Genomic DNA, 72,089 nt, shown 5'->3' with positions numbered 1-72,089 from the left:
GGTTGTTGGCAGGCCGAGAAGAATTAAACCGAGCTTATAGACCAAGGATCTAGCCCAAGACTGTGAGTGACAAAACCAACTTTGAAATATTTTCCATAACTGTTATTATGATTGAATGCGATAAATGTTTATTTACGAAGCCATGAAAGGTATTTGAATTTCATGACTATTTTCAAGTATACATTTGGAGACTAGATTTCTTAAAGAAATTTATGCTAGCACGTAGATATTAAATGTTTGGAAAGTATTTAAACCACAATATTTTAAGCAAAGCATGAATTAGTATGAAGTTTTGTTTTAAGAACTACAATTTTCCACGAAAGAGCTGAGTAAAGTTCGAGCTTTGTGTAAAATTTATAAGCAGGCATGTTTTCATATTTTATTATGATTTATGAAATTTTCATTAACTACATGACTGAGATCTTGAGCCTGAGGCTAGAGATTACCGTGTGCACACTGGTTAGATTTCGTTGTTGACGTTGAGTGTACTCCGTAACAACGATGCTGTCGTGAGTGCTGGGTGGGCCCCACTACGACAAAGACGATGGGAGTGCTGGGCGGGCCCCACTACATCGTAGTGCTTGTAAACGTTGTTGTACTAGGTATACCCTACACAACGTAGATTCGTCATGTTAGTTAAAATGTTTCGATATACTTGATATGCCTTGCTATATTTCAATGATGAACATGCTGAGTATTTAAGGAAGCTATTCTTACTATTACACATTTACATTTACGACTTGTATAAACAGATTTATATGTGTAAAGTTTTCACGTGCTCTTATCTTTAAATTCATAGTTTTAAACTGAGTCACTCACTGAGCTTCATAGCTCACCCTTTCCAAAATGTTTTACCCATTTTCCAGGTAGAGATCGACTTCCCGGTGCCTGATAGACTGCCTTAGTCTGCGGAAGCTTTATTATCGATTGCCAGTACGTGTTTTGAGTTGGGCATAAAGTCTGTTGTGTTGTGATGTATTCACACCCTTGTATGTTATAGATACTCCACAGTTTGTATAAGCTTTAGGAGCTGTAGTTGTGTAATTTTTGTTGGTTATATTTTGATTAAGGTGTCTTTAGGTTTACTCGTGAAATCGGTAAATTTTGAGGTACACTTCATGTATGTGTTTGACTAGCCTAGGATCCGCTGTGTTTTGTGGCATGTACAATAGTTTATATACTAGATTGGCAAGTTCATCACATGAAAGTTTTAAGCAGAGTCGACAGATACAGGTACAGAAAAGCGTTGTTCGTCGGCTTCACGCCATCTTTCGGTCTAAGGTAGCAGGTAGTCCGGGAGGGGGTGTGACACAAACTGTAAGGAAGTAACACAACAGGCCACATACTGTACGAGGTACTCATTTGACCAAATGGGTTAAACCCATCTGAAGCCAAGCCCAAACGTACTTTTCGTAGATCAGAAGCAAAATCAGGATATTCAGAATCAAAGTGCTTCCACCCTTTTGCATTAGCTGGATGTTTCAACACATCATTTGTTTCAACACGTTTATCCCTATGCCATCTCATGTCAGCAAACCCTTCCTGCGATACAAACAAGTGCAATACCTTATGTGGAATTTTTTTCCCTCTATTATGATTAACCTTGTACCTAGCCTCGCCACATGTAGAATAATGTTGCAAATCAGCAAACTATTTCCAATACAATACACAGTTATACTTGCATGTGTGAATAGTCTTGTATCGCAAGCCCAAGTCACGAAGTTTTCATTTTGCTTCAAAAAATGAACTAGAGATAGTAGTACTACACATTGGAAACGCTGCTCTTAAGAGTTCTAACAACATGTTGAACGACTTGTTACTCCAACCATTTAGAACTTTCACATGCATCAACTTAACCAAAAAATTCGACGACGAAAATTCAGAACAACTGGGGTACATCTTCCAAACATTACGTGCTTCATTCAATAAGTCCTGAAATATGTTTGTTCTATCTTCATCTATATTTACCCCAACATTCATTGGCATTTCATCTTTCAAACGACGTTCCTCTGTTTCCTCTTCCTGTTCAATCGAGGCTTGTAAATCATTTAACATACCAAACATATCATCTTCTTCATTAAATTGCCTATTACTAGTTCCTTCATTAAAAGGATTACTACTAGTTCCTTTTTCAAAGTTTTCTATACCTCTAAAACTTAATGACTCTCCATGATACACCCATTCTGTATAGTAGGAGGATATTCCAATAGTCAGTAGATGTCGTTCCACGCCCTCTAATGAGCTGCAATTTAAATTCAAACATCTCTTGCATGGACACCTTAATCATCCATAGGCATCAACGTGAAACTTGGCAAATTCTAAAAATTGGGTCACTCCCTATCTATACTCAAGGGAGAACTTATTTCTAATTTTCATCCAACCCTTGTCCATCGTTTAAGTCCTTAAACATAAATAGGTTTGATTAGAAACATATCTCTCCCCCTCTCTCGATCACATCCATAACTTACTCCCCTGAATTTTTACTATTTTTCAGTAATATACAATCTCTCAAATTTTTCACTAAAACTAACTTCAAACTACAGAGGCTACCATAACTACACAATAGCCAACACAACCTAATTATTAATAAAAAAATATTGTATCTTCGCATCCTACCCACCTCTTCCAACAATGCTACCTTAACAACCTATCCTACTACCACCCCTTGAAACCATCCTAAACATAAACAAATTCAAAACAAAAAAGGCTACCATAACTGCAGGATAGCCATCCCAAATCAACAACAAAGTTATTCAACACAAACAAGCTACCATAACTGCAGGATAGCCAAAAACAAATATTAACACATTACATTTTCAATTCAAACCCCCCTCTTCAAATTTCAATTCAAACATAACACCCCTCCCTTCAAATTTCAAAAAAACTATAAACCCCCTTCCCCCCTTCAAATTTTAATTCAACAATAAACTCTCTCTTCAAATTTAAATTCAACAACATTAATTGAAATTTTTAATTCAACACACATTCAATACAAAAATACAACACACGTTAAAAAAAAATAACTAAAACAATTTTTTTAAAAACAATCCCTAAATTATCAACCCTAAACCTAAAAATTAAGGATTTTAAACGTACCTTAATGCACGATGTCAGACGGCGGCAAGGATGGACGGCGTCGATGGCAACGACGACAGGACACGGCGGCAGGTGGTTCATCTCTCCCTTTCTTACTCTTTCATTCGTTTTAGTTCTGTGATCCACAGAACTAAAATGAATTTATAGGGGACCTTCTGACGCATCATGAAAACATCGAGAATTTGCACCCTTTCTCGACTCACCATAACGGTGTCGAGAATGCTCCTTATTTCCGACGCCGTCCCCGACGCATAAAGCATAGCGTCAGGGATACATGCCCACTGTAATTAATTCATCATAAATTATGATGGAGCTTTCCTGATGCACCATAACTACGTCAAAAATGGTCCTTATTCCCGACGCTTTTCCCGACGTCTAGGATAATGTGTCAGGAAAAGCTTTTGCTCTCGACATCTTACGCTTGGCATCGGAAGAGCGAGTTATTCTCGATGATTTTTCGACCGACGTCTTTCTTTACGTTGGGAGAACCCCAATTTCTTGTAGTATTGTAGCACTCGCTGTGAGGTTGTTTAAATTGTTGTGGTTAATGCAATATGCGATGTGGCTTGATGAATATGCTTTGCCTGATGTGGAATCCATATATAAGGAAACTCTATATAGCAATCTCCCATTTCACTTGTTCGTTTTAGGTGATTTCAATTGCATCAGCTCCCTAAATGAGTCTAATTTAATAGGTTGGGCTGCTGGACAAAAATGACTCGAGAAAGACATTCAACCTTTAAAGGGAAGCTTCAAAGTCATTTCTTGAGTAAATTGGATCAATGTTGATTCTTCAGAGGCCATAGAGCTCATTACTTTGAATTTGGAGTTGGAATTTTGAGGTAATATAGTTAAAAAGATAGAAACAAGTTTTTAGAAAGAAATGTCTTGATTCAAGTTCTAGATTTTAGGTGATGAATTTCTAAAGTTAAGTTTGGTTTTTTGAATGAAAATTTGAAGCTTTAGGCCACGAGTGTCAAGGTTAGGCGTTGAAGCTGGATGTTAAGGCTAGAATAAACCGATTATATCAACTTAATTTTATCCTCATTCATGTATATATTCATTATTTTCTTATTTTTATAGGGATTATGAAAATAGACTCCAATACGAAAATTATGCAGTAAAAGTCACCTAAAACGGAGTTCAAGGAAAGGAAAAAGGGCAGAATCAAAGTCATTGGTAAAATTGTGAATAAGATGAAGTTTCTGAAAATTTGTGTCAACTTCTTCGTTCAAAACATGCGCACTCCCCACCTCCACGTTGTGTGTTCGAATCACTCACCTGTAACGTATTTCACCGTGTTTTTGACCTCCAGGTGTGCATTCGAATTGCCAAACCTGCAAAACATTTTTTTCAACATAAAATCAATGGAATTTTTGTAATTAATCCTCAACTTTTTGAAGCTTCCTCGTTTCCACCCATTTCTATAGAAATTTCTCCATGGAATTTGTAGGCTAAGGTAAGAAAAGGGTATTGGGCTTAACTTCTTTCCATTTGTTGAAGCATCTCAATTTACTTTCTCGCATGTTACCACAAACAATATTATACTTCTATAATTCTTTTATTGTGTTTTTGAAGTTTACTAATCATTCTTTTGTGAAATTTAGATTCCAAGATTTCTTGTCATTAGTTCTCTTGGGTTTGATCCCAACTTATTCTTACTACGGTAAAATCTATTAAAGTTGGGTTTACAAATTACTTGAAATGTTTGTTGTTTTTGTAGGCTTAACCCTTCACATCTCTCATTTGCAATTACTTTACATCTCTATTTTTACATATATTGTTTTGTCAATATCAATTCTTGCATTTTACTTGTGTTGTTGCATATCTTATGACCCTACCCCAAAAAGGCAGGTGCCCATGTTTATTGTTGTGCATATCTTACGCTCTACCCTAACAAGCCAAGCACCCATGTTTTGCATCTTAATTACTTGAGATCGATGAGGTTTGTAAAGTCATTATCTAATTATTGAAATTTAGTCAAATAGGATATGCAAATCATGATGTTCTACTATTTTATACAGTTGGTGATCACAACCAAACTAGTGATATCCTAGGTAAAGGAGTTATATAAGGACACTTTGATACACGAAAGAGTAGTTTATAGACTAAATGATGTTGGGACGAGCACGTAAGAATCAAAGAATAGTGTAGATGCTCACACTCATTCTTGGGATTTCGAAGTCCAGAAGGATGTCTCACTTGACCATGAGTATGTGTCTTGTGAATATGACACACACGATGATGATACTCATCGATTCTTGTGAACAAGTGACATATCAGTTTAATGGCCAATAACGGGAGTTGATACTACACGTAGAGTACTAAATGACTTGATCAATAGAGTCATGTTAGTAGAGCAAAAGGCGAGAGACATTCAGTCAGATCTAGGAGTGTTGAAATTTGACATGATTAAGATAAAGTCTAACTTACAAAACATTGTCAATCTAATCATGATCTTTTGTTAGGTATGTATCACTCTTTAATATTCTACCACCTCTCAATGAGTCCCATTTACCACCTCCCTCTAAGTTTAATGTACCACTTCCCACCAAGACCATACTAATACCACCATTTGATTTCGAGTTCGTCTCATCCCTCCATTGGAGATCATGTAAACCTTAGCTTTGTTGTCCCTTTATTTTAATAATTTTATTAAAGCTTGTTTGATAATGTTATTATAGTACTTGATAGGAAGAATTAGCTAAGTTTTAAGAGGAAAAATTAACTAAATGGATGGTTATAAGGTATAGGAAATAACCTAAGTGTGGTCAAGTTATTGTGTGAAGTATGAGACCATTGCTTTAAGCATAAGGTATACGACCCAAGAAAAGTGTGGTGAATGAGTCTGGAGTGTAATGAAAGGGGACTAAAAGGGAAAGATGAAATTTTGGCTATAGTGTTGTGAAGGTGAGTTAAAGATGTTAGGCTGCCAAGTGATGACTATGACTAGGGGTGTAAACGGGTTGGGTTGGTTGGATTGGGAAACATTCTCAACCCGGATTGGATTGGGAGACATTCTCAACCCAACCCATATCTTCGGATTAGTTGGGTTTACTAACCCGAATAACCTGAATTAAGTTTCCAACCTAACCCAACCCATATTTTACGGGTTGGGTTGTCGGGTTGTATTTTTTATTATTATTATTATTATTATTTTGTTTCTAAATTTTAAAATTTTTAAATGGAATCATCAAGCATAAATCAAATATGTTTTGCATCAAGTTAAGCAAAAAAAAAAAAAAAACTTTCAAAACTCATAAGATTGTTTAATTTTTATTAAATAAATTATATATATATATATATATATATATATATATATATATATATATATATATATTAATTCAGGTTGGGTTGGATTGACCTGAATTTTTCAACCCTCCAACCTGAAAAAAAATAAAAATTTCAACTCAACTATACCCACATTTTAAACTAACCCAACCTAACTCATATAATATGGTTTGGGTAGTCCGGGTTGTCGAGTTACTCGGATTATTCTTACATCCCTAGTTATGACAAACTTAGATAACCTATAAGGCGATCAGATGTTGGAGGAGATTTGAAAGCCAAGAGTTATCTAGGCAACCAAGTGGTTATGATTGAGGCAGTAAGATTAAGATACTTAAGTCTCTTGTAGACGAGCAAATGTCCTAGGCTGCCAAACTTGAAAAAGAGATGTGGCAAGCTAATGCAACAAGTGCCACCCTAGACGACACCAAGAAAGAAAAGCTAGGCGACTAGGTCTTGTGTTGAGGCCAATACAGCATGATTAAGAAAGGCAGGCAAGATTTGAGAAGCTGGGCATTCAAGCTGAGTTGCTAGGCTTGAGGTGAGATGGGTAAGTCAGTTTAGTGACTCACAGATGGCTAATCAATATTTAACATCAGAAACTAGCTAAGTAGAAGTTGTATACGACATTTTCATGCAAGGAAGCCTATTTGAGCTCAACTTTAGATAAGGATAGCTTTCATTTTCCTCATCTGATTTATGTAATTTTAGTCTTAAAAGAAAGCTAAAAGATAAGGACAAAAAGGAATTGAGGAAGGATTGTTAAAGAAAACTCGAGAAAATAAGTTTTTAAGGGATTTCAGGATAGTCTTCAAAGATCAAATGCTAGTCAAAACAATACTTGGAATTTTAATCTAAAACTTTTAGGCAAGTTAGTTAAGAGGTCACAAAATATTAGCAAGTTTAATACGAAAAATGTAGTTCTCATAATACAAAAAAACACAAACATAACAAAAAGTCTCCCAACGAGATGCGTACGCGTCATTCTACACCTTCGGTCCTACAATGATATAAAAGAAACTAAGTTTAGTACATATATCCATATGTTCACTGTATACTATCATTGCAAAAACTTAAGAATAATGGAGACATATAAACGTACCGTAGAGCTAGGGATCATGTGGTGGTCCATGTTGTGCATGAGTGAAGTCTTCTATCATCTTTGGCATTCGTTCCACTTGTGAAGCTAACGCTTGGTGATTTCTATCTTGCACTTCAATTCATTCCAAAGCTTTATTAAGTTTAGCTTGTAATTCAATCTCTTTTTGTGTGGACTGCAGACAAGATGTCGAGGAACTGCTCGCACTCGTTGTCCTGTCGACCTTCGGCTTAGGTCCTCAACCAAGATCTTTTGAGTAGCCTAGTCATCTACCAAACACCTGATCGCATATCTCATCCTCAGAGAGTGGCTGACTACCCTCTAGGGTAGGCTGAGATTGGAGTTCCAACATTTGATTCTGCAACAAATTTAAAAACTATGTTAGGTAATGTGCAAAAATATATAATGAAAGAGGATAATTAATAAGGGCATAACTTACATGTCCATCCTCTACGGCCTGCAACACGAATGTCTTAGTCGAAGGTGTGTTTTCCAGAATAACACCACACGATTGATCGGCTCCCCTTTACTCTCAGCGAGCTCGTACTGTCGTTGTAGAAACGACTTAGACCCGTTACTATGATTGTAAGGCTGCTTTTGTCTAGCAACCTTGTTCGTCCGTGATTGCTCCTGCATGAAAACAATTATATTGTTTATTTCTTATACATATTAAAGCTTGAAATCATAATTAATCATGACAAATACCTGGAATGCACGGCTCATATAGTGGTTGCAGAGGAAGTGCCAATCCTCATGACGTCCAACCAATGCATTTGGTGGGTTGGCACGAGCCTCTTCTGAGTCATTGTACTTTTGAAGTGTTTATGACAGTCGGCCCGGAACACTTTAAAGGTCGTAAGCATCTGATGCTCAACAAACCTATTCATTGTTTGATCATTGAAATCAAGCAGAAAGAATCACTATACATTACAAACATAACACATTAAATTGGTTAAACTTAGATATGTTTCAAATGAAATCATAAATGTGTAGTGCACTTAATTACCTGAAGGTCGCCCTTGACAACCTCAATGTATTCTCTCCCAACGTCCGCCCACTTAAGGCAGTGGACGAAAAATGTCTTTCGCATGCACATGCCATCGCTTGGCTGAAGCAAATGGCGTGTGGGGAAATAGGCTTATCTGCTCTAGGGGCAATTGTCATTGGGATGCGCCCATTTATTGCAATGTGGCACTCCAACTCCAAGAGTCGAGACTGTGCACGTCTCCTAGGAGTCAGAGTTGCAAGTTGTTGAGAAGAAGACCCTGCTCAATAAATTGATAATAACATATAATGTTAGAAAAAACATGAAATAATCGTAAGTTAAAATGAAGGAAATTCTTAGACTCACCCGCATTGTCGCCCATAGACGACGTGTCACAGCCCCTCTCGGACTACCTGATAGCTTAGATCGAAAGATGGCGTGAAGCCAACGAACAACGCTTTACTTTACATGTATCTGTCAACTCTGCTTAAAACTTTAATGTGATGAACTTGCCATTCTAGTATTAAATTATTATGCATGCACACAACACAACAAATCCTAGACTAATCATATACATGCATGAAATATATCTCGAAAATAACTAATTTCACAAGTAAACCTAGAGACACCTTAACCAAAACATAACCAACAAGGGTTTACACAACCGTAGCTCCTAAAGCTTATACAAACTGTAGAGTATCTATATCATGCAAAGATATATACATTATAATACAATAGACTCTATGCACAACTCTAACCACGTACTCGCAATCGATATCTAAACTTCAGCAGACTAAGGCAGTCTATCAGGCACCGGGAACTTGATCTCTACCTGGAAAGTGTGTAAAACGTTTTGGAAGGGTAAGCTATAAAGCTCATTGAGTAACTTAGTTTAAAACTAGAAATTTAAAAGTAAGAGCATGTGAAAGCTTACACTTATAAATCTGTTTATACAAGTTCTAAACATAGACATATAATAGTAAGAATAGCTTCCTTAAATACTTAGTATATATGTCATTGAAATCTAGCAAGGCCTATCAAGTATATCAAAATATTTTAACTAATATGACAAATCTACGTTGTGTAGGGTACACCAAGTACAACAATGTTTACAAGCTCTACGATGTAGTGGGGGTCGCCCAACACTCCTATCGTCTTTGTCGTAGTGGGGCCTGCCCAGCACTTATGACAACATTGTTGTTACGGAGTACACTCAACATCAACAATGGAATCTAACCTGTGTGCACACGGTACCATATAGCCTCGGGCTCAACACCTCAGTCAAATGATCATAACTCTTCCAATACTTAACCAATATGAGATTTCTTTTTATCAAAATCTTTATTTTGAGGTCATCTAAAACTTACCTCAAGACATGTAAATCTGATTCCCCGTGAATAATCCAAGATAACGCTCGAAACAGAACAACTTCAATAATCGCGCGCACACGACCCCTTTAACTTGACCCTACAATTTAACTTATTTTTGGTCATTTTTGGTTCACTATTTCTCAATAAAAGTTGTAGTAAATTGAATAAGTTTTCCAACCATACCAATTAGAGATCCTAACTCCATAGGTACTCTCGGAAAAACAAGAAAAACCAGAGACCTTCTGAAATCGCGTGAAAACCAGCTGCCCTGTTTTCTTCGTAAAAAAATCACCCAATGAACATCAGAATTTGCTCAAGCTTTATTCTTAAAATTTTTTTGAAAATGAACTAGATTTCAGTAAATGTAAACCTCACCTCTTAATTCTTTTTGTGTAGCTCGAAAGCAACATAACATTAGAGGTGTGCTGTGTCAATCAATTTCTGCCAAGGATGAAGCTTTGCTTGCAATTCTTTTGTCTTTCTTCGACAAAACTTCTTGAACTTCTTCTTCTTCTTTTCTCGACCTTCTTTCCTAGAAGCCCTCTGAAATATTGGTGCAGAAATTTAAGAAAATGATGAAGAAAATGGTGTAGCGGTGGTGGGTTTTAAAACACAAAAAACAAAACCCACCCCTTCCTTTTTTTTCTTTTTTTCTTATTACTTTCTCTTTTCCTTTTTTCCCTTTATCTTATTTAATAAAAAAACATTAAATACGTATATATATATATATATATATATATATATATATATATATATATATATTAATTTCTATTTTTCTTTTATACTTTTCACATTTAAAAAAACAAACCAAGAAAATATTGGGTTTACAAGACGACCCTCCTGCGATGTTATCTAAGTCGTCCTAAAACTCGAGGAACATAGCATCCGTCTCCATAAAATTATTGCGTGGGTATGACGATGACATAATGGCTGTGGACATAGAAAACAAACATTCAATAAGCAAATACGAACACATAGCTAGAATCAAAATATATAAACTACATAAATATGTGGGTACGTGGTTTGTCACTATAATTCGTCATCGCTTGCATGTGACAAGTGTTCATCTACATCGTCGATGAAGTCGTCAGTGACATGATGCACAATCGGTCTTTCAACAATTGTGGGATCAACGTCAGTTCTGCATAGCGTGTCATCCTCGATGTGGTCATCCACTTGATGGCTTACAACAATTTCATTACATTAATATGGTCATTCTCAAAATCCTCCACTTTTGGCACATCTCATATACACTTATTTTGGACGACTTGCATAACTTTCCAATTGCTACCATTTTTTGGGTCATCTACGTAAAAAACTTGATGTGCTTGAGTTGCAAGATTACAGGTTCCTCCACGTACCAAAAATGAGACGTGTTAAAAGATTTGTACCCATAACTTTCTTCAAAGTGTGTTCTTTGACTTTTGTTTACGTCGGTGTCATACCAACGACACTTAAATAGTCATACATTTCGGACATATCATACCAACGACACTTAAATAACCATACACTTCGGACGTATCATACCAACGACTCTTAAATAGCCATACATTTCTTCCCAACGGATATTGTACGTGCAACACTTTGTCAAAAACACCGTAGAAATTATTGTCACCAGTTCCACTTGCATCGCTTTCACCAATGACCATTACTCCACTCTTTTGAGTAGTACGTCGGGAATCAAGTTCAACAGTGTGAAATCTTAGATCACCCACGATGCATCCATTGTAACAACGAACGTCAAAGGATGGTCCCATCGCTAGTGAGAAGAAATCGTCAAATACATTTGCAGACTCACGCAGTTCTAACACCTGAAATGAATGTGACAACGATTATAAACATCTCAGGTGCTTAAATATGTTGGTACTTACATGTCACACTTAAACTTGTTATATATATGTGCTTGAAACCATTGAGGGAATGTCCGTTCATGTTTTTTATACAAATCCATAGAATTTTGAGCATGTCGTCGTTGGAGCCTCAAATGTTTCCTAATATGGATGAGTTTAATTTATGTAAGAACAATGTATAAGAAATATTTAAAAATTACGAAGATGAGGAATGCTTACTTGCGATACTCCGATATTTCGTCTGCATTGTTCAGTATGTACCAATGGAAGAGTCGTTTCTCTTCCTGTGATATAGCACGAACACTTGGTGCACCTAAGGGTCATACTTTCTGCTTGAAAATTTCAAAGTCACCAATTACCTCGTCCTCTACAATGGTATCATCATTTCACTCGTCTCTTGTGAATCGAGTCTCTACGCTAAGTTTTCTGTTTTCTGTACCTCGTCCTTTGTGAATCGAGGTAACGCTCATCTCTTGTGAATCGAGTCTCTATTACCTCGTCTTCCTTAAAGTTTTCTGTACCTCTAAAGCTTAATGACTCTCCACGCTACACCCATTTTGTGTAGTAGGGGGATACTCCAATAGTCAGTAGATGTCGTTCCACACCTTCTAATGAGCTCCAATTTAAATTCAAACATCTCTTGCATGGACACCTTAATCGTATGTAGGCAACAAAGTGAAACTTGGCAAAGTCTAAAAATTGGGTCACTCCTTGTCTATACTCAAGGGAGAACTTATTTTTAAGTTTCATCCAACCCTTATCCATCGTTTAAGTCCCTAAAACATAAATAAGTTTGATTAGAAACATATCTCTCTCACTCTCTCACATCCATGACTTACTTCTCTGAATTTTCACTATTTTTCAATAACTAACTTCAAACTACAGAGGTTACCATAACTGCAGAATAGCTAACACAACCTAATTATTAACAACAAAATACTTCAAGCTATCCTACTACCACCCCTTGAAACCATCCCAAACAGAAGCAAATTCAAAACAAAAAAGGCTACCATAACTGCAGGATAGTCATCCCAAACAGAAACAAATTCAAAACAAAAAAGGCTTCCATAACTGCAGGATAGCCATCTTAAATCAACAACAAAGATATTCAACACAAACATGCTACCATAACTGCAGGATAGCCAAAAACAAATCTTAACACACATATTATATTTTCAATTTAAAACATAAACCCCACTTCAAATTCGAATGCAACCATAACCCCCCCCCCCCTAAAAAAATTAAAATTTGAATTCAACCATAACTCCTTACAAAACCCCCCAAATTCAAATTTGAATTCAACCATAAACCCCCATTCAAATTTCAATTTAGCTAGTAATCGTCCCTTCAAATTTCAATTTAAGTATAACCCCATTCAAATTTCAAATTAACTAAACCCCCTTCAAATTTCAATTCAACTATAACCCCCCCCCCCCCTTTAAATTTCAATTTAACTATAACCCCCCCCCCCCCAACCACCACATTTAATTTAAATTTAACTATAAATCCTAAACCCTAAATCCTTCAAATTTTAATTCAACCACAAATTACACACATTCTATATAAAAATACATTTAACAAACAAAAATCTATTCCAAAACAAAATCCTAAAACAATTTTCTTAAAAAAAAAACCCTAAAACTTATATTTAAACTAAACGAACTTTATATTTAAACTTACCTAAGGTGGCAGATGGCGGCGAGGGACGACAACGACGACGAAACGGATGGAGACGAGCTACAGATGGCGATGAATCTTCGTTTCTCTCTTCTCCTTTCCCTTTCGTTTTCAGTTCTGTGTAAAATATAATTGAAACGTTTATAAAGGGGATCATCCGACGCAGCACGAAAACATCGGAAGATTCCCTTTATGGTGTCGGGAATAAGGGTATTCCCGATGCTCATTAAAAGGTTTTCTCGATGCGCAATAGTGCGTGGGAAAAACCTCTTATTCCCGATGCTGTTCTTGATGCACTCTGCATGGCATCGGGAATAAAGTGTATTTTAGATTTAATTTAGTCTTCGTTTGGCCGACGTGTGCTTTCACTACGCCACTCCCGATGCATTGTGTGTGGTGTCGAGAATAGGGTTTTCTCTAACGTGGCTTTCACTACGCGTCTATCCGGCGTCAGGAATACCCTTATTCTCGATGTCACTCCCGACACATTGTACGTGGTGTCGGGAATAGGGTTTTCTCTAATACGGCTTTCACGACACATCTTTCTGGCATCGGGAATACCCTTATTCCCGACGTTCTTTGTGCCGACGTCCTCTTTGGCTTCGGGAAAGCCCCGATTTTTTGTAGTAACTATATCACATATACTTGTCGGTTTCTCTCTTCTCACCTAATTCGAACAATTTGGATAATTTCGTTATACTGTTTTAAGTTTATTCTATATGAGCTAGCAGGGGAACCTAATGAACCTATAGATCATGAGCTCCAACAAGTTAAGATTCACTTGCTGAACTCTTTTAGACCGAGCGGATCAACATTCGTTAACTAAAGGCTCATTCCACTATAGTTTCGTAGTTGTACTTCCCTCACTATAGATATATTTGTGTCCATCTAATATAATAATAATGCGTAAGTTAATCCTTCACAGATTTTTCATCAACTCGAATGGGTTAAAATATAATTTTATCCCTTAAATTACATCTTGTTCCTTAAGTTCTACTGATCCACTATTAAACCATTTGTTTAAAATCCAACTTATAAATCGTATCTCTCTCAAGCAAATGAGAGGGTGGGGTCCCTTGTTCAAGACTTGGATTTAGTCTTTAAGGGAACAACCTATTTAATAACCCTAAAACATGTATGAGTGAATTCTGTCTTGCACCCTATGTCCCTAGCTATTCATCCGGTCTTAGCCCTAAAATAAGAATCTTATTGGGCCAACACTGTTGAGCTGCCCTCACTTATTCATATCTAAAGATAATCTCATACGAATAGAAGTTCATAGTTAGCACATGATTGAGATTAAGTTACCTAGGTCATCAATAATCGAAATAGTCAGTTTTAAACAGTAAACAATGTTATAATGTAAAAGTGACTATTTCATTATTCAGTTGTATGTAAACTCTTTACATAGGGTGCCCCCACTTTCATGTCTCTACATGAACGACTCAGGATCACTTCATTTGAACTAACTACAAAGCAGGCCACGTTGTATAAAACATAGAAGTCCTTCAAAGTTCTTATACATTGATTGTAAACGTTTTTACATGTAAATGTTATATGCCTTCCTCAAACCAACTTTGCACTTGTATGTAAATGTTATACAACAAAATGTGTGCATACATCGCACCATCCAAGAAAGTTTACTTGTTATTTGTCAAACCCACACTCCACTTTCTATCTATTATCATCTAGCTTTGGAAGCTTGTAATCCATTGAAAAGACTATTCAATCATTTCGACCAGGACCAACGTTTTTTGGAGGAGAAAGAGGATTCAGAATCAGGAAGTACGTAAGAGCTTACCAAGGTTTTTTATAGACATTTTATATGGACCTACCTTCCATTCCTTTCCATTTGCATCTTGCACGCTTTTTCCATCTTCTTCTCGATGTTTTTGTTCTTGGTTGAAATAGCAGCATCTTGAAGCACATTTTAAGAGAGAAAAATATTCGAGAGGAAAACTTTTGAAACCCTAAACCTAATGGTTTGACAACAGGTGTTTAAAAAGAAGATGAAGGATTTAAAAATGAAGAGTTTTTCTGTAAGGCTAATAAATGAAAATTAATTGATTATTTACAACACACAAACTATTCACATGGTATGCACGTGGCTTTAAATGATCGTGCTGCTAAAAATTCATATCGGTACTACGATAGACGTAAACGATCTCATAGTTAATTCAAAACTACAAATTTAAATAAAGGCTAATAAAAGATCTGATAATAAAATACCAAACTCTTTCGATTGTCTCCACAGGGCCTTAATCTTATAACTGAAGTGACGTTTTCTAACTATAGGATAAGGGTAAACGATCGATTAAGAACATGCAAATAAATAATCTGATAATAAAATCTAAATGATCATTGATTTACATGTAAATGATTTTGTTATTAAACCTACACGATCGTGCTAGTAAATCTAAACGATTTTTTTATACGTTTTTCATAATGGAAATATTTGTTAAACAATCGTGCATTTATGTTAAAACGATATTTGAGTAGGTCTAACGATGTTATCATTAAATGTAAACGATCATTATAGAATATCTGAGCGATTGGTCTGTTAATCATAAGTGGTAAGGGAATAATGTTATACAAGTTAAATGATCTCGTAGTTAATCCAAAACGAGTAAATGTAAATGCTTAATAAGTATAAAAATAGAGAAATTCTGAAAAGTTCTTATATATTGATTGTAAATGTTATTATATGTTTCAATTGTATGTAAATTTTACAGAACATGTTAAATAGACATCCATAAAATGTAAATGTTGATAGAGATTAAACGAGCAGGGCGGAAGAAAGACCAAAATTCTACCCTAATTGCAATTAATTAACAATAAACTCTAAACTGAAATAAGATTAAATATAAGGCTTTTAGAGAAAAACTTACATTTGAACCTCTGATTGATGCTTCAACCACCACTAGGGTTGACATACTATTCTTTGGACTCAAAATTGGGTTGTGGGACCCGTTGGATGAAGGAAACCAAGAGAGAGAAAGAAGATGGAAAATAAATATGGAAAAAAGGGTTGGGTTTTTATTTTTTAACATTTTATAAAAAGCAGCAGCCTAATTTTGTTCTTTAGAAAAAAATGCGAAGCCCCAACCTTAAGGCCCCAAGAGCCCAATTTATAGAGAATTTATATGCAAGCTTGCATGTGCATGCAAACACATGGGCCAACAATACATAACCCATTAACCATTAGTGGACTTAATGTCTTCATAGTGTGCTAACACCTAGCCCACTATAGTTAGTGGGTTTATCCAGCTAAATCTTGGATTTTTCCACTAACTTTGGTCAAAGGGTAAAATTGTCATTTGGTCAAAGTTAAACTTTGTCTTTTTAAACCTAAAAATCAACATTTTGACTTTTTATAGTTTTGTCCGTCTTGACTAATTTTGACCTTCCGAGCATGAATCCGCATTTATTTTCTCAAGATGCAAATCACATTTGAATATATTGCTCGTCAAAGTTTGACTTTTCAAAAGTCAAAAGTCAAAAGTCAACATTTTAATTTTTTACAACTTCGACTATTTCCCTCTTTTTCGAGCTTTCGAGTATGAATCCACATTCACATCTTTAATATTTAAATTCCATTTAAGCATAAAGTTCTATTAGTAATCTAAAAATCGACAGCTATATTACATATATTCGTCGGTTTCTCTCTCCTCTCCTATTTCAAACAATTCGACTCATTCCATCATACTATTCTAAGATTATTTCATATGAGCTAGCAGGAAAACCTAATAGACCTATAGATCATGGGCTCCAACGATCCGAGATTAACTGGCTAAATTCTTTTATATCGAGCTAATCAACATTTGTTGACTAACAGGTTATTCCATTAAAGTTCCGTAGTTGCACTCCCCTCACTATAGATATATTTGTGTCCATTTGATATAACCATGATTATTAAGTTAATCCTTCATAGGTTGTTCGTAAGCTTGGCTGGATCGAAAAGTACCATTTAACCCCTAAGACTACATCTTTCTCCTTAAGTCCCACTAATTCACTATTGAACAATTAGTTTTAAGGTTCAACCTATAAACTGAATCCCTCTCGGACCAATGAGATGGTGGGACCCCTTTGTTCAAGACTTGGATTAAGTCCTTATGGGAACAACCTATCTACTAACCCTAAAACGGGTAGGAGTAAATTCTATCTTGCACTCTATGTTCTAAACTATCCACTCGATCTTACCCCTAGAATGGGAGGATTATTGGGCCAACGCTAATGAGTTGCCCTTACCTATGCAGTGTTGGGTTTTATGTCCTAAAACTCGTAGATAGTAAATATAATCAATTGACTGTCATTAATAAAGTGTTTTATTATTATAATTTCAATAAGTGTTATTGATTATATTATTAGCTTTGTCTTAATAACCTAAATCCAATAAACTAACATCCTAAGTTGTTTGATGAGTCTTGAACAGTATGTAAAGACATACGGGGATCAATGTTCAAGATCAGCTTAAAGGGTCTATAGTATAGAGTTAAGGTTGGGTACCTTATCCTGTTAACACTATGGATACGGCTCACTTTGTATTTGATACAAACACATTGATCCAATGTGTTCATGTATGCTACATGCGAGTGAGGGTATCCTATGCAATGAGTTTGCATAAGACTGAACCACGAAATAGTAATCACTAGATGTAACTCCGTTAACTAGTTGGATTTCTATTTCATTAGGATGACCTAGGTGACTTAGTCTTAATCCTGAGTGTATTATGAACTCCTGTTTGCGAGGGATTGTCCTTTGATTTGTACGGGTGGGAGTGGCCAAATTGCTGACTCAATATGCTTATCATTTTGGGGACAAGATCGAGTGGGGAGCTGGGAACATAATCACATAAGATGGAATTCACTTCTTCCTGCCTTTAGGGTAAGTAGATAAGTGTTCCTTTAAATGGTGTCTCCGGGACTTGAACAAAGGGCCCTACCCTCTCTATGGCACGAGAGGGTTTTCTGTTTAGTGGTTGGACCATAAACAAGTTGTTCATTAGAGGAGCACTGGTATTTAAGGACTAGAGGTAACTTATGGGTAAAACGGTAATTTGACCCAACTGGTGTTACGAACACTTGTGAAGGACTAACTTACTGGTATTGGTCTATATCCGTGGACACAGAAATATATCTACAGTGAGAAGAGTTCAGCTGTGAGTCTTTAGTGGAGTGTACACACAGTTAACGAATATTGATTAATGTAGTTAATGAGTTTAGCTAATTAATCTCATATCGTTGTAGCTTCTGATCTGTAGGTCCATTAGGTCTCCTTCCTAGCTCATAAAGAGTAATGAGATTTATTTATATTGGTTGTAATTTGAAATGTTCAAATTTACTTTGGGAATTAATATAATGTATATTGATACATTATAATATAAAGTTTATTAGACTTTATTATATAAATTTAATTTTGGATATGATTCAAAATTAAATTACGAGAGAATAAAATATTTGAATAAGTTCAAATATTGGTTTAATTTGAATTAGATTCATATTAAAACTATAAGTTAAAATTTAATGTGTATATGATACATATTAAAACTATAGGTTATAAGAGAAATTTATATTTGAATATGATTCAAATTATGGATTAAATTAAATATAAGATATTTAATTTAAAAATTAATTAATTGAAGAATTAATTAATAGTTTAGTTTAATTTGATTTAATTAAATTTGATTTAATTAAATTAATTAAATTGAAACTATAGGTTATGCGAGAGATATTCATTTAAATATGATTTAAATGAAAATATTAATTAAATATGATTTAATTAATTATTAAATTAATTAATTATTTAATTAAATTAATTAATTAATTTAATATATATATATATATATATATATATATATATATATTAATTTAATAATTATTATTAAGTTAATAGGGAACGTGGGTGGTTTTCCCACGTTCCCATTTATTATCTCCAACTTCCCACTTCTTCAGACGGAAGAAGTGGGAATTCTTTGCGTAACAAAAAACAACGGCTGAGTTCTGTGAAGAGGATTGCTCTCCCAATTCTCTCTAAAAAAAAATCTCTCCATTCCCTTATTTCTTTTTTTTTTTTCCCACAAGCCATCTCTTGAAAAGAATAGGAAGGTTTCCAAGTGGTGGTGCCTAGATTGGTGATTGGTAGATTCAGAGTCGTCAACGAGCGTAACTTTTCTTCTCTGTATTTTTTATTCAAAGCATGTTTAACCATAAAAAATTATTTTTGTAATTTTTTTTGCCAATGTATTGGTAATTTTAAGGTTCCAATTAAAATTGGATTTCTGTAATTTTTCGCTGTAAAGGGTTTTCATCCCTTCATGCAGATCTAAGGATAATCTTGTGTGAACAGGAGTTCACAGTTAGCTCAGGATTAAGATTAAGTTACTTAGGTCATCAATAATTGAGATAGTCAGTTTTTAAACAGTAAACGACGTTATAACGTAAAAGTGACTATTTCATGGTTTTGTCTTATGTAAACCTTTTACATAGGATGCCACCACGTTCATGTCTCTACATGAATAATTTAGGATTATATCGTTTGTATTAACTATAAAGCGGGCCGCATCCATAATATCTCTGAATAAGGTGCCCAATCTTTATTCATATACGATAGATTATTTAGGCTATTTACTCGAACTTAATCCATGTTTATGTCTTTACATAAAGTTCAAGTTTACTCAAAAATAGCCTTGGGATCTTAGTTTATTGGATTTAAGATTATAGTATTCAATTTCTCAATAACGGCTTTATTGAATAGAATATGATTACAAACTACGAGTTTTAAGACATAAATTCCAACAAATGTTCATGCACATAACATGATGGAAATGAAAAAAATGTTCAATGCAATTGTATCGTCATCCATCATTATTTTTGCAAAGATTTATCCTCAACCACCTGCTTCGTAAGTTTTCATTAATTGCAATAAACATTTTGGCATTCTTTCCCTTCTCAAGAAAATTAAAGGCTTTAAAAAGAAGGTTTACATCGATGTTCATAACATTTTCTCCTTTGTGAATCTCGTCCTCTTCCAACTTGGGCTCGTAGAGGCTTTAGAATCTAAGAAGTTGTTAAGAGCATACCATTGTCTTTTGTAGACATTTTTGGAGGCACCTTGCACGTCGTTTCCTTTTATTCTTGATCTTATCGTTCTTTGTCGGAATAGCAGCATCATGAATCTCAGCATTTAGACCCTTATTTTGTCAGAATGAGGAAAAGTTTTAGAGAAAACCTTTGAGGAAAAAGTTGAGAAACTCTAAATCTAATTGTTTGTGAGAATGGTTTTAAAGGAAGATAAAGATAAATGGATGGAAAAGGAAACGTTTTTTTGGGTAATACTTGCTAATAGGTTAATAAATGCAAATTGATTATTTACAACACGTGTATTGACCATTTTCATCCATAAACTATAAACTTTACACATGGTCGCCATGTGGCCTTAATCCCCTAATTTTATAACTGAAATCACATTCATTAATTACACGATAGATGTAAACGATCATTCGTGTTTAACTAATAGTATCAATCTTGTACAACTTTAACTGATTGTGCTGCTAATAATGTTAAAAGATCATGTAAAATATTATTAAAACGATGTTTTTAATCATTTTACATGTAAACGATCGTACTAGTAATTTTAAACAATCTTGTATTGACATGTAAACGATCGTGTTAGTAAATCTAAACTATCCTTTTATACATTTTACATTATGGAAATATTTGTTAAAGATCGTGCATTTATGCTAAAACGATCTTTGATTAGGTCTAAACGATGTTACCATTAGATGTGATTGATCATGTAATAACATTTGAACGATTGCTCTGTTACTCATAAACGATCATGTGTTGTTCTGTAAACGAATATTTATGTAAATAAACGATGTGATAATAAAATCTAAGATCTTTGATTCACATGTAAACAATCGTGTTGTTAAACCTACACAATCGGACTACTAAATCTAAACGATCTTTTAATACATTTTACATAATGGAAATATTTGTTAAACGATCGTGCATTTATGTTAAAATGATATTTGAGTAAATCTAAATGATTTTGACATTAAATTTAAATGATCGTTATATAATGTTTGAATAATTGGTCTGTTAATCATAAACGATCATATTGTATTTTATAAACGAATTTTTATACAAGTAAACGATCTGATAATAAAATCCAAACGATTTAAACAAATGTTTGTATTCTTTATTATAAACGATTGTTTTACAATATATTACCATATGTTACTGATTAACAAGTGTAATACATAGAAATATTCAAACGTGTACACTTCCTTGAGTTGTTGAATCTTACTCTTCATTTCCTTCGACTCTTGGATTGTTTTCTTCAACTTTCCAAATCCTTTAGAATCAACCTCAATCTTATCTTTAACAACCAAAACCTCCAGATCAACAATCAGTTTTCATCTCAGCCTGGTATACAATCAATTTTAACCAGTACCACTGTTTACTGCAGTTGAAGAGGTTTATGATGAAAAAAGAATGTAAAAACTTACCAATGCACCACTGTTTACTACTGTCCTTTGTTCTTGCCTTTAATCTCCTTCCTCATAATTACATCTCAACATCAAGAAAAGGCTTCTAGATATAGATGGAAAATGATGCTTGGTGGGTTGAGTATAAAGTATGTAAGAGCTTACCATAGTCTTTTATACACATTTTCAGAATCACCATCACAGTTTACTTTGTCAAATCTAAAATCCATGGTTTTTCCTTCTTCTTTTTGTTCTTGTTGTTGTTGGTTGAAAAAGCAACATCTTGAAGCACATTTTAAGAGAGGGAAATTCTCGAAAGAAAAACATTGGAAACCCTAAATCTAATTGTTTGAGAGCATGAGTTTTAAAAAAGAAGATAAAGCATCTGAAAATCGATGAAAGGCTAATAAATGAATATTAAAGGTCGAAAAATCGGTGAGTGACTAATAAAAATGGAAAAGCCTTCGCATGGTCTCCACGCGGCCTTAATCTCTTCATACGGTCGCCACGATAGACGTAAACGATCGTTGGTGTTTAACCAACACCATCGATCTTCTACATCTTTAAACGATCCTACTGTTAATAATTCATACTGTCGTCACGATAGACGTAAACAATCAGTTGTTTTTAACCAATACCATAGATCTTGTACCACTTTAAACGATCGTGCTGCTAATAATGTTAAACGATCATGTTATACGTTTACACCAATGTATAGGATAATATTTAAACGATACTGTTATATATTCTACATGTAAACGACGTTGTAATATAGTTTACACGATCGCAAAAGGATATAATGTTAAACGATCATGTTGTACAGTTAGATGATCATGTAGGATATTATTTACACGATGATGTTATACATTTTACATATCAACAATGTTGCTATACAAGTTACGTGATCGTGAAGGATATTATTTAAATGACTGTGTAGTATGGTGTAGTTATACGTTTGAACGATAATGTTGTTGAATCTGAACAATCGTGGTAATAAATGTAATTGACCCCGTTATACGTTTTACAGGATGGTGTAGGATATAAAGAGTGGAATGGAATACAAATTACTCGAGTATAAAACAAAGAAATTTTCAGAAGGTAAATTTGAAGCTTTCCAAGTAATATAAATTGTCTCTAAAATTTAAGAAATTTTTAGGTCAAATGATAGAGAGAAATCAATGTATTCTTTAGTTGACATTCTTCTTTTGTTCTTCTTGTTGTTTTCTTCTTGTGTTGAGATGGGTTGTCTCCATATCATTTTTTTAAACTTTTTTCTTTTTTGGTCACCACCATTATTTTCCTTTTTCTTTTTATTAATTTTTCTTTTGTTTCCTTTTGTTTCCAGTTCTTGTGCTACATCTTCTTTACTGCTATCAGTGTCAATCTCTTCTTCAGTTTCGTTATTATCAACATCATCATCTTTATTCGACTTTTATTTCCCTTTTGTTGTATCTTTTTTATTTTCTTCACCTTCAACTTTGTCATCATGTTTTTCTATTTTCTTTTCTTCAACGATTACGATATTTCTCCATTGATCCTAGCTTTGTTTTGTTTTGTCTTCCCACCTTCTATTTTCTTATTTATCACTTTCATCTGATGTTTGCTTATCTTCATGTTCATTTTCGGCTTCTTCTTCTTTTTCTCCATCTTGAACTTCATTTGTCTGAATGTAACAAGAGAATGTGTTGTTAAAATGATTGTGCAAGAAAAAGTAGACGATTGTGCAATATAAAGATCGTTTAAATATGTATACACGATAGTGTAAAATATATAAACGATCGTATAACATAAATACACGATTTTGAAACGAGTTGTATAGCAAAGAAATTAAAGTGTGTGCAACCTAAACGAACGATCGTGTGAAATATATAAACAATCGTGTAAAATATATAAATGATCGTCTAACATAAATAAACGATTGTGAAACAAATTGTATACTAAATAAATTAAGACATGTGTCAAGACTTATGTTTTTGGTGTTTCTAAATTTATGATTTCGTTGTACTCTTCTTCTTCATCATCTATCTACAAGTACATAAAGTAAGAATGTTCAGAAAACATCATAAATAAAACTATCTCTTACTATCATAAATAGACAGAGATAGACTCCTATCTTTGTCTATACGATATAATTTCTATTTATTGTTTGGAAAAGAATTAAACTTGCGGCAATATTTGTGTTTTAAATGTTTCTAAATCTGTTGTTGCTATTGTTTCCAAACTACTTTGTGTTTCCAAAATGATAGTTTCCTATATAGGAAAAGAAACAACACAATTCTCTTTTATTTGGAATTTAAGCAATATTAAACAAAAAAAAAAGGAGTAGATAATGAATAAAGCACTAACTGTAGAGCAATATGTTGTTACATACTTCATCGTTGTATTAACTTCTTCATCTTCATCAAGAAGGCCAAGGCTACAAGTAGGTGGTCTATTTTTCTCCACGACTTTTGTATATGTACTTTCTTTCTCATTTTGTTGTTGTTGAAGTTTGGCTAATGGTGGCTAACATTCAAGCTTCTCATAACCATTATCAACATGCTTTTCATTTCTTTTATTCCTTGTTTTAATAATATTTGTTCTGTTTCTATTTTTCTTGATTTTTTCTGATTTCTTTTATTTCATTTAAGATTTTGTTTGTTTCTATGTTTTTTTCCATTACTTTCTCTCTTTTTTCTATTGCTTTGCTTTTTCTTTTCTATCCTAGTTCTCAATCTCTTTGAAATATTTCAAAATTCTTTGAGATTCTTCTTTTGTTGAGTCTAATAGTGTGATAGAGAACTACAAATAAAATCATATTAGATTATTAGTGAAAAAGTAGCAAATGTATTCATAAACAGTGATATATTTATATCACCATCTATTTCAGATAGACATTGATAGAAATCTTTCATTGTCAATATAAAGTATGCTCTAAATTTACTTACATTCTCATATTTAAAAATGTTGATGTTTAGGGTCCTCCAGTCACTTGTTTCCAAACTTCCCAATTGCAAGCTTTCTTCCAAACCCAACATCTGAATTAGAAAGTCTTGGTATTGTCTCAAAAGCCTAATAAACTAAAGCTAGGGGAAAATTCTTGAAGGTATACAAAATCCTTGTCACTGTAGGATGCTTTTTTTTCAAGAATTTATATGTTAGGATGTATGATAACCTTCTCCATGAATAGTCTTTAAAGGTTTCTTCATGATCCAATATGTCTAGATGTTGGAGATTTATGTGGTTGTGTTGTTGCTTGAAAATTAAAAACGCTTCTAAGATATTGAGGTTAACTAGTTTTTCTTTTAATGAGTCTTCAACGTTGCATAATGAGTCTTTTTTTGTTCTTCTTCCATAATAATGTCATTTGGATAGTATTTCACCTGTTCAAAGACATAATAAACAGTATGTTTCAAACAAGGACTAATTTTAACAAATTTATAAATACATAGCGCTATTTAGACAAAGATACACAAATATACAATACTATACAGACAAATATTCGCATTCTAGTTTGTTACCTTTATTTCTTTTTTTTTTTTCTTAATTTTTCTTTCTTCTGTCTTTACTTTAGATTTTATTGATTTTCTACTTGATACTTGCTTGCTTTTGCTCACCATCTATTTGTAAAAAAAAAAAATCAATATAGATTATTCAATGAAACATATACAATGAAATATATACCATGAGTATAGATTCAGACCTCCTTGTATGTGAGATAGATCATGATAGATAGAGATAGATGATGGAGATAGATCGAAATGAATGGAGATCCAGATCTCTTTGTATGCGAGATAGATTATGATAGATAGAGATAGATGATGGGGATAGATCGAAATAGATGGATATAGATTTAGTTGTGGAAACAAAATATAGGTTAATGCTGGAAACAAATTCTCGAACAACTGAAGGTGAAGAACGATGGACAAAAAAGAATTTGTGTAGTTCCGTTGAAGTAGTTACGAGGATATAAATGATTGACAAAGAAGATGAATGATGAAAATGTAGTGAAGAAGATAAAGGATTGTAAAGAAGATGAAAAGTCTGAGCAAGTGCCTTCACCTTTTTATAGCCCCTTGATTTTGATAGTATTTTTGTAATTATGAGTGATTGGAGTTAGTTTCTCTAAATGATCATTTATACTTACATATAGGATTGTTGAAGCTACTCTATATGATTGTTTACATTTAAACTTTTTCATCATCGTTTACTGTTTATTACCTTATCGTTTATATATATGGTAATGTACAAGATCGTGTATGATGATTGTTTTCAATCGTTTATACTTTTATACATGATAAGACGCACATATGAGATAATCGTTAAAGATAATCTACACAATCGTTTATATCTAAAGTCTTTCGTTATTGTTTACTATTTATTATTTGATCCTTTATATGTTTGATAATTTACAAGATCGTGTATCAATTGTATATTATTCTACATGATGACGTGTAATAATCATTTAATAACACAAATCGCGCGCAAGGACGATTAATGCACGTTTACTGGAGTATTTTTTGTATTTCGCATTGTGGGCCTATGGGCTTTTTCCCTTTCTGAAATTATTCTATAAAGTGTAAATAATTTTCTACTTTGTTATATTATTGAAAAGACACCTAATTATAAATTACTAAAATTGTTAATAAATGGTTTATGATATAACAAACTAAGAATCTGAAAGATATATTTGTCATCATTATATAAGGGGAAGTTGCTCTGATATCCTGCCTAATGTTGGATCCATTAAAATACATTGTACTTTGAATCTACAAATTATCCTATAACTAGAGGTAGAGTCGGGATTAATATAATTAAATAAATAGGTGCACCTTTGATTTACTATTTTTCTTATTTCTGCCGCTTTTTGCTATTTTTTCATATGCTATCTCCAATTTTGTTATTCCAACGGTTATCTAAAAAAAATAGTAGTATAGAAGTAGGAGCTAGCTGTATACTCCATAACAAGAAGTTGATTGATGCGACTACTAAAAAATAGTAATTTTGTATCTTATCAATTCCTTACACCGCGAAACCAAGAGTTCACAACTCCTTATTCTTCATTATTTTATGAAAGATTTAGAGGAGATGCCTAATTTGCCTACAAAATTTCATAAAGATCCTAAATTATGATTTTTTTTACATAAATAGGAATTCACTTATTTTTAGGACTATTTTATCCTTATGATTAATATTAATTATATACCAATTTCAAAATTAAGAATTAATTATTTCCTTAATTATATTATTTTTATCATAATTGTCTAAATTAAAATTTTCTTAATTATAATTTTAATTAATATGCAATAATTATATTAATAAAAAAACGTTTCCTTGTATAAATGCATTTTAATTATAATCAAATAAGGGAAACTTACATAAATGTAACAAACACCAAACTATTTACGGCCCTTGTAACAAAGCCCATAAAGTTAGCCATTTTTTAAATATTTCAGGTTTGCCCTTCTCTTCCTCGCGATTTCTGTCTAATTTCTTTCATCGTCTTCCTCTGCAATTTCTTTCATCGTCTTCCTCTTAGATTTCTTTTATCGTCTTTCTTTTTTTCCTCTTCTTGTTTTCTCTGCGATTTCTTTCCATCATTTTTCTTATTTTTCAATTTTTTTTTACGTCGTTAAATCTTTCCATTATATTTCTTCTTTTTTCACTGCGATTTCTTTTCATTGTATTTCTTCTTTTCTGATTTTGTGATTTCTTTCAACCGTCTTTCTTCTTTTTTTATTCTTTTTTACATCGTTTAATATTTACATCTTCTTCTTTTCTGATTCTTTTTTACGTCGTTTAATCTTTCCATCGTCTTTCTTCTTTTCTTTTTTTTCGCGTTTACATTTGGATAACCAAATCTAAACGACTGTGTATAAAACAAAGAATCTTGAGAAAAAATCATTTAGATTGGAGTAGCCAAATGTAAACGATCGTGTAAAAAATATAAAAGATTGTGTATAAAGAATCTTGAAAAAAAATCATTTAGATTGGAGTAGCCAAATGTAAACGATCATTTAAAAAAGTAAACGATCGTGTAAAAAAAATAAAAGATCGTGTATAAAAAATCTTGAAAAGAAATCATTTGAATTGGAGTAGCCAAATGTAAACGATCGTGTAAAGAAATCTAAATGATCGTGTACAAAAGAATTAAAAAAATCATGTACCAAATTTTTTTAAAAAAAATCATTTAGATTTGGGTCCCCAAATTTAAATGATCGTGTAACAAAATTAAACGATGAAATTAAAAAGATAAATTGTATTCATATCTAAACGATCACGTATAAATTGTAGCCATATCTAAACGATCTATATGAATTGTAGTCATATCTAAACGATCGTGTTGTAGCCATATCTAAACGATCATGTATAAACTATAACCATATATAAACGATCGCCTTGTAGCCATATCTAAACGATCGCGTATATATTGAACCATATCTAAACGATCGCCTTGTAGCCATATCTAAACGATCACATATATATTGAACCATATCTAAACGATCACGTATAAATTATAACCATATCTAAATGATCGTCTTGTAGCCATATCTAAACAATCGCGTATAAATTATAAACATATCTAAACGATGACATATATATTGAACCATATCTAAACAATCACGTTTATATTGAACCATATCTAAACGATCGCATATAAATTGTAGTCATATCTAAACGATCGCAAATATATTACACGCGCATTATTGACAGCGTGGTTGAAGGGGCATTTTTGGTATTTTACACGGTAGACCTCTAGACTTTTTCTGTTTTTGGAATTATTCTATACAGTGTAAATATTTTGCCGCTTTTTTATATTTTTGAAAAGACCCCATCAAATAATATATGTTTTAATATGAAAATATTATTAAAAAATAGATTTCTTAATTCAATTATTCCCATTTTTTCGTCCATCGTCTTCTTCTCATCTTCTCATTAATCGTTTTCGTGCAGCTCATGTATATCAAATCCTCCACCAATTCAATTTGTTCTTTGCTGGAAATTTATTCCACAACCGGATATTTCTTCCACCGCCGGAAATCCTCCAACGTCGCGAACTTCTTATTCTATCACTGTGTTCAAAGCTTCACCGTTGGAAATTTATTCAACAATTCCATCCACCTTTACATATATCTGGTTAGTTATATTCTCGAAGATGTATTTTAGTCATATAAGTTCCGATACAGTAGTTATTTATCTTATCTGTTTTGTAAATATATACCCCTTCATATCTTCCGGATTGCTCCAATTGCAGTATACTTATTTACATACATTTGGACATACAATAATAGTTACGTATATTTGTAATATGTTTGTCAGGTTGGACAGAATGTAGTCTACTTCGATGATTTTTCCAATGAATCACACAAAACTGTGTCTGAGATTATAGTTAATGAACATTATATATGTAATAGTATAAAATTGGATTCCTTCCAAGTTTATTAAAAACTCATTAATCTCACCTAATTTAATTACTAATTAATTTCACAAACGTGTAGGATTATTATAAAATTAACAATCATATTTCAATCATTAGTTTGTTTTTCCAACAAACCACCCCTTCCCCATTATTCATAAATTAAATTAAATTATACAACAAGTAATTAATTTAATTCCTTTATATTAACAACTTTGGGCAGCAATTTGGATTTCAATTTTTTTAATCTTCTTTGTTCTGATTTGCAAACCAAAATCTTCAACCATACTTTTCAAACATCACATCCCCACAAACTAAAATATTTATTCCATTTTCTTATCCTTTAATATATATAAATAATATTTTTTATTTTTTTATTTGCATTGTAAAATTAAAATGTGGTTAAATAATAAGTATTTTAGTTTTTAGGTTTTTTTAAAAAATTACATATATTTCATTTCAATTTTTATGGTGATTTCAAACTTTCTTAGGTAAAAAGTTGAGTTTTAAGTCATTTATACAAAAAATAATAATAATAATAATAATAATAATAATAATAATAATAATAATTTTAAAATTATGTCTTTTTAGCTTTCAAAACTTAAGTTAGGTTTTTTAAAATATTTGTATAGTTCTTTAAAATAAGATTTAAAAAAGCAAAAGATAGCTACCCAATAAAGCCTAAAATTTTATACTATTACATTTCTCAAAAGATTTTAAAGAATTAAAGTTAATTGATATATTAAATATAATTATAAATTTTTCATTTAATAAAATTTTAATTTTTTAAGTCTCGTCTCGGAACCATTAGGTTTTTATAATTAAGTTTATTTTCTTTCGATGTATTCTAAATTTGCATATTTTTTTAAATACGGTGGTTGAATTTTTAACCAAATTAAAAAAAAAAACAAATTTTAAAAATGTTTTCAAATTTTTGCTTGGTTTTTTAAACCATCGATACAATATTATAATATAAATAGCACAATAAAAAAAGTTGAATGTGAAAATTAACGTTTATAGACTTAATTTAAGACAAAATAATTATCAAACGGATGAGTCTTAATTTTGTAAATAAGTGAATAGCAAAGATAAAAGTTTAAATGAATTTGATGCGTTTTAATCTCAGAATCAATAGTTTGTAAATAATAATTTGAGTAGTCATCCATTGTCGTTCATAGAAATATCTATTTCTGTTTATAGAAAGAATTTTAGAGACAAAAATGAAAGTACTAATCTATATCTATAGTATATATAAAAGCTCTTATATGGAGAAATTTTTTTAGTCTATTTTACCCTTTTGATTATAATTATTCTTAATATTCATTTGATGACAATTTTGTCATTCAACTTCAAGGATGGATAGTTGTACACTAACCTTAGATCCAAGTTAGGCAATATTATTGATATAAACAATATTGATACATACCTTTGCCTAGGTCCTATAGAATGTGTTAAGAAGAATTTAGCTATAACGAATGATAATGATGTTAAATGGGTTTACCATATAATAACATCGAATGTTGAGCGTCATATTGTCCTTATTGTTCATTCTGTTGACCCTTTATCTATTTCTTTGGATTCATCATCGTCCAGTTCATTTCAAACTCAAGTCCACGATGATAGGGGTTGATTTTTTGAAAACATAGATATCTCTAAGATAGATTCCAATTTTACTCTGAAAGTCCAGGACATGTTTTCAACCAAATCTTTGTTCAAATAGTGTGTACAAGCCATTGTTCTTAGAAACAATTTTCAATACGTTAGTGTGAAATCAAATAAGGAAGTTATAATTTTGCAATGCACCATTGGAAATTGCAAATAGTCCTTGTGTGCTTCTTGTTGTATTCGTGGGGATAGGTCATTATGGGTTATTACTAGGTTTGATTCTGAACATACATGTTCAGTAGATGTTCCATTAACCGAACATAGACAGGCTACCTTTACTGTTATCAAGGACCTAATTAAGAACAAAATATCTTTAGATGGTTCTGAATTGTCAACTTCCAAAGATATAGTTTATTTCATTCATGCTGAACATGGTTTAAGTATATCCTACCAAAAAGCATGGCGCTCTCGTGAGGCTGCATTGGATGATATTCGCGGATCTTTGGGGGACTCCTACAAGATGCTACCCAGATTTGCATACATATCGAAACTCAACAACCCAGGTATATTAGCAATATACTTAGACATTTATTTTACAAATTTTTCGTCATTATTTCGTTAACATGTTTTCGTCATATGTTCTGATTTTGTTTATATTGATAAGTTCTGTTGTTGAATACAAAATTGATGCCGATGGTAGATTTCTTTACTTCTTCATGACATTATCTGCTTTCATTTTTTGTTGGCAACATTGTCGTCCAATCATTTCTATTGATGGGACAAGTCTAAAGAATAAGCACGGTGGTACTTTGTTATCGACTTCAACACCTGATGCCAATGATCAGATTTTTCCACTGGCCTTTTGTGTTGTGGATTCTAAGAATGATTCCTCATGGACCTGGTTTTGCAACCAATTGAAGAGAATTATAGGTGGCCAGAACGAGGTTGTCATAGTATCTGATATGCATAAAAGTATATGCAAAGCCATAGAGGTAGTATTTTCCAACGTTTTACATTACATGTGTCTTGTTCATTTACTTAGGAACTTAAAGTTGAAGTATAAGAGAATAGTCAATACAGTATTTCATGCATGTGGGAAGGCATTTAATATTGTAAACTTTGAACATGAAATACGTTTGTTGGAATCTTCTGCCCCTGGTATATGGGAGGAGCTTGAATCTATTGGTTTTGCTAAGTGGTCTCATGCTTACTCACTACATAGGAGATATAATGTCATGACCACTAATATACCTGAGAGTTTGAATTCTGCTATTTTGAAGGCTAGGGAGTTATCAATATGTACAATGCTTGAGGTTTTGCGAATGATGTTGCAAAGATGGTTTTTTGAACAAAGAAATGAAGTTGATTATTAAGTGACTGATTTTACCAAAACCATTGAAGGTATATTAAGGGAACAGATTGAACGTAGTCGATCAATGAAGGTATGCTCATTTTATCTATTATTACCTATGCTTAATATACGTCCCCATATTTCATATACACTTTATGAAATTCTCTTATATTTTTCTATTGTAAGTTAATCCGATTAATAACATGAAATATTGGATCATAAATGGAACCTCCTAATATGTGATTTACTTACCTACGAAGGTTTGTAGTTGCAGGATGTGGGATATATTGAAAATACCTTATGCACATGCATGTGCTGTTTTTACCATGAAACATTTATCAATTAAGTCATATATCTCACCCTTTTAATACTTTGAGTTCAATATATAGGGGAGTAATAAATCCCTTAGGCGATCATCGTCAATGGCAAATACCTAATGATATTATTTCCATTGTCATCCTTCCACCTAATGTAAAACGTGTTGTGGTCGACCGAAGAAGATTAGAATTCTTTAATTTCCTTAAAATTCTATATTTACCAATGATGTATACATTAATTGCCTTAGTTTTCTAGGTCAAACTTTTCATTTCGAAATCATATACGTAATAAATAAACTTAACTTAAACATTTTATCACAGTTTCCACTTCAGTTAACTTCAAATTATAATGTATAATAACCTAACATACACCATATTATTTAATATATATCATCTCAGTCTAAAAGTATATCATTAGATTGATTTCATTTTCAATAACCTTAAAAATGCTAGTACATCCCAAAGTTATTTTCAATTATAATAACCTGAAATAGAGCCATGTTCCTTTACGTAACATCTCTTGAACTAAAATCTGTTAACAAACACAATATCCAAATAACATAATTGAAATTACTACAGTCCAAATTTTCCTGCAAATAAACTAATCCAAATTACTACATTCTAAATTCCAAATCCTAATCAAATCCAAACTTAGCAAACACAATGTACTACGGTTCTTGTGAGATCAATTTTAAACTTTTTGCTTCAAATCCTTGATTATTCAACTCAATTTTTCCCTTCTTTGGCTTCGCCGAACCAAATTTCGTTGTGAATGGCAATCTCAATATCCTAGAAGGTAAATTTCCTCTCCTCATACTCTTCCTCACTGCTTATTGATAAGCAATATCTCTACTTGTAGCTTGTTATTCTAGTGAATAATTAGTAATGTACATTTTCAATATGATGACATACATATGATAAAAATTTGAAATATACATATAGTAATTGTAGCAGTCCTAACAGCTATAGGTCTTTGAGCAGGTCTTTTTTCCAACTTTTTCTTCTACATAAAGCACATAATGCGTAATTTATAATAATTTCAAATATTATATATGTTAAAAAAATAATAACTATAATGACTAAATTACTTACCTTCATTTTTATTGCTTCTTTCTCAATTTTGTCTACTTCATTAAGTAGAGCAGTGTTGTATACTACATCATCAAGCAAATCATTTTGTCATCCCTAATCATCTTCATAATTAGTATGTAATATACACATTTTTAAATAACAAATAAAAGTATATAACTTCCTATATACCTCTTGTCCTTCATTTTCTATTTCATCGTTTCCATCCTGATCAGAATTAAAGTTGGTATGCAGAATATACATATATATATGTTTAATATACAGATGAATTCATAGATAATAATATAGAGATGAATAGAAAATCTACCTGTTGATTGTTCTCATCCCTATTAACTTCATCTCGATCATTTGAATCATTTCTGTCCCCTTCACCTCTATCATTATTGTCATCCATTTGTATGGTTTATTTTCCAATGTTTCCCTTTCCTTCTCTTTCATCATATTTTTAGACCTTCAACGGCCTCTTGAAAAAGTTTGTCCAATTTCATGTGTTAAAATTGATTGTTGGCCATCATAATTTTTTAAAAATTGAGGAAGCATTTAGGAACTTCCTCATTGGATTGCTCAGGTTGCCATGAGCATTCACCTCTCTCAAATCTGTCATCAGTTTCCTCTCCCATTTTCATTTCATGGAACGTGTTTCATTCAACGAAATCATCCTCAGGAAACATGGTCTTGTATTGGAAGTGTTTCAGAATTTACATTCAGATATGAGTTTATACTATATGCATATACATATAAAATATTATCAATAAGTATAAAATATACAGGTCCTATCAAACCTTTTCATGGTCGAAGACCCTTTCTGCCAGTTCTTTCAATTATGGGTGGTTGTCAACTACCCAGTTCAGCATGCATCTGTTATTGTCATCAATTCATTGTCTAGAAAATATTGAAGGATCGGTCAACAGAGGGATGCACTCATACACCCATACTAATAGAGAGTAAGCAAATCTAGAAATTCCAACAACTAGAGTAGAAGGGTTTTTTTTTTTTATATAGATTTCTTAATAGAATCGATCAGCACATTATACCTTATCCTTCCCCATGGATATGCATCAAGTTGTATTTCATCATCCAGTTGTTTGATGTGTTCCAAATCACATCGGTGGTGAATTGTTTTCCAAAGAGAAAATTTTCTAAGTATATTTTGGCCCTTATATTTTATCTTCCTCCTTCAATTATTTTGATTCATTAAATAAAAATGAGACCCTTGACCTTGATATAGGATCTTCATTCTTGAAGTACTTTGAAAGAAATTTACCCCTCACCTTAGAATTATCTAAGGTTGGCAATGAACTACAATTCAAACCGGTTATTGCCTCGAATTCCTTAATGCCAAATTTTGCTATAGTTCCTTTGAAGTTAAACCACAATTCATCGTCCTTCATCAATGTACATTGACGTTTGATTATGTGGTATAAGAGTTGCCTTTGGAATTTGGAGAATTTGAGATTTAGAAAACAACCAAAAGTCGTATTTATGAATACTTCCATTTTCCTACTATTTAATTTTCTTTTTATATTTATAATTACATCTAATCTTGCATAGATGTTTAATTTTTGCACTCTTGACCATTGACTCCTTTTCAAGATCAATGGTGCACCCTGCACACATAATTTGTAAGACAATATCATTATATGTGTACATAATATATACTCTTAAATTACATTACCCAAAATATATCTCAATAACTTAATGACTACCTCATAATCTTCCTCTACGTCTGCTGTTTTTTTTTTCCCCTTCTTTTCTCCTCAGTTGATTTCTGAAACAATATTAGTAATATACATTTTAAATTATAAGATCATTTGTTAGTGATAACTAACAGCACTTTACTTAACTTAAATATTACATACATTTATTTTATATACCTTTTTAATTAATTTTCTTGCTCATTTCACATTTGTATTTCCTTCTTTTTCCACCTCTTTTTCTTATCTCTTTTTTTTTTTCTTACTATTGTCCTTCTTTTGTTTCCTAGTTTTCACAACTTTCTCTAACTTCCTCTTCTTAGATACCTACATTTCATATAAACAATCAAAACCTTATAGTAATGTAACGATAGTTATTTACATACCCACATTTCATATATACATACATTTTAAGTTCGAGTTTCCTTTTCTTTCCCCTTCAGCACACGTTCAAACAATCACCTTTTGGCTATTGGTACATTGTTCTGCAGATATTCGAATATCATTAACATTAGTTTCTATTCATATATAAAACTGAATATCATTTGTACAAAAAAACATTTTTCAACTTGTATTGATCATAAATAAACCTCATCAGACTCCGACGAGAAGTTTAGTGGTACATCATACGAAGTTTCTCCTTCATTAATCTACAAACAAATATAATTAAATCATCAGTAGGAATCATATAATATATATATATATATATATATATATATATATATATCAATAAATATAACATATACTTATTGTTTTGGATTATTTTTCTTTGTGTTTTTTAACATTTTTGCTTCTGGAGTTTCGAACACCACATTCGTTTTCTCGAACTTCTGATCTTGGTACACAACAATCTGTGTACCTGTCAGTCCTCTTAATTCTTCTTCATCATCCTTTGGATACATTGTTTGTAGTGGTTGGTATTCTATTGGTTCTTCATTTCGTACTTCCTCCTACCATATATACACATGTTATATTTATGTTTAATTATTTGTACAATTTAAAATTTAAATTCAGTAAATAAGAAATATACCTCTATATTATCGTCGATGACAATAGGTTCATCCTTGTTTGATTTTATATTTTTCATCCTCGATTCTAGGCATCTTTCACTTCTACGAACCATTTTGTTGTTTTCACAGAGAATCTGCACTTAAAATTGTACAACATACATTACTTAATTTGTTGTTTTCACAGAAAATCTGTACTTAAAATTGCTTGTTTAAACACTAAATCAACACTTCAATATATACAGACTTCAAACTAGATTTAATCATTCAATATATACAACATGCATTACTTTTGAAATTTGTTTTACACGGACTCTCTACACTTTAAGGTGATTTAAAAAGATAATCATCACCAGAACCCTAATTTATTCGACATTTTAAACACAGTGATGGAAGACTTTTAAATAAACACTCATCGAAAGGGAACCGACTTTCTAAATAGAGTGATGGAATCGACTTGCGCGAAAGTTGAATGTCTACGGAATAATGAGTTTTTGAAAATCCTAATTAGCTGTTGACGATGTATCTCTACACATGAAAGGGAGTTCCATATATACCCCCTTAATTTTAGATAAGAACATAATAAAAACACTCACCGAAAGGGAAGAATGCTTCTGAACACAGTGATGGAACCGACTTGCCCGAACCTAAAATGTCTGCGAAAGAAACAGCGTTTGTGGCGTTTGAAAACCCTAATGATCGAACATAGAATGTCGAGGGAGAGTAGAATGGTTTCCCGTTCTCCCGTTATGCACTTTCCATAATAGTTTCAAATTTTCTCCTTCTTTCACACCATTAACATATCAGTTACCTTTTTTTTTTTAATTCGTAAATTAATAAAACATGGATAGTGTAGTAATTTGGGTCAGACTTTTGTGTAGAAAATTAGCTCATTTAGTACCTTTGTATAATATATAGGCAAATTAGGCCTATTGTATAAATTCATAGATCAAATTAGGCTATTTGAGTTAAAACCCCTCATTTTAGTGTTGGTTCCAAACACCTTCTAAATTCCTTCAAAGAATACCATTCAACCTTGTACTTCAGTTTTCTTTTTATTATTTTTTTCATTTCCATCTACATAATTCATTGTCTAAATTTAGTTCAGAATCAGAACTTCATCAAAATTAGTTGAATTATGATAATTTCACCGTAAACATGCTTCCAAATATATAAAACGAATATTGTTAGACTTGTTTTCTAGTTTGGAAAGATCAACAACAGTACCAGTATGGACTATTTCTAACATCTGCGGTAGTTGATAAATCTAAAGTACATGAATTAAAAATTTAGGTATTAAAATGTACATAAAGTAAAATGATTGTCGGACCCTTTTTAAAATAATTGATTTTAAAATAGATTTAAAATGAACCAAATATTACTTCATAGAAAAATTAAACGTAATGGATTTCTGTTTCTTTAGTGGTTTCTTCTGCGAAGCGTAAATAGTTTCTATTTTGAAGTTTTTTAAAAAGTGAAACAAAATATAAAAATATCTACATTGTATAAAACGAATTTGAAAATGAAAAAAACCCAGAAGCCCACAAACATGAAATAACGAAAATACTCCGCAATGAATCGGCTACACAGGCACGAGAAAAGCTTAGTACATGATCGTTCACATATTGGTATACGATCGTTTAGATCTTGGTAAAACAATCTTGGTACATGATCTTGTACTAAATCTAAACGACTACACAATTTTGTACCAAATCTAAATGAAACGATCTTGTACCAATATCTAAGCGATCTTTCTAAATGATCTTGTACCAAATCGTGTATCAAATCTAAATGATTTTCGTACAACTTTCGTACATGATTTTGTATCAAGATCATTTAAATATTGATACACAATTGTTTAGATCTTGATAAACAATCGTTTAGATCTATCAATTATTTATCTAGGATATATAGTGATTTATCTTTGTCTATTGATAGATCAAAGAGATAGACCAGATAGGTGACTGATCGTTTAGATCTTAGTATACGATCGTCGAGTTAAAAAATAGGAAAAATAACACAATAGTTGATAATGAAAAAAGAATAAGGAGATGATACAACAGAAGATGAGAGATGACAAATAAGGAATAAATTTTGAAAGAGGAGATGAAAAAAGTAGGTATATGAAGAGAAGTAATAATATGAAGAAGATGCAAACGTTCAACGCAAAATTCAAAACCAACGAAGATAAATCTAGAATTTATGAAAACATGATGGTGGCTTCATGAGCTTTTATTTTTTGTTACGACCAAAATACTTTTGGGTTTTGTTCTATATACTAGAGGTATACAAAAAACCGGTAACCTAACCAATCCAGATTAACTAACCCAAATCAAAAGGGTTGGGTTAAATTTTGTGGAGTTGGAAAATTGAAGAAAAAAAGTTTAGTTGGGTTGCCGGGTCATACAAGTAAGGAGTCGGGTTGATCCGATCCAACCCAATTATATAATATTTATATACATACGGCAAACATAAAAGTAAACCTCATTTTGAATGAACATTGTAGACTTAGAATTTAAATATATAACATATATATATCACATTGCACCTGGAATAATAATTTGTTCTTGTACATTACAAAACAATATGAAAATTTGTCAAAATTAAGGAAAGATGAAAATAACCAACCCGTCAACCTAATCTTTTGGGTTGGATTTGGTTGACTCTTGCATATTGAACCAACCCAGATTTTTTGGGTTGATCCATAACTTTCCTACAACCCGACCAAATCAGGGTTATGTACACCCTACATATGTAAATTAACCTTGTACTTTTTATTATTTTTGAAATGTTTATATATATATATATATATATATATATATATATATATATATATATATATTATTTTAAATAACAAAGTTATTGAAAATATTTATAAATATAGCGAAAATATCACTATCTGCCTACATTAGATCTTGATAGACTACAAGAGACTTTGATAACAAAGTTATTGAAAATATTTATAAATATAGCGAAAATATCACTATCTGCCTACATTAGATCTTGATAGACTACAAGAGACTTTGATTTGTTGTATTGGTAGATATTTTGATTCATTTTAATATATTTGAAAACAATATATATAACCTTTTTAAATTAGACTCGTTCCACTGTTTAAGAATAGAAAAAACAGAATAGAGAGGGTATGGGTTGTATTTTATAAATAATATTTTAAAACAAAGTACACTTTTCTAGTACAAAAAAGGAAGAAAACTAACAAACAAAAAAAAAGCTCACATACAGCAAGAACGAGGAAAATTGAAGCGAAAAAATGGTGGAATTCGTGCTACTAACACCGAAAGAAGAAAAAAAAGCTTTTCTAAGCATAAATAAGGCTGATCTGAACTGCGCTGAGAATAAGAATCCCTTTTTAAGCAACTGCGTTCGCTAGATCTTTGGTTACCACTATGCTATGAGGCTACACACACACACACGAAAAAAAAAAAAAAAAAGTAAGCATTCATTATTAGATTGAAAAAGAATCACATGTTAAAGAAATTACGGCTCACCGCAGCTAATTCTTGTTCATGCTTAGGAATAAACGCAGTATCCACCTTCCCATTCTTGAAATCCTGCAACACAATCAACGGTTAGAAATGTTTGAAGAGATAGACAACATGAGCAATTCAACCTAACCCATACGGTTTGAGCAGATCCATTGTTTATGGGTTGGTTCACAGAAAATATATGATCATGAATTTTAAGACTTAAAAGTGATGTATACCAAATTAGAAAATTTTATTAATGTTTAAAAGTTACAAATGCAAGAAAACAAGTACTATAATTATAATTGAAAAAAGCAAACTAATCCTAATCCTAATTGATAAAAGAAATTAATCTTAATTTTAATAAATAAAAAAAAAACTAATCTTAATCTAGATTAAGTATTTGATCCTAATATTTTGTTCCTACTGCATCGTAGCGCAACTTCTCCTACCCAAAAATTTAATTTAATCCAAACAAAAATGATATGGATTAGATTGGGTTTTTCAAATTTTTAAAGTCAACCTTTTTAACACTTTAGGAGGCAGACTTGAATTATGTGCAATTAGACCTAATAACACTGAGATGTAGATTTTTATCAAAATCTGATGAAACCAACCAGCCAACGCCAACCCAATCTTTATGTATCGGTTTGAATTATAGGATTCTTCAACCCAAATAATTGGATTGGGTCTCAAATATTGTGAAGCCCGACCCATGAAAACACCATCTCTAGTTTTCTGGAAGGTCTGATTGAATGCTTCCATTGAGAAAATCACTTTTGTTCAGACGGATGCCATTGAACTTGAAACTAACTATATCATCGATAATTTTACAGAAGTAGAATCCCAAGTTCTTTTTTACCTCTACATCAAGAATTAGCTTGTGGTATTCAATGGTTGTAGGAACCCCTGCACAAGAAAGGGATCCAATAGATTCAGCACAAGAAATTAATGTCTATTCGCAAAAACCTATCCCTTAATATACACCCAAAAAAATATAAATAAAATAAAACAAGATTATGAACAAACTTGCCCCATTACCTGTAATAATAGTATCATCAAGAGCCCTTTTCATACGCTCAATTGCCTTTTCTCTCGTTGGAGCCCAAACAATAAGCTATAAAATATTGAGACCAACACATTAATATATTATTACTTAGCAAACTTTTCAAATTATAAATTAAAGGAATAATCTAACATACCTTTCCAAGAAGAGAATCATAGCTTGGAGGCACTACATAATCAGTATAAACATGGCTATCCATCCTAACAAATGGTCCTCCTGACGGTAAGTAAGCTGTAATTCTTCCTGTCAATTGAGAAGAAACATGCTTACTAGAGTTAATTGCCGTTAAAAGGAAACATATTACTTCTTTGAATCTTCCAGATTATCAATTAATTGACAATCTAGAATATATTTTTGAAAGACAAGATCTAGGAGTGCTTGCATAGCTTGGAGTAGATCATTGCACCATCATCATACCTGGTCCAGGTCGGAACCCTTTAAAGGCATCTTCTGCATTGATGCGGCATTCGATCGAGTGTCCTCTAAGTACAATATCTTCCTATAAACAACCATAAAGCAAAGGTTGACAGACCATTTTCAAACAAACTCACTTACAAGTTACAACATTTATTTTCACCTGTTTGTACCGAAGTTTTTCTCCCATGGCTACACGAATTTGTTCCTCAATCAAGTCAACAGAGGATATCATTTCTGTCACAGGATGCTCGACCTGTTGTGACCAATAACCCATAAAGAGAAAGCATAAAATCTCACTCCACTAACAGATATACCAGTCTATAAAATAAAAAATGAATTTGACCTGGATCCGAGTGTTCATTTCCATGAAGTAGAAGGAGCCTCTTTCATCCAACAGGAACTCAATTGTCCCAACCCCAATGTAACCTATAGAGGCAGCAGCTGCAACTGCTGCATCACCCATAGCTTTCCTCAACTCAGGTGTTAAGGCAGGAGATGGTGCCTCCTCTAGAAGCTTTTGGTTCCGTCTCTACATTAGTGAAATAATTCATGCATAAGATGTCTAAAGAGAAAAAAATGTATGATCACATCTGTAAATTCAAGATCATCATGCATGTCAGAGTTGCATACATACACACTTTCCCCTAGAGATTCCATTTTGATCCAAGTTTTGACGTTATTAAGACCTATTTCTTTCTTCAAACAAAGTAAGTGAAAATTTGCATCAAGTCTTTAGATCATGAATGAAGTGGAGTCCAAACTAGATTGCCATTTCGAAAGCAACCAAAGCATTTTGGATGAGTAGCTAAACATAGACCGGAAAATGAGAAAGAAAAATGAAGTGTGGTAGTTGACTTCTTTAAAACACAAAATCCAGCAGCAATTAATAGCTGGGTGATTTTCGGCTTCTTTAAAAACTTCAGATTTAAATAATTCATATCAAACACCTTAAGAAACTGATAGTGCACTTAAACATAAGGTAAAAGTGTTAGACATATGCACTTAGCCCTAAAGAAATCAAAGACCCTTCAACAACTCCTCTGGGAAGACATAGATTTGGCCTTGTGGTGTTCCATTCATAAACCATTTTAGCAAATACAATCGTTTTCTTCTTAGTCAAAATTGAGAAAAAAATTCTGATCCACTTGGCAGTTCAGTTGATTTCTCATGACCTGTCTCATATCTGGTGTGCTTCCAATTACTTTCTTGTTTCTTACCAATCAATGAATCAACAAACTGTTTGAATTTACATAAGTCCACACAAATACTGAAATAAGCTCAACAGTCAACAATCTTAAAGAGAAGGCAAATGTGAAAATAGATATTGCCAAGAAAACCTGAATGCTGCAATCACGCTCTCCAAAATGAACAACATTTCCATACTTATCAGCGAGAACCTAGTAAGCAAAAAGTGGAAGATTGATAAATCAAGTGGCTATATACAGTGTAAATGTTTAGAAAAGAAAAGGAAAAGAAAAGGAAAAAAAATGTGAATAAAGCTCCAGATTAAACAGATTGAGAAGGATATGTATCCATTCAATCTCAAAACCATTCCCAACTGTTGTAAAATACAAAAATTACCTGCTTGAGATTAACATCACTATCCTCTGAACCCTTGCCATTATTTAACTCAATTGAAACTTTAATTATTGTATTTTTTTGTTCTATTTTTCATTCATTGAGAATTTGTATTTTTCTCAAATGTATCGGGCCAAAACAAGAATAGGAAGAAAAGCTGAAGAAAAAAGGAGACAATTACAAAGCCCCACAAACTACCAGAGATGCAGGAAAGCTAAAGGGATCCGGTCATTTGAAATACCAATTTCCATTCCATTCAATAATATTCCATTGGGTTCAAATTTTCAACAAGCTAGTTTCCATTTTATTTATTTTCCTTCAATAATGTTGGTTTCTTTTGTTTGATCATTCTTCACTGCTTAATATTTCGGTGAAGTGCGAAGATAAAATACTTTTGTCTGTACTAAAAAATAGTGTCCTTGGATTATGGAATAATTACCTGAAACTCAATGTGCCTTGGATTTTGGACATACTTTTCAAGATAAACACCATCATTCCCAAATGCAGCTGCAGCCTCACTCTTGGCTTGCTGTAATGAAGTAAAAATATCAAACATAATTAGAAGCTTCACCTACTACTACAACACTGTAATTTAGCTATGCAATTTTTGGAAGAGACATAATGAAATATCCAATTCAAAATAAGGAAACTTAGGAATATATTACTCAGCATATAATATAGACATCCAATAGTGATAAGTGAACAAAATATAGGAGGAATAGTATATAAAAGGTTCTGCACAAAAACCCTACAGAGAAATTGTCTGGGTCATTTTGTGGTCACTTGTTACATTCTAACTTTTGTGATCACCTGCTGTTACATCCTTTTAGCAGGATGATCTCCAAAAACTCACTGTTATCCAGTTAAACACTTGATTGTGTCATGTGTATAAGAAAGTATGTTCTTGTGTGTTTCTTTTCTTCTTTTTCTTCTTCTTCTTCTTCTACTTTTTTTTTTTTTTTTTTTTTTTTTTTTTTGAAGAATATGACCTATTTCTCTTTGGAAGAGCAAAAATAAAAAGTACAAACACAAGGTATCCTTGCAGTTAAACAAATTGCATTAACAAGTACCTGCAACAACTTTACGAATTCATCAGGCTCTTTAGCAAGCCTCATGCCACGTCCTCCACCACCTGCTGTAGCCTTCAAAGCAATCAATGTTGTCAGTTAAGAAAAAAGGATCTTGATGATAAATTCAATTCAAAAGCACCATGGTGGAAAAGATAGCTGTATGCAGATATTTTTTTAGACCGTTTTGAAGAATTATACTGCATATACAGAAAGCAATATAAATAGATCATAGAAGAATGCAGAGGACGTGTTGTAGGGAGAAGAATTTAGAGATTGTTGATGAAAACTTCAAAAATAGTTATAGACCAGCCACCAAACAAGTCAACCCCTCTCTTGTCTCCCTCCCCCAAATCCTAATTGCCAACCTCTGATGATGCCATTGTTGTTGTCCCCACCACCTGTCTTATCTGTGGTTGTCGGCCATTGGCTATAATAACTGCCTAGTCATTGATTTTTGCCATCATCTCGTCTCTGTGGGTTTTGTTCCTTTTCTTGTCTCTTTCAAGTGGATCAATTTCCAAGTTTTGTTTGTCCTTCCCAATCTCTTTCTTGTTTTCAGCTCCTCTTTTATGTCTTCCTTCCCCATCACCACCCTTAGACTTTTTCCGTCCTTCAGTTTTGCCCATTATTTTTCAGTTTTGGTTGGGCTTCCCTGCTCATTTCAGATTTAATTCTGCCTTTATGGATTTTAAAATTTGTTGCATTTGAAATTTCTTCTTCTATATTTTGGGTGAAAATGATTTTTATGGAAGAAATGGGAAGTAGTTAGTAAGTTCTCTTTCAGTTCCTCACCACTGTTGCTTCGAACGTGCGATGGTTAAATTACTGCAAATTTTAATTCATTCATTTTTTCTGAAGAAATTTGTAGATGACTTTTAGGGCATTTACGTAACTAAATTCATATCATCTTATGGTTAGGATTTTAAATGTTCTATTTGGCCTTCCTCAAGAGGATGGAAGAACGTGCAAGTTTCTGTTGGCATCAACTTAAAAAGAAGAAGAAGAAGAAGAAGAAGAGATGGATGGTTTTCTGGGAAATCATAAGTGATTTATTTTTAACTCTTCAGAACAAGATGCAACCGAAGTACAAAAGTTTTCATGTGTTGAAGGTAGCAACAAGAAATACTCAAGAAGGGTTGGTTACTCACAAGAAAATTTCAAGTTATGTGGAAGTGATCAACCATAACTCAAGTTATTTTCAGAAACGCAATTCCCTTAGCCTTTCTTCTTTTTCGGTAAGAAACTCCATTCTAGTGATTTATTGCCCACTGCTCTTGGAAAGATGTTGAGAATCAGATTTTTTCAGTCCAAAGTTTCTATTAATCATTTTATGGATGATAAGATCTGACTTTTAGCTTTAGTCTCGATTTTATTAAAAAAATTTCGAGGCTTGTCTCCTTTTCAAAAGAAAAAAGATCTTAGTGATGATTGATTATGATTTTTCATAATTCAACTTTGATGGTAAGTAGAAACTTTTCAGAGACATTCACTGGAAGATTGAGTAATTGTCAATTTGGTCTAATAAGAAACACTCTCATCCAGAGTTTATTAAAAGCCATGGAGGCCAGATATCAATTAGATTAGAAACTTGCTTTTGAATTCTGAATCCTGGAAACGGTCCTTCTATGATGCTATAAGAAAATATTTAGGTGGTTTAGCCGACATTCTGTTAGGTACTAGATATTTAGTACGATGTCAGTTAAGGGGTATAAGGGTAACTGGATTAGATAGGAAGTTACTAGTAGTTATTGTGTAAGGGTGGTTACTAGTAGTTATTGCGTAAGTGTGGTTACTAGGGTAGTTACAACTTGTTAGAAATAGAGGGAGGGATAGTGAGAGGAGGGCATTTAGTGGAGTGATCTAGCGCTTGGGTGAGAGTATTCAAGAGGGGGGTTCCAAGTACCTTATACTTGGGTTTATCTTGTATTTCATTATAGTTACACTATAGTTACATTATAGTAAATTCTTATAGTTACATTATAGTAAAAGGAGGGAAGAATGACTAAATGTGATTGATCAAGAGTTCGCTGAAATTCATACGAATGTGTTAAAATTCCTAGTGATTGAGGAGAAGTTGAGATCCTTGGCTAGGAGTGTTGAGCGATTGAGCATTCAAATGGAGGAACAACACTTCATAACAAATGAAATTAGGAAGTTACTGATCGGTCATCACGCGTTATGATCATTGTTAGGGGACAAGTCAAGCGAAGTCAAGGAGGCTGACGAAGAATTGGAAGAAACTCCAATATTGATCAAAGAAGTGTGGAAAATAGAGAGGAATCAGAACAAAACAAAAGGTAGCAAAGAGAAGCCTGCGAAGAATCGAGGAAAGAGAAAAATATCAACAAAGAAGGGCAGAGGTAGTCAAAGAGAGATTGAGATCTTATTGAAGTTGGATGGATGAAGAGATGAGCATGTTCACATCATGAAAAAGAAAACCAGGCGCGGGTGGAGGAAGAAAGTTATCAAGAACTACCTAATACTAGCGGAGATATGTCAAAACAAGAGGAAGCGAAAACTGCGCAAACAAACATGGTCAAAGATAAAATCTCGTGGCAAACATGGTTTCAGTGGCTGGACAAAGAAGGTGAAGAGGTGGGAGAAGAAGTTGCTGCCCACGTTAAATGTCAGGAAATGGTACCAATGTGGTGGTAGAAATTGATAGTAATTTAGTTCATATGTATATATATATATATGCATATCTTTTTGTTCTTATAAGCACACTGTCAGAACACTTGCTAACAAGAACAAGATCTTAATTTATTATAATGAACTATAAGAAAATACAAGATAAACCTAAGTATAAGGCACTTGGAACCTCCCTCTTGGGTACTCTCACCCAAGCTCTAAATCACTCCACAGAACAACCTCCCTCTTTCACTTACAATCCCTCCATTTATAGCATTTTCAGAAATTTTGTGGCTATTTTATTTGGATGTCAGAGAATCTTAAAATCCCAATCTTTTTAAAATTCACGAACTAAGTAAAATAATGTTGGCTCTTGTTTTTTGGTTCTTTGTTTTGCTATGCGGTAGTTTCCTAGCTCCTTTTTTGTTTTCATTCTTCTCCTATTGCCGTTTTTAGTGTGTTTTGGCCTGCTGCAGTAAAACCTCCGAGCTCAGTTTTTTTATTAGGCATTTCACTCTGTTCTGATTCAGCTCATCTCACGAAAAAAAAAAAGGACCAGCCCAGACAAAAACCAACAGAATCAAAATCATGCTGCCATGAATATTTGAACCAACTATTGTGATAGTTCTCCATGTTCTCAATGATTTACAAATCTGTCTGTTAAATGCTCCACATCTAGTGCACCCAATCAAAGACTTGAAACAAAATCAGACCCAAGGTACCCATATCAGAACAACCACCACGGTGACACAATAAACCTTTGAACATCTCCAGTATTGATATTATTATCAGATAGTATGGAAACCTTATAAGAAAAGCTGTCTATTCTAGCTAGAACATATATATTGAATATTCACTCCTATCATCTTTAACAAAATTTGGACAATTTAACTAATATACCTTGATCATAACGGGATAGCCAATTTCCTGTGCAAGTTTGATGGCTTCTTCAGTGCTCTGGAATATGAGATATCCACAACAAATTATATGTATGAAATTAAAAATAAATAAATGAATAAAAATATTTACTCCAAGAAAAAAGCAAGCAAATAGCATGTTGCCACTGACCAACAGTATACCTGTAAAAGACCATCACTTCCTGGAACAGTTGGCACACCTGCTTTTTTCATAGTATCTCTGGCAGTTGATTTGTCACCCATAACTCGGATGCTGTCAGGCTGCAGAAGGCATCAAGAATTTCATAGTTTCCTCCAAAGAACGTATAATAGACAATGGAAGCTTCAAATCGGACTTCCACATGAGTTACATTAGCTAGGAAACCTTAAATTGCTTACATTAGGTCCAATAAAATTGATTCCATGTTCTCTGCACATTTCAACAAATACTGCATTCTCAGCAAGGAAGCCATATCCAGGATGCAGCATTGTACATCCCCGACTGATGGCAGCAGAGAGGACATTTGGAATCACTAAGTACCTGTTGAAGCACATTCATACACAGAAAACAAATAATGTGAAAACAAATAACAAATCTCTGGGCAAGGAGCAATATCTATGAAGACATGAAATGTCTAAATATTTGGAGAGAAGAGTCTGAGACATCCTTTTCATCTATAAGGACATGAAATATCTGAAAATTTGGAGAGACGAATATGAGACGTCTTTCAAAACTACAAATCAAGGATATCATTGAAAAACTTTCCAAACCCAATAACAGAAGGAGATGTCGTTTATAGATATTTTTGACAAACAAAAAATCTATCCAGAAACTAGGCAACTTGCAAATCAAGAATGCCCAGGTCATGTCAACTTCATTGCAATATTAATTCCTTAAGATCAATGTTCTAGCATAAGCTGCAACTGAAACTACAAAAAGTGGGGTTAGTTCAAAGTTGGATTTGTATAGCTTGGCTTTAGAAAGCCAAGTTTTCTATGCTCATACTCTTTTCTTTTTTTTTTCCTAAATGGTTGATGTGCATCTCTTCTGTCTAATTTTGAAATTTACCATTCCATCCAGGGTTAATTTGCACTTGATAGCTCCTGGTCATGGATTTTTAGTTCTCACTTAGGGGATGTTTGGCAACTTGAGTAATTTGGGAGAATTGGGTTGGGTGGGTAAAAACCATCCCCTGTTTGGTTCGCCAATAATTAAAGAGGTTTACTACCTCGTTATTCGCATCAACTCAAATTTCTCACCAAAATACTCACATTTCTCACATCGTTATACGTGGCACAGCTCCCCCAATAACTTCCTTGTGATTATTACTAACTCAACTCAACTCAACTCTTTGTTTTTATCGCTAACCAAATGCCCCCTTGGATTATACCAATCTGATCAGCTTATTTCTCTCTTGTTTTATCACATTCTGTGATTTCTCAATGTCACTCCATGGATACAGATTGCACTTTCGTACCATCAACTGACATTCTGCTTCAATTTCATCTCATCTATGTTCAATTTTATTGATGTTATCCCTTTATTAAATTTCTTCAATATTTCTAACTTTTCCAACAATATGATCCGCTACTCAAAATCTATTTCCAAGATCAAATAGCACCATACCAATTATAAAGGATAGAAATAAAAAAAATGAAATAGAAACTGTAGCTAGAAGAACAAGAAAAAATGCAAAATAATATCCCAGCAATACATGAAACTCGGACTCCCCTCTTGCAAGCTCAAGCTCAAGGCCAAAGAATAGCTTAACAGTATTGCTCATCCCTTAAAGATAGAACAAAAGGTACTTCAAATTCTTGTACTCAAACCATGCTTCCATTCAGAAATTGGATCTTTCATCTCTTCACACAGCCCCATATTGAATGTCAAAAGCCGGTAACCAAACAAAATGCCATAATTTTTGGGGTGAATACTTCAATGCCCACACTCAATGATTAGGAAAAGTTAGCCAGAATTTGGATGTTTGTCCAAGATACTCTGCTACTTGTAACTACAGCCAACAAACTTCACAGAATAGGTGTCTTTACTCAGTAATCAGCCCAAACTGCTAATATATTTTGTTTTAAATTAGGGAGGACCTTCGCGTATCTTCTCCATTGTCCCTTTGGCAGAAATGTTGGGATTCCATGTTCCACGGTTTTGGATGCTCTTAGATATTTGACTAGGCTACAAAGAGTAATCTTCCAATTATTTAGAGGGATAGCCTTGAAAGAAAATCCATAGTGTATAAGGAGGAAATGTTAGAACTAGCCAAACATTATGTAACTTCCCAATATGCTCTTTCTAATGAATTTAGCTTTTCAAATATCAATTAAAAAAAAAGTTCTGTTCTCTCTGAAAGGGAAGAAAAACAAGAAAATTATGATCATAAAACAATTGGGAAATGTTGTATTTAGGAACTTTGCCAAATGCCCAAAAGCAGCCAAAGCTGATTGGAAGTACTCCCAACAGTTCTCTTTTTCTTTGTTCTTTTGCCTTCCTTTTTCCTTTTTTTTTTTTCCCAGAAAACCAACCTCCCAACAATTCCTGCCATAGGACTATAGAAGAATCAATGTGATCCTCCCGTGCCTTCATAAATAGGACACAACGGTTTCAACTTCTTCCCAATTTTAAGGGGCCAAGTTCAAGTTGCTAGAGAGCAAATGTTCAAATAGCCAATGGACCTTTCAATGAGTAACTAAAAAATAATAACAAATAACAAAGGGCAAAGGCAAAAAGAAAGAGATGACAATTCGAAATGAAGAATGTTAAATGATAGCCTTCTAATATCGATGACTCCAAAATGGATCAACTAAGATTACAACAATAATTATACTTTATTTCGGGGAAAAAAAACGTAACAAGGAAACGGAACGGAGACTGATCCCAACAGAGTTATTTATACATCAATAACCCATCAAAATATTTTGATCAGACAAAGACCAAAGTTCTAACGGGGATAAATTAATCAGTTACGTCTAAGAAAAAAAATTAAGCCTCCAGCAGTCGTTATCCTCGATCAAGTTGAATATTCTATGACCTACCCATTTGTTGACAGTCATTCTCCATGATGTGAATTTCATTCTCGCAGTGTCAGAATAAAAGATGAAACATAAATAAGATGTATAGGTATGGATGTGATAGTAAGTATTAGAGGGTATAATGGAAGAATTGGTGGCTGCAGGTGAGATGATGAACATAAAATATGACTGAGAGAGCTTTAGAGTACAGATAAGAGTAAAATCAATCGGGGTGCCTTACGATTGGCTGCTTGGTGCTTCACCAATGCACACAGATTCATCAGCTAATTTTACGTGTAGTGCGTCCTTGTCAATGGTTGAGTACACAGCCACACAAGGAATTCCCAATTCATGAGCAGTCCTTATAATACGAACCGCAATTTCTCCTCTATTAGCCACCAAAATTTTATCGGCACGGCACATAACTTGAAGGCCTCTCCCATTCTTCGACGATTTACGTGTATAATGAATTCCATTAGCTCTCTGTCTAGGAAAACTGAGTTTATTTGCACCCACGAAGGTACATTGAGAGCTCCTGAATCCATTGGTTGTCCCAGCATATAAACCCTTGAAGTAAAAATAAAAAAATAATAAAAAAAAAAACGGAAAAACAAGTCTAGTGAGATAAAATTATGTGAAATGTAAACAAAAAAATGCGGAGAATGAAGCAAAAGGAAGTGCAGATCAGAGTGGAAAAGAAACTGACAGTGAGAGAGGGAGCGCGAGCAGATTTACAGAGAGGCATTGCGGCATCCATGTTTGAGATGTAAAGGTGTAAAATGGAAAGAGAAAGGGAAACGAAGAAATGAGAGAAAGGAGGAGTTGAGATTTGAAGGAAAGAGGAGAAATGGTGGCGATGAAAACGAGAGAGGCTTTGATAGGAAGCTCCGCCCACACCTAATTACTTAACTAAATTCATGTGAACCGGTTTAAAACAAACCATTACGACCCATTTTCAAAACCAATTTTAATTTTTTACATTCTTGCTTTCGTCATCCTCACTCTCACTCAAAGGTTATAAAACTGCTTTGCTATTCTTCTTCTTTTTTCTCTCCTCTTTTTAGTCTTCCTTCCTTCCCTTGTGTAAATCATTCTCTATTTTTCGTTGACCATCCAAACGCTACTAATGAAGTGTGAGATTCCGAAGAGTGCTAGAACCAGAGGAAATTAAGAGTGAGTGAGTAAGAGGAGATGAGTGAAAGCAAGAAAACGAGAGAGAAAATCAAGAGAAGAGGAGATTGAGAGAATGCGAAGAGAAAAACAATGGGAGCAGAAGGTCCATCCACGTGCGTGACGTCCCATTTTGGTAATTTCACTCAAATATGATTCAACAAATGGTAAAAGAAACCTAAATTTCAAAAGGTAGAGCAAATTTCATTTTCTCCTTCAATTTGGGTCATACATCCCTCGGACCCTCAAACTCACCATCTCCATTTGGTTTTCAAGATTTTTATTTTGAAAAGATAAAAGGAAAATTGGATGAAATGGCAAATTTATAGGACTCCTAGACTTTTGGCAAAAAAAAAAAAAATGGTTAATAAGTTCTACTGCAAATCACAAGCCACATACTTTATTTTCAATATGCTAGATTTGACCTTTATATAATTCCATGTATAACTTCTTGCTTACTTATATTTTATTCATATACAATATAAATAAAATTGTCGAAAATGTGATCATCTAAAAAAATCGGAAGAAATGTCTTCGAAACAAATTTAAGAGAAATGTGTGAATTTAAATTTTGAAGTTGCCTATTTATCATTTTGATTTGATTTAACCTAACAACCCAGTTTTAGTTTGATTTCTTTAATAGAAAAAATTTGGTTTGTTTTAATTTTTTAATATATGTATTTATTAACAGAAAAATTATTTACATTTAATTTAATCTAAAATATTTCATTAACCAACTTGAATATTTTCTTTTTTTTCTTTTTGTTTTTTTGGAAAATGAGAGGAAAGTATAGATTTGGTTTTTTCCACGTTACAAAAAGGTATGGTTTTGTTTTCCACATTAAGGTTTATTTTATGGTTAATTTCATAAATATAATAAAACACTAAAATATTTACAGCTCATGTAACAAAATAATAAAAAAAAAAACCTATAAAGTCGGTAGAAATTTTTCATAAATTTTAGACGTGTCCTTGATATTGCAGATTATTAGTCACTTCTCTTTCTTCTTCTTCTTTGTGATTAATCCATCTTCTCTTTCATATTTCTTCAATTCTTTCTTTTTCTATTTTTATTTTTGTTCCATATTTCTTCAGCTCCTCCGTTCATCTTCTTTTGGCTAAATAAAATACAGATTTCTTCCAAGATTTTCTTTCTTCTATTTTTATTCATCTTCTCTTTCTTTCTTACAGCTCATCTTCCAGGATATCAAGATCGTTTGAATATCACTTTGATATGATCTAAATGATCGAAACGATCGTTTAGATTTGAAGCATTTTTGTGAGACTTGTTCCTGACAAGAAGGTAATTTGGTTAAACGATCGTATAAGAACGTAACTGATCGTGTAAGAAAATATGTACGATCGTGTAAGAAAGACTAGACGATCGATAAGAAGGAAACAATCATTTAAAAGAATAAATGATCGTGCAAGAGGATTGAACGATCGTATAAAAGGCTAAAAAATTGTGTAAAAGGTTAAATGATCGTGTAGAATGCTAAATGATTGTGTAGAAGGTTTAATGAGGTTATTGGGGTTATAACTATTAGATCAGTGATTTGGATTCCATGTGTCATGGCATCCAAAGACTAAGAATTTAATGGCAAAATTATAGGAGTTTAAAGAATGACTAATTCAACTTAAGACTAATATAAATAAGAGAAAATGACAAAAATGGAATGATTATTCTGAGATTTTATAAGAAAAACTAAGTGAACGAACGTGTCATAGAGGAGTGCTGAACATTTCAAGGAAGGAAGCTTAGACAGTGAGTGAATTTCCAAAAATGTTTAAAGATTCTTAAAGCTTTCTTCTAAACTCATATTGATTTATATTGATATTTCATACATGAATGTTTACAAAGAGATTTCGAATGAAAGCTTATGTTATGTTTTATGTTTTTTAAATAAATGTGAAATTGTGTTCAAATCATTAGTCTTTTCCTATCAATGAGCTAATTATTATATGCACTTAAGGAGTAAAGGCAACCATGTAGGAAAGGACTGCATGGTGGAATGAAGCTAACTAATGCATAAAAGAGTGTATTGTGTTTAGCGGCCTGAGTAACGAAAAATGAACCAAGAAATTCCTTGATGTTGTTGATGAAAAGGACATCACAATAGTCTAAACGCGAGATGTTGAGTCTTGGCGTAGGGAAGAGTTCATGTTCTCGAAAAGGATATGCGAGACTAATGAGTATCTACGCGAATTATTGTATTTGTGAACTGAGGCGCTAAGCCTATTTTGTTAAACGATTGTGTTTATGAAATGCATTCCGAAAGGTTTTCTTAAAACTTCACTCACTAAGTCTTTTAAAGTTTTCCCTCTCAAGGTTGAAAGATGTAAGCGACCGTTTAGAAAGGTAAGCGATCGTGTTTAAAAGGATAAGCTATCAGTCAAGGAGCTAAACAATCGGACTGGGAACCTAAACGATCATTAAATGTTGAAGACTTTGAAGGTTTTTGGCATTTCCTTGTTAAACTCTTGTTGTGAGAATTTGTATTATTGGAATTTTTGTCATAAAACTCATACTTTATTATTTGATTCAATAAAATTAATTATTGAATGTTATAATCTTAAAACTAATAAATTTAGGTCCCGATGCTATTTTATTGAGTTTGTCAAATACACTTGAACTTTATGTATAGACATAAACACGGATTAAGTAGGTTAATAGCTCAAATAGTCTATAGTGTATGAATAAGGTTGGCGTCTTATTCTGGATAAACACTATGGATGCGGCCCGCTCCGTAGTTAGTACAAACGATGTAATCTTGAATCGTTCATGTAGAGACATAAGAGTGGGGGCATCCTATGTAAATGGTTTGCATAAGACTGGAACCACGAAGTAGTCACTTTTAGTTATAACACCGTAAACTATAAACTGGCTATTTCAATTATGATGACCTAAGTAACTTGATCTTAATCCTGAGCTAACTATGAACTTCTGTTCATTCGGTAGTATCTCTAGATCTGCATAGGTGAGGGCAGCTCAACATCTCTGGCCCAATAAGCCTCCCATTTTAGGGGTAAGACCGAGTGGATAACACATAAGGTGCAAGATGGAATTCACTCCTACCCACTTCTGGGATAGTAGATAGGTTGTTCCCTTAAGGATTGAATCCAAGTCTTGAACAAGGGGCCTCACCTTCTCATTGGCCCGAGAAGTATTCTGGTTTATAGGTTGGACCTTAAAGCAATTGTTTAATGGTGGATCAGTGGGTCTTAAGGAGCAAGATGTAATCTCGGGGGTAAAACAGTATTTTGACCCAACCAAGATTACGAATAACCTGTGAAGGATCAACTTACCCATCATGGTTATATCAGGTGGACATAAATATATCTATAGTGAGGAGAGTGCAACTAAGAGTCTTTAGTGGAATGACTCTTTAGTTAACGAATGTTGATTAATTGTGGTCTAAAAGAGTTTAGTCAGTTAATCTCGGATCGTTGGAGCCCATGATCTATAGGTCTATTAGGTTCCCCTACTAGCTCATATGGATTCAACTAAGAACAAGTATGTTGAAGTAATTCGAATTGTTCGAATAAAGATAAGAGAGAGAAATCGACAAATATATAAGATATAAGTCGATAGAAATAAACTTTAAGTTTTGTGTTTAAATATGATTTAAATAAATATGAATATAGATTCATATTTAAAAGCTTGAAAAGTTTAGAGAACGGTCAAAAAGTCAACATGTTGATTTTGAACTTTGACTGGATTTATATTCAAATATGATTTGAATTTTAGAGAAATAAATACAGATTCATACTCGGGAGGTTAGAATTAGTCAAGACGGGAAAATTAGTAAAAAATCGAAAAGTTGACTTTTGACTAAGAAAAGTCAAAGTTTGACTTTGACTTAAGTTGGTCAAATGACCAAAATGCCCATTTGGCTAATTACTTTATTAATTAACGGTTAATGGGAAATGTGACAAATTATTATAAATTTGAAGCCACTAATTTCATTAAAGAGTTAATGAATTGATTAGGTGTTGATAAGATATGAAATAATTTACATGCAAATTTGCATGTAAATTTCATATAAAACTTCTCATTACCGAATGAGAAAAGAATGAGGTTTTCTCTGACAAACACCTAAACGATTCACTCCCCATCTCTCTATAAAATTTTCTTTGCATAACCGAGTCCCACAACTCTGTTCTTGGTCCTGAGCATAGTAAGTCAGCTTGGTGGTTGTCCTTGTTCGTGATATTCATGCAATGAAGCGTTGGATTAAAGAAGAAGTTTAGAACTACAAAGGTAAGAACATCGTTTACCTTTTGGCTTTTCGTTTAAATCCATTGCTTAGTAGATGCATGTTATCTTTTAAATCGTTTAGATGCATATAGAGTAAAGCATGATCCTTTAAATTCCGCTGCTGCATGTCTTTAGTGCTTTGTTATTTTCCATCATGTGGTATCAGAGCATGCTTAGCTTCACTCATATGCATATGGTGGGTTCTTACAATTTATGTGATAAATTGATATGGTTGAACTAAAATAGATTAGTTTTGGTTTTGGCTCTAAATTAAGTTTTTTTGTTTCCATCTTTGTAATTAGCCATGTTGGTGGCTTAATTTAATTTTGCAAAGAGTCTATAATTTATTGGGGTCATTAAAGTTGAGATTAGGCTGTAATTCTGATTGAAAATCTGGATAAAAATGGTGAAAAAAAGAAGAAGGAGATAAATATGTCGATAATGGAGATTGAACGAACAATAGTTTTTCTATTGCTTTTTTTATTTTTGAGAGAACCTATGGAAAACCAACCGAAAAATAGTGTTTGAGAAAAATAAACATTTTTTATTATTAGATTAATTTTTTATTATAAATACAAATATAATATAGAGGTTTACAAAAAAAAAAAAAAAGATGAAGCATCAAAGGGAGATGATCAATAAAGAGAGAAGAATGTATGGAGGCAGTTTGGGAATAATAAAAATTTTAAAGTAGAAAATATCTCCAAAATATTTTAGAGATTAAAATTTGTCATATTTGCAAAATTTAAAAAGTATGTGTCATAATTACTAAAACATATTCTCATAGTGCTACCCAATACAATTTCCCTTTTGAAAAATCAAGAAAATAAATATGTTGAATGAGGTTCAAACTTGTGACCCAAAGGTGGCTCGTGCATATGGATGGCTGACGCGTGTCACGGCTTTTTGAATATTTGCCAATTTGCCCCAAATTTTTGTTTTCCCTGTTCTACTTTGTTCAGACTTCGTTTTAGGTGACTTTCGTTGTTTTGGGTTCGCACCGAAGTCTTCTTTCATATTTTACACAAAATATCAAAATAATGAATATATGTATACTATGGATTAAGAATAAGTTACAAATAAATGGGTCAATAATTGCCCCCAACAAAATACCCCCACTTAAGCTTTGTTCGTCTCAAGCAAAATGAAATCTAATATCAAATAGTCAAGCAACAAGCATAGGAAGCAAACATGAACTTAGGACAAATGTTCATGCAAGTTATCGATTGATGTTGGGGTTTTACTAAGTTCGTCTGGAACAAGCACGTTTAGAAAGACGCTCAAGTTTTGCTATTTGAACGCTAGACATGTTTTGAAAAGATGAAAGACACCTTAGACTTGTTTTTCCCCAACTTATGGATCGTGAAAGATTCCTCCTCTTTTCAAAGTCTTCGTCAAACTAGATGCTATGTTTAGAATGCTAAGAAAAGGTTGTCCGGTTTTACTTAGGTCAAAAGTGAAGTCTTCTCCCAAAATTTATGATACACTACAAGAAATCGGGATTTTCCCGACGCCGAAAAACGTCAGAGGAAGTGAAAAATATGTCGGGAAAGGATCTCCCGACGCAGTCCTCGACGTCGGGACAAATGTCGGGGGAAGTGAGTCGGAATAGGCTTTCCCGACGCTGTGTTGGTCACGCGTCGGGAAAGCCTCTCCCGACGTCGTCTTTCACGACGCAAACCACGACGTCGGGAAAGCTTCGTCTGCTTTCCCGACGCCATGTACTGCATCGGGAAAGCCTCCCCCGACAGGCTTTACCGTGTAGCTTTGTTAAGGAACCAGTTTGCCGACACTATACTGAAAGCTCTAGAAAAGCACTTGAAAATGTTCGTTAAACTTGAGATTTTTCTTGTTTGTCCAATGTCAGGCCAACCCTATGATGCACAGACGCACACATATTCATTCAATGAAAGTTGTTTCAATAAAAAAAATATTCATTTAAGATATATTTGTTTTGAAAGTCATTGACTGACTTAGTTACAGGGTGATAAACGAGATCTTGAAAAAGTGAGAATGGAGAGAGAAGAACTTGAAAGATAGAAAAGAGAAGGTTGGCAGCGAGCTACGAACGGAGGAAGGCTGAAGCTGAAGTTGCAGTCGCGGCGACGGACGGCAACGAAGATGGAAGGGACGGCAGCGAGCTACGGACAGCGACGGTTTCTCTCTTTTCCAAACCCTTTCCCTTTCGTTTTCAGTTCTGTGTAAAACATAAACGAAATAAATAAGCAGGGGATCTCCCGACGTCGTAAGTAGTGCGTCGGGAAAACTTAGGCCTTTCCCGACGCCCTACTTGCCTTTCCCGACGCACACTTACGGCGTCGGGAAAACCTAAGCCTTGGGAACACCCCTTATTTCCCACGTGAGGCTTTTCCCGATGCACTACTTACGGCGTCGAGAAAACCTTCTTGCCTTTCCCGACGTACACTTACGGCGTCGGGAAAACCTATGCCTTGGGAATACCCCTTATTTTCCACGTGAGGCTTGTCCCGACGCATTACTTACGGCGTCGGGAATACCCCTTATTTTCCGATGTCTTGTGGCCGACACATGAATTGTGCGTCGGGAAAACCTCTTATTCCCGACGTCTTACTTTATGCGTCGAGAATAGCTTTTTCTCTCGACGTCTTACTTTATGCGTCGAGAGAACCTCTTATTCCCGACGTCTTTTTTGACGTCGGGAAAAGTTCGATTTCTTGTAGTGATAGTTAGAGAACTCAACACATTTTACTTGACCTATTTGACTTCTCACTAATTTTTTATGAGCATTTTGTTTTTAATGCATATTACATTTTTTTTAGCTCTTTATTGCCTCACCCCTTTTTTTTCATTTTCATTTTCTTTTTTGCAAGCCTCTCTTTCCTTTCTTTAGTATGCATTTGGCAACTAGGCCTTGCTAGAACCGGTGGACTAACCTTTCTATAGTTCTAAACTTAGTTTCTAAGTTTGACTGCTCCTTTTGGAGTGACAACAAGTTTTATCAAAACCTAACCTTTTCTAAAGGGATCTAGTTCGTTGTGGCTAGATAAGAGGTTTCCAACTCATGTTGACAAGAGAAAAGTGTTAAAACCTTCTCAACTTTTAAAGAGTAGCTCCTATCCTTTTTGAACTCTATCTAGGCTAGATTTGGACTAAGTGTATCATAGACATATCCTAATAAAGTAACTAAGAAGATAAGGCTAGAAATGTATCCATGCACTTATTGTATTATACATGCAATCATTTAATCACAACGCATACATACCATTTTCTCAATCAAGCATTATCTCAATATGGTATGGCTAAAAAAGGGTTTAAAACAAAAAAGAAGAAAGCAACTTATTCTCAACATATTCAGAATCACAGATATCTCTAGAATATAACAATTCATAAAGTCGAGCTCAGCTCAAGGGTTGGGTAGATATGCAATTTTGAAAAAAAAATACTTTTTTTTACCCCATATTCATATTCATACACATGCAAGCTAAGTACGAAGAAATATGCTACCCACCCCCCCCCCCCCCCACTTCAAAGAAAAAGTGAAAGAGAAAGGAAAGGGGAACAATGTACTCCCCTAATGCTGATTTCTTGATATTTGCTTGGTAGAAAGCTTGCATGGGGAAAGCATTTGAATTCCTTATTTGTATGCATGTGTTCACTTTGAGTAAATTTTATTCCCGTAAAAAGAAAGGAAAATTTCTTAGTTTTATTAGAAAGTAAAAGCTAGAAATTAGAAAGCAAAAGAAAAAAAAAGAAAAAGAAAAACGAAAATTAAGGAAAGCATTAAAATTTGACGCCTGGCTGCCTCTAGAAAGCGCAAATTTTTATGGTCGGTTGCTCGACCATTTATTCTTGTGATCTCAAGTGTAGGTGGAATGGAGAAGTGTGATCTTGCACACTTAGGATAATGTGGATTTTCCTTCAATGAAGATTTTGAGTCTATGCCCATCACCATGAGCTTTCCCTTAGCCCACTAAAAGTTAGTGAAATTATCCAACAAAATGTTGGATTTTCGCTTTAACTTTGGTCAAGGGGCAAAATGGTCATTTGATCATTCTAGTCAAAGTCAAAAGTCAACATTTTGACTTTTTACCATTTTTCTGTCTTGACTGATTTCGATCTCCTAAGCATGAAAATCCGCATTCATTTTCTTGAAATTCAAATCACATTTGAATATAAAGTCGATCAAAGTTTGACTTTTCAAAGTCAAAGGTCAACATTTTGACTTTTCACAACTTTGACCATTTCAATCAATTTCGAGCTTCCAAAATATGAATCCATATTTATATTTTTAACATTTAACTCACATTTAAACATAAAGTCCTATCACCGACGACTATATCACATATATTCATTGGTTTCTCTCTCCCTATCTAATTCAAACAATTCGAATTATTCCAACATATTGTTCTAAGTTAATTCCGTATAAGCTAGCAGGGGAACCTAATGGACCTATAGATCGTGGACTCTAACGATCCAAGATTAACTGGCTAACCCTTTTTAGACTGAGCTAATCAACATTAGTTAACTAACGAGTCATTCCACTAAAGTCTCGTAGTTGTACTCCCCTCACTATAGATATATTTGTGTTCATTTGATATAACCATGATCAGTAAATTAATTCTTCATAGGTTGTTCGTAACCTCAACTGGGTCAAAATACCGTTTTACCCCCGAGACTACATCTTGTTCCTTAACTTCCACTAATTCACTATTGAACATTTGGTTTAAGGTCCAACCTATAAACCGAATCCTTCTCGGGCCAATGAGAGGGTGGGATCCCTTGTTCAAGAATTGGATTCAATCCTTAAGGGAACAACCTATCTACTAACCCTGAAGCGTGTAAGAGTGAATTTCATCTTGCACCCTATGTCCCTAACCATCCACCCGGTCTTACCCCTGACATGGAAGGCTTGTTGAGCCAGCGATAATTGAGCTGCCCTCACCTATGCAAATCTAAGGATAATACCATTTGAACAGAAGTTCATAGTTAGCTCAGGATTAAGATTAAGTCACCTAGGTCAACATACACGAAATAGTCAATTTATATAGTCAACGGTGTTATAACTTAAAAGGTGACTATTTCATGGTTCCAGTTTTATGTAAACTCTTTACATATGATGCCCCCAATTCCATGTTTCTACATGAACGATTTAGGATCACTTCGTTTGTACTAACTACAGAGCGGGCCGCATCCATAGCGATTCTAGAATAAGGCACTCAACCTTATTCATTCACTATAGACCGTTTGGGCTATATACTCGAACTTGATCCAAGTTTATGTCTCTACATAAAGTTCAAGTCTACACTAGATAATCTCGGGATCTTAGATTATTGGCTTCAAGATTATAATATTCTATTTTCACTAATAAGTCCTCAATAACCACTTTATTGAGTATAATATAGTTTTGAACTACAAACTACGAGTTTTAGAACATAAATTTCAACATGGCTTGTCTATGTCTTTTCAAGGTTTCAAGCAACCTTGCTTCTTGTTCCTTGGTAAGCTCCTTTGAAATAATGACAGGATATTTGTTTTTCCCCCCAAGAACACATATTTGAGGTGAGAAGGGAGAACCTTTAGTTTTATCCAATTTTCCTGCAAAGACAAAGTAAACTCATTAGTATTGAAATTTATCACATTCTTTATGTATAGAAACTTCACAAGAACCATTTTCTAAATCATTCTCTTTTTTAAAAAAATTTATGTGGATACTTGTGTCATGATCCTTTTCGATACCAATGCTTTTGAAAAGTATGTTCATCATCATCGTTAATGTTTCTTCCTAGATCATGCTCATTACTAGATGCAAAACATTATCTAGAACATGCTCATTTGTTGCAAGATCATCAACCAAGACATGCTCATCATTTACACTAACAACAAAGTCAAGGAAGATAGAGAGATCATCATTCATAGGTTTGTTATTAGCAAATTCATTATCAACATATGCTAAAGTTGCTTGATCAATAAGCTCATTGAATTTATCATGCTCTTCTAGTGTCTCTAAGATTCTAAAGCATTAAGTACACACAATGAAACATGATCATTAGAGAACTTTACATCATCAAAAATGTTGAAAGACACTATATCAACATCAAACTCAACACTAAGAAGACCTTTGTCCACATTAATTATGGCCTGTAGTTTTTAAGAATGGTCTTTCTAAAAGTATGTTAGGAGATGTATGTGCATATTCATTGTTCCTTTCAATTATGTAAAAATCTGCGGGGAATATTAGATTTCTTACCTTAACTAGGATGTCTTCTACAACCCCTAATGGTGAAATGAAAGACTGATTGGTTAATTGAATACAAATACTAGTCTTTTCAAGTCCATTTAATCCTAAGTCTTTGAAAATGATAAAAGGCATGACATTAATGGATGCACCAAGATCAAGCATTGCACTAGATATGTCTCTGTTCCTATTGTGCAAGGGAGCGAAAACATACCTAGGTCGACACATTTTTATGGATGATTCTTATTTAAAAGTGAAGACACATTTTTACCGACCGTTACTTATTCTTGGCTTCTACTCCTCTTGTGAGTACATAACTCTTTAAGAAACTTTGCGTACCTCGGTATGCTCTTGATTATCGTCAAAGGAGTAGGTTTACTTCTACCTTCTTGAAGACTTTAAGGAGTTCTTTGTCATTCTTGAATTCCTTCCTTGGTTGAAATAACCTAGAAGGAAATGGAGGTAGAGTATTATCAACAATGTTTATTGAATCATTAATAGAAGAAGAAACATTAGAAAAAGATGAGTTAGTTTGTACCTTATTTTCTTCTTTGGCATTTGAATTAACATTCTCTAAGTTAGGATCATTTTGAGACAAAGAGACATCATCATTTTTAATTAAAATTTTGCCACTTCTTAAAGTAATAGCACTCACATTTGCATGATTGAGTAGGGCAGAAGTTTTCCTTTCCCTTCTGTTTTAAGAACGTGTGTTGCTAATTGATTAAGCTTATCTCCTAACTCAGAAATGGATGTTTTCATGATTTATATGTCATTTTTCATGGCTCCAGTTGAATTAACAGTATGCTCACTCAACTTAGCTAAATATTTCTCAAAATTAGTTTTAAAACTATTGGAGCTAAAAGCTAACTTGGAGACAATCTCCTCTAATTATGTACCTTGCGTTGATGACGAGTAAGAAGTGTTGGTAGGTTTTAGTTCTTGAGGTCCCCACCTAAAATTTGGATGGTTCCTCCAACCAGAGTTGTAGATGTTACTCTATGAATCATTTCTTCTGAAACCTCTCATGGCACTTACCTCTTTAAGCTCCGGACATTGATCATTGTGATGGCCTAGCAAGCCACAAACTCCACATGAAGTAACCTTAGGAGCCTCCCCTTGACAAAAGAAGCAAAAAGTTTAGTTAGTAAATTCACTTGTACTTTGATAAAATTATCACTAGATGAAGAAGAATTAGAATCAAGTGTGCTACTAGAAAAATTTTGAAAAGTCTCGGCCATTCTAGAAACTAACTTCCTTGCTTCTGTTGGGGTTGATGCCCTAAATCTCGTGGTCTTATAGTTTATAATTGTATATATTATACAAACATTTTATTTATCTAATCAAACAAAGTGTTTTATTTTATTTGACATTTAGTTGCATTAACTCACAAAACCAATAAACTAACATCTAAGGTTATCTTCTGTAACCTAAACATGTATGTGGAGACATACAAGTGGATCATGTTTAAGTGATAATCTAAATGGTCTGTAGTAAATGGATAAGGTTGGATACCTTATCCTGGTGACACTACGAATACGACCTGTTTTGTAGTTGTTACAATTGTTCTAAAGTGCTACAAATGATTTGATCCTAATCATTCATGTCGAGACATTAGAGCGGGGGTATTCTATACAAAGAGTTTGTATAAGATCAAACCATGAAATGAATAGTCTCTCTTATTAACACTGTTGCTAGTTGAGATTACATTTCACCATGATGACCATAGGTGACTTGACCTGAATCCTGAGTGTGTTGTGAACTGCTGCCTATGAAGGCGGTCCTTTGATTTGCATGAGTGAGGTGGCCTATGTCGCCAACTCAATATGCCTCCAATTTTGGGGATTCGTCTAATTGGGGAGTTGGGAACACAACTACACAAGAAGGAATTCACTCATTCTCTATAGATAGAGTAAGTAGAGAAATTGCTCTCTTAAGGGCTGATTTCAGGGCTTGAACAATGTGGCACCACACACTCTCTTGGCTCGAGAGGAGTTCAGTTATAATAGGACTATAATTATTGTTCATTAGAGGAATTAGTGGTACTTAAGAAGTTAGATGTAACGACAGAGGCAAAACGGTAATTTTTGGCCTAGCTATACTTACGAGCAATTTGTGAAGGGTCATTGCACTGTTGATTAGTTATATCTAATGGACACAAAATAATATCTACAGTAAGAAGAGTGCAACTATTAGTCTTTAGTAGAATGATTGATAGTTAATGGATGGAGATTAATTTAATTAAAGAGTTTAATTAATTAATCTTATATCATTTGAGCTTCAATCTGTATGTCCATAAGGTCTCCTTGTTAGCTTAATAAGGATAAATGAGAATCAAATTTATTTCGGTTTAATTTGAATTGTTCAAATTGATTAAAAAGAATAAATTGTATATGATACAATTAATATAATGTATTTGATATATTATAATATAAAATTTTTATGAGAGAAGTTAATATTTGAATATGATTCAAATAATAATAATAATAATAATATGAATAAGATTCATAAACAAACTATAGGTTAAATTAATATGGATTTGATTCATATTAGCACTATAGATTATATGAGAGATCTAAATCATTGCTTATGTTATGTATGATATAATATAAAGTTTTTATTATATGAGATATAATATAGATTAAATTTATATTGTTTTTTATTTTAATTAATATATTTTTAATTAGTAAAATAACTCCCAAGGGAGTTATTCTACGTGCATAGATGGAGGAAGTTATTTGATAACTTCCCTTAATCTCTCTTAATGGTTGAGATATAAAGAAGATTCATTGTGGTATCTCTTGGTGCTCTCTCTCTCATTTTTTGGACGATCTCTCTACATTCCAAAAAGAAAAAGAAATCTCAGAAAAATTTTCCTTACCAAATCACAGAAGCCCACAACTCTCTGTTGATTCTTTTCTTGAGAATAACAATGAATACTTCGTGTGTTCTTGAAAGATTGGAAGAAGAGTTTTTTGAGATTTTACAAAGGTTAGTTTCTTTTCCAATTTTCTTCCGTAGAAGCATGCTTAGGCTTTAGTTTTGTTTTCTCTGAGTTTTTTTTTTTTTTACAAATTGAATTTCACTTGCACGGTGTTCATACGCTTCCACTTTGAGAATTTGATTCCTTTAGCTTCTGAGGGGGGTTTATCTATTAATACCCCTCTCGAAGCGACATCAATTGAGTCCTATCAAATGGCAACAATCCCAAGTAAAAATATTGCACAATGTCCCTTTTGATCAATTGACTATATGGCGACCTAGCCAAAGTTCATTATACCTCTCCCAATATTCAAATAATGTTTCATTATGTGATTGCTTAGCACTATAGATTTCATTTAAAATCGGTTGAGCTTTAGTAATTGGAAAAAAATTTCTAAGAACCTTTTCTTAAGTTATTCCCAAGAAGTTATGGTATGAGACTCTAGGATTATAAGTCATCTTTTTGGCACTATTGGCAAGGGAAAAGGGAAATGCCCCAAGCTTTAATTGTTTCTCAGTTACCCCGTGAGATCTAAAGAGATCACATGTCCAAGAAAAGTCTCTAAGATGCTTATGTGGGTCCTTCCCATTAGATCATCTAAAGATTGATAAATTTGAGATCAAGTCCGACCTAAGGTGGAAGTTGGTTATGGTAGGTGGGGTCACTATACATATTGGCCTTTGATGAACATCGGGCTCATAAAGTTCCCTAAGGGTTTTCTCAGGTGCCTCCTCTCCCATTGGACGGTTCAAATGGTTCTCTAGGTTTGGCTCTAAAGGTCTCTCCAATGATGGTCAAGAATATGGATGTGAGATTCTAAATGTGATAAACTAACTTGCTTTCTCTTTTCTTTCCTTAATCTTCTTTCATGCAAGATTACATGTTCAACAAATTCTAAACTAGATGCATTAGACAACCTAGTCATGCACTAAAGAAAGCAAAGAAAAAGAAAATAGCATGCAACTTGTTGAATAAGAAATTTTGGAACCAATCACAAATTGCCACGTCATTTACTGAAATAATCGTATTTGGGATTAACTAAAAATTGTCATGTGTCCCAAATTAAATTTAAAGACAAATTGGACAATTCTAATGATGTCACGTGTCTTTATTATGGCAATTGGATCAAATCCATTATTTTGGTTTAATTAAATATTATTTACTTGGACTAAAATTCAATTAAGCCAAACAAATAAGCTTAATATAGCCAAAAATAAAATATGACCCAAATCCATGTAATTGAGCCTATGGGTATGGTCCATGAACCAGACTAGGCTCAAGTCCATAAAAGCCCACCAGGGAACTCTATAAATAGAGGAGTTCTCTTCATTTGTGGGGTTGGAAATTTTTGACTCCAGAAGGTCTAGAGAGAATTCTCCCAAGAGATAGAAGCCTCCTCAACTCCTGAAGTCGACCACCCTCGAAGATTGAAGCTCCTTTGAAGATACAAGCTTTCTTCCAAGACTCCAACTTCAAGAACACCCTCAAAGATTGAAGCTCCTTTGAAGATACAAGCTTTCTTCCAATACTCCGACTCCAAGAACATCATGTGCTTCGCTTCTTCAAATCAAGCGTAAGCATTCAACCGAGAGAGAATCAGAGGATTAAATTCTAGAAATCGAACTACATCGCATCAAATCAACATAAATACAACATTAACACAAGTTCAACTCCACGAATCAAATTTCTTCGAAAATCTCGTGTGAACAAATTGGCACGTTAGTGGGACATTTCTACCTCTCATCTCTTTCTCATCATCCAAGTCTACAAGAAAATTAATGAAAACAAATAAGGTTGCATCCAAATCTTCTGCTGCAAGTGACTCTTACACTGGACTTGTCACCCAAAGTCACTTAAAGAGAAGTATGCAAGAACAAGAACAAAGTTCTGTCCTCAAGAAGAAAAGTTTGGAACAATTGATAGAATCTCGTAAAGGCAGGATCATCATCAGAGATAATCCTTTGTTCAACAACTATACGCCTACTTCTAATCTATCAGACAAAAAATCACACCTTGAAGTAATGTCTGTCATGATGGTAGATGCGACAGTTGAGGCAACCGTGGCAGAGATGGATAGAAAAATAAATTTCTTAATGAAAGTTGTTAAGGAGCGAGATCATGAAATCGCCGCCTTGAAAGATCAAATGAAGACTCGTGAAACTACTGAGTCAAGTCAAACTCCTATTTTCAAAGCTACTGATAAAGGGAAAAATGTGGTGTAGGAAAACCAACAACAACAACAATCAGTTTCTGTTGCTTCTCTCTCAGTTCAGCAGCTACAGGATATGATCGTGAATTCCATTAAAGCTCAGTATGGAGGACTGCCGCAAACTTCTTTTATGTACTCTAAGTCGTACACTAAGAGAATCGACAACTTGAGAATTCCACTTATGTACCAACTTCTAAAATTCCAACAATTCAATGGAAAGGGCAACCCAAAGCAACATATCGCCCACTTTGTCGAAACATGCAAAAATGCAGGATCAAGAGGAGACCAACTTGTCAGACAATTCGTTCGACGCTTGAAAGGAAATGCCTTCGAGTGGTACATCGATCTGGAGCCAGAAGTCATTGATAGCTGGGAATAGTTAGAAAAGGAGTTCCTCAACTGTTTCTATAGCACCAGACGTACCGTAAGCATGATGGAGCTTACAAACACCAAACAGCGAAAGAGAGAGCTAGTCATCGATTACATAAACCGATGGAGAGCTCTAAGTCTTGACTGCAAAGATCGACTCTCCGAACTGTCAGCAGTAGAAAAGTGCACCCAAGGCATACATTGGGGACTTCTCTATATTTTACAGGGAATAAAACCTCGCACGTTTGAAAAATTGGCAACTCGCGTCCATGATAAGAAGTTGAGTATAGCCAACAGAGGAGCAAAAGATTTCTTGGTTCAAAGAACGAGGAGTGACAAGAATGAAATCAATGACACTAAAAAGATTACAAATAGTGTCATAAACAAGTCTATGGTTGTTCAAGAGACTCCATTGAAATCTTTCTTTAAAAGAAAAGAAACAAAACATGAAAAAAATCATGATGGCGATGAAAAGCGATGCCCAACTCTTAGAGAAAGGCAAAAAAAAGTTTATCCCTTTCCTGACTTTGATGTTGCATACATGTTGGAGAAATTAATAGAGAAACAACTTATTCAGTTTCCAAAATGTAAACGACCAGAGCAAGCAGGAAAAGTAGATGATCCTAACTACTGCAAGTATCATCGGGTCATTAGTCACCCTGTTGAAAAGTGCTTCGTGTTGAATTAGCTAATTCTAAAGTTGGCTTGTGAAAATAAGATTGAGTTGGATATTGATGAAGTAGCTCAAACAAATCATGTTGCAGTCAATATAACTTCAAGTGTTTCGCCATCAATACTGCTTTATGATCAAAGGAAACGTTTGATTCAATTTGGGAATTTCGAACCTATACTTGTTCGATTCCAACAAAAGATCACGACGTCAAACTCTCAAAACAAAGAAGAGCCTATTGAGGATGAGGGCAAAGAATGGATAGTCGTGACTCATAAAAAAGAGAGACAAACAAGTTCCATTCAAACGAAGTCGCACTTCCATCAAAAGCATTCAAAAGGAAACATCTTTTATAAAAAGAAGGGAAGAAGGAACAAGAAGATGAGGAAGCCTAAGTCCATCAAAGGAAAAGACGAGGACTTCCTCCAACCTCGACAGTCGATAACTTTGACAGAATTCCTCCCAAGAAGATTCCTTGAGGATCATCCAGAAGAAATACTAGAAGTCACTGCATGTCATACTGTCAGCATAGTAGAAGTCGACAACAACCAGGTGTCTTCTAAAGAAGTCGACTATTCAAATGAAATTAAAAAAAGGACTTCTATCTTTGATCGTATCAAGCCTTCAACTACTCGATCTTCAGTCTTTCAAAGATTAAGTATGGCCACGAAAGAAGAAGAAAACCAATGTCCAACGTCTACTTCCACTCGATCTTCAGCTTTCAAAAGGCTAAGTATCTCCACATCGAAAAAAGATCGACCTTCGACATCTGTTTTTAATCGTCTAAAGATGACAAACGATCAACAACAAAGAGAGAAAAAATCTTTGAAGGCAAAACCATTTCATGAAGAAAATGATGACGATAAGATTCATAGTCGTGTCCCATCACACATGAAGAGGACATTGTCTGTTGACATAAATACAGAAGGTTCCTTGACGGTGAAACCAAGATTCATTATCTTCACCAATCCCATAAACGAAGGAGATGAGAAAATTCTTGGTGAAAATAAAAGTTGCTAAATATGCAAAGCTCCTTATCGCAAGAGCCTAAACTACATGGTGCTCCTGACCCTCAAGAGCTTAAAAGGTGAATGGCAGAGAAAAGAATTTTTGAACTATGTTATGACTTGATCCCTATATTATAAAAGGTACGTAGGCAGCTTAAGGGAAATTTTAAGTTCAATCCAGTAAAATAAAAAAAAAATGAACTACGTTATGACTTGATCCCTATATTATAAAGGGTATGTAGACAGCTTAAGAGAAACTTTAAGTTCAATCTAGTAAAAAAAAAAAAAAAAGAACTCAGTTGAGAAGAATGAAAAGCAAGAGTAGTGTCATGATCACATAAAGCATGACACTAGCAATTGATGGTTTTCGTTCTCATCAAAGAATATCAACTTAAAGTTGAAGATGCCTTACTGGGGGCAATATAACAAAATTAAAAAGGTGTGATACTAAGAGCAAGATGTTGCAAAGTTAGATACTTATAAAGTGGCATCATTCTTTTGAAGTTCAACACTCCATCGTCAAGTTTAGAAGTTCTTCAAAATCAAATTCGAGGGCTTTGTTAATGTTTCTTAAAATTTAAGTTCACAAAAGTTTAGAAGTTCCTCAAAATCAAATTTTGAGGATTTGTTGATGTTTCTTCAAATTCGAGTTCAAAAATTTCATAAAGGCTCATTCAAATGCAAGGCTGAAGACTTCACCAATGCTCCACCGACTTTGAGGATTGCACTGTTACTTTTTCATGTACAAGATCGAAGGTTTCATCGATGTATCCTCATATTCAAGTTCGAAGGCTTAATCAACACTTTCTCATATTCAAGCTCGAAGGATTCATCGATGCTTTCTCATGTTTAAATTTAAAAGTTTTGTCTTCTTCAAGCAAAAAGAAAAAGAAAAAAGAAAAAAAAACTTCATCATTGCCTTTTCAAGCAAGTTTGAAGACCTTAGGCTTCATTGATGCAGAGGCGGACTCCTCTAAAAGAAATATCGAAACAAAAAAATAAAAATATTAAGAAAAAAAATTCTACCTCATTTCTAATATGTTGTAGCCTTGAGAGGACGACGACGGTGCAACTCCACCTTTGCTTCTCCAAGAAGACGTCGATGGTATAGTTTTGCCTCCATCTCTCCAAAGGATGAAGGTGTCCGATCGCTCCCACTAGAGCGGTGAATTTGACGGTAAAAGCCCGATTGTCCCCCGATAGATGTTGGATCGCTGACAGCAGTATCACCTCTCCAAACGAAGAAGGTGTCCGATCGCTCCTACCAGGGCGGTGGATCTGACGTCAAAAGCCCGATCGTCCCCCGATAGAAGTTGGATCGCTGACAGAAGTATCACCTCTCCAAACGACGAAGGTGCCCGATCGCTCCTACCAGGACGGTGGATCTGACGGCAGAAGCCCGATCATCACCTAAAAGAAGTTGGATCGCTGGCGGCAGTATCACCTCCCCAAAGGACGAAGGTGTCTGATCGATCCCACTAGGGTGGTGGATCTGACGGTAAAAGCTTCATCGTCCCCCGATAGAAGTTGGATCGCTGACGGCAGCATCACCTCTCCAAAGGACGAAGGTACCCGATCGCTCCCACCAGGGGGTGGATCTGACGGCAAAAGTTCGATCGTCCCCTGATAGAAGTTGGATCGTTGATGGCAACATCACCTCTCCAAAGGACGAAGGTGTCTGATCGCTCCTACCAGGGCGGTGGATCTGACGGCAAAAGCCCGATCGTCCACCGATAGAAGTTGGATCGCTGTCGGCAGTATCACTTCTCCAAACGACCAAGGTGTCCAATCGCTCCTACCAGGGCGGTGGATCTGACGGTAAAAGCCCGATCGTCCTCCGATAGAAGTTGGATCGCTGACGACAGTATCACCTCTCCAAACGACGAAGGTGTCCGACCGCTCCTATCAGGGCTGTGGATCTGAAGGAAAAAGCCCGATGGTCCCCTGATAGAAGTTGGATCGCTGACGGCAGTATCACCTCTCCAAACAATGAAGGTGCCCGATCGCTCCTACCAGGGTAGTGGATCTGACGGCAAAAGCCCAATCGTCCCCCGATAGAAGTTAGATCGCTGACGGCAGTATCACCTCTCCAAATGACGAAGGTGCTCGATCGCTCTTATCAGGATGATGGATTTGACGAAAAAAGTCTGATCGTTCCCTGATAGAAGTTGGATCGCTAACGGCAATATCACCTCTCCAAACGATGAAGGTGCCCGATCGCTCCTATTAGAGCAATGGATCTGACGACAAAAGTTCGATCGTCCCCCGATAGAAGTTGGATCGCTGACGGTAGTATCATCTCTCCAAACGACGAAGGTGTCTGATTGCTCCTACCAGGACGGTGGATCTAACGGCAAAGCCCGATCATCCTCTAGTAGAAGTTGGATCGCTGACAGCGGAGTTACTTCTACAAATGATTTCGAAAAAAAAATCTTTACCTTTTGAAGACACGTCTAGAAGTAAAGAGAGACACGACAACTCTAGTTCCTAAAAAAAAGAAAAAAAACAGATAGAAAGTTTTAAAAAGAATTAATTATTATTAAAAAAAGAAGGAAAAAAGAAAAATAAAAAGGGAGAAGAGAAGTTTTTTTTTCTCTCTCATACCTTTATTCTGCTTGATGAATAAAGAATGATCAAGGTATGAGTCTATTTATAAAGCTAACAAGTCCAATTCCTAAGAGGATTTGGAATTATTAAATAATAAAATTAAATTAAAAGTGAATTATCTTAGTTATT

The 72,089-nt window shown here is 33.8% G+C and overlaps 2 protein-coding genes across 2 annotated transcripts; one reads left to right on the top strand and one right to left on the bottom strand.

Moving 5' to 3' along the window:
• The first annotated feature begins 31,477 nt into the window (after window positions 1–31,477).
• Window positions 31,478–32,227, top strand: LOC103491892 (uncharacterized). The gene has a single exon (XM_008452007.2). It carries the CDS (start codon window positions 31,478–31,480, stop codon window positions 32,225–32,227), a length of 750 nt encoding a protein of 249 aa, XP_008450229.2.
• Window positions 32,228–39,447: 7,220 nt separating this feature from the next.
• On the bottom strand, window positions 39,448–51,600 carry LOC103491380 (biotin carboxylase 1, chloroplastic). Its single transcript, XM_008451299.3, has 16 exons — window positions 51,180–51,600; window positions 50,715–51,040; window positions 47,852–47,993; window positions 47,636–47,734; window positions 47,457–47,513; window positions 43,929–44,000; window positions 43,298–43,387; window positions 42,618–42,677; window positions 41,624–41,809; window positions 41,441–41,533; window positions 41,281–41,362; window positions 41,000–41,106; window positions 40,839–40,914; window positions 40,660–40,706; window positions 39,822–39,884; window positions 39,448–39,730 (listed from the first exon to the last, which is right to left on the bottom strand). The coding sequence occupies exons 1-16, from the start codon at window positions 51,228–51,230 to the stop codon at window positions 39,683–39,685; spliced, it is 1,599 nt and encodes a 532-aa protein (XP_008449521.1). The 5' UTR covers window positions 51,231–51,600; the 3' UTR covers window positions 39,448–39,682.
• Between the last annotated feature and the right edge of the window lie 20,489 nt (window positions 51,601–72,089).

The sequence above is a fragment of the Cucumis melo genome, chromosome 8, assembly GCF_025177605.1.
Source record: "Cucumis melo cultivar AY chromosome 8, USDA_Cmelo_AY_1.0, whole genome shotgun sequence".
NCBI lineage: Eukaryota > Viridiplantae > Streptophyta > Magnoliopsida > Cucurbitales > Cucurbitaceae > Cucumis > Cucumis melo.
This window is presented reverse-complemented; position numbering and strand designations above follow the sequence as displayed.

Excerpts from the sequence above, each read along its gene's own strand:
- LOC103491892 (XM_008452007.2), top strand. The coding sequence starts at position 31,478 with ATGTTTTCGTCATATGTTCTGATTTTGTTTATATTGATAAGTTCTGTT.
- LOC103491380 (XM_008451299.3), bottom strand. The coding sequence starts at position 51,230 with ATGGATGCCGCAATGCCTCTCTGTAAATCTGCTCGCGCTCCCTCTCTC. Across the intron at positions 51,041-51,179 it reads CTCGCGCTCCCTCTCTCACT|GGTTTATATGCTGGGACAAC; the intron begins GTCAGTTTCTTT and ends TTTTACTTCAAG. Across the intron at positions 41,363-41,440 it reads AAAAACTTCGGTACAAACAG|GAAGATATTGTACTTAGAGG; the intron begins GTGAAAATAAAT and ends GGTTGTTTATAG.